A 70,276-nucleotide genomic window follows, 5' to 3' on the forward strand; every position below is an offset into this window, starting at 1 on the left:
TGGAGTTTAGCATGCGACCATAAGTGCTGCTACCTCCGTTTCATAATATAAGACTTTCTAGCCTTACTTAGATTCATATGGATACTAATGAATCTAGACATATATATAAATTATATATATTTATCAATTAATGAATCTAGACAATTCTAGAAAGTTTTATATTGCGAAACGGAGGGAGTATTTTTTTTTAAAGACAAGTAGGTTACCTTGCTTTGTAACATGATATTGATAATGCTGATTATTTTATGTAGTTATTAGGAATTAACCAATAGACAGATTGAGTAGAAAATTTTGTTTAGTCTTTATATTTTTCTCGTGAACGTGATGTATTGGGTACTATGAAACAAATGGTTTTTATTTAGGTTTTTCATGGCGGGGGAGCGGTCGTTTTTCAGAGTTCTGTAAGGTGATAGCGTAGTTAGAGGTGATAGCGTACTACGCGTGATGGGAGAGGACGACGAACTAGTGTGTTTTCTGATGGTAAATCCAACCAATTATCTATCATATTCTGTTATCCATCCTAAAAATAGATAATGCGAAAAAAAAAAGTTTCAGCAGGTCATCTATCTCATCATATAAAAATAGAACATCATCTATATTATAAAGAGAAACTTCAAATATTGATGTTCTCTCTCCTTTCTCTATATTTAAACATTCAATCACAAGAAAAGAGACGAATAACAACATCAGAGGGTGTTACAAAATTTAATAAAATGTATATGGATGCTCTGTTAGACTGATATATGGTATAAGCAGGGAATCTATTTTGGATGGTCATCCAAATGACAATATATAGATGATGAAATTTGGATGTGCTGTTAGGAATAATCTAAGCAGCATAGAAGATAGTGAACCATAAGTATTAATAGGATGCATCTTGTCAAATTTACTGTCATATTAATTCATCATACAATTACTTCAAAAAACACATCTGCTAGACCGTGTAAGTGATCATTGTTTTTTTTAAACGAATCGACATATTTATAAATAAAAATAATTTATAAAAAAATTTTATGTACTCGTTCTTAAAGATCTAAAAGCAAATGTTTTAAGCTACGATAAAAAACTATAAATTCAATTTTAAAATTCAATTTAAAAATTCAATTTTTTGCGTGTAAGTATAATCAAAAGCAAAAAAAATTAGGCCATAAATAATCGACACATATATAATCCCAGGGTGGCAATTGAAATTGCACACGATCGACCGAACGACATCACACACAGTCCATATACCTAAAAGCATCATCCGAACGCTTCGCGGCATATCACGATCGATCGATCGGGGTCGAGCGATATGATTGAGCAAAAACCTGAAAGGGAAGCGATGCTTTAGCTAGTCTTGTCGCATTCACCGATCTCCCAATTGGCTGATGGATTGATTGGATTCGCAGCTAGGGTAGAGTGTGCTAGGCAGCTTATCGGATCAGCCAAAGGACGGGCGTGTGGTAGGCTCACGCTGGCATTGGAGGGAAGCAAGACAGGAGGAGGAGGAGAATTTGTTCGGTCGTCGTCGCTGGGATCGAAGGAAAAATAAAAAGGGCGGCCCTGAATGGCAGATCAACCGGAGCCACTGGTATTTTAGGAAACAAGCACGGCGACAATAGTTTGGTATTAATATATTATATATATGCAAAAAATTAATTTATGTGTATATATTAATATACTTTTATGTGTGTGTATATATACATCGCATACACCAGTATATTTGGATAAAATTGTCCGATCAACTTTTTTGTTGTAACGGTTTTTGAATTCAAAGTTTAGGAGTTCTGAAATTAGAAAGATCAGACCGGGCCTCTTTGTTTCAAAGGATTTTTATAGGAAAGCTGGAGAAATTAAACTGTTTCCTTTAAAATTCATGTAAAATTTCTGTGAAACGAAAAGGCCCCAAAAGATCACGGAGGTCATTTTTTTTGGCTTTTTAACTAGAAAAAAACGAAATGTTCTAGTTGTAAACGAAAAATAATTTATAAATAAAACTTTTATATATATGTTATTTGTGATATAAAAATTAATTTTTGGCTTACAAAAGTAAGCATCATGAGGAAAGCAAGAGATTATATAAAAATGTCAAATGGAAGTAAACTCAGCATAGCATAACACGGCAGTTAAGAGAAGATAAAGAAAAGAAAAGAAAGAAACGAAAAGTAAGCGCATGTCATCCAATCCGAGCGCGAACGGACGCGGCGCCCTGCCGTCCGGACGAGTCCAAATGGTCCAATTCCTGTCGGTTAAATAATCATGGCGGCTGCGACCCAAGCCCTGAGAGGTGAAAACACCCCCCTCGTCGGCGGTGAGAGTAGGAGTACATCAAAGGTGCACGTCACAAAACAACGGGCAGTAGAGTTTACTCCCACAGTAATTATTATTATATAATTAATTAACGGAGAGCCTTGCCTTAACCCGTTCGGTATTCTTTACTCGAAGCCAGTACTAGCAGGAGCGTACGACTGCAGTAATGCAGAACGAGTAGAAACTCCCACATGGTAAGAGAAAAAAGAAGTTAACTAAAGAAACACTGGGATTTCCTCTGTTCTAAAATAAATTTATTTTTTAGTTTTTAGATTTTAACTCTTCATCTTATTTTAATTATTTTATTATCAATATTTTTTTTGTCATTAAATAGTAACAAATGATCAATACTTACTAATTTTTTAAGTTTTCTTTATAATTTTTCTAGAAAAGAATGGGTTTTGAATAAAAAACCAAAAAATATTTTTTTTAGAATGGGGCTGGTAGCATTTTAAGAGGGATAATGATAACTCAGCCGAAGAGAGAAAGGAACAGGCGGGAGGAGGAAGAAAAAAAAAAAGAAAAGATAAGAAAAAAGTGGGCGAGATGGCAGCACGAGGTCGAGACCACGAGCGGGGCCCGGGGTGCCCCCAGCGCACCACGGACGGTGGCGAGGCGAGGGCGCCTGCCGCCCACGTGGAGCCTGACGCCCCGCGTGACGTCGCGGCGGCCCGAGGCCGGATGCATGGGGCGCGTCGGCGCACGCACGCCACACCGCACCGCACCGCACGCGGCGCGGCTGCTCGACCGGCTCCGGTTCGGTTCTGCCGCGGCTGTGCGCCAGCCAGCGCGGGCGGTTCGGTTGGTTGGAGCGACGAGAAAAACCGAAGCGGTAGCGTAGCGGTACGCTCACCGCCCCGTGCGGTCGTCCGGGCGCCGCGCCGCGCCGCCTCGCGTCGCCTCCTACCACGCCCGCCCGAGACGCTCCGTGCACCCGGCTCGGTGTACCCGGACGGGATGCTGGGTACACTCAGCCTCCGGGTAGTGCTGGATCGACCAGGTTCAATGAATCTTCGATTCGTGACTTCGTGCCGTTTATTTTTTCCTTACTCTTGTGCTAAAGTACGGAGGGCTGGATACCACTGACAAATGAATTTTTGACTAGAAAGATCAGTTTGTTGTTTGGATGTTGCGAGAATTATATACTTTTGCTCTTGCAGATGACAATATATTTATCCTATAGTTTTTTTTCGCTCCATTTCTCACAACTAAACAAACAGTATATTGGATTTATCCTAAATATCCGGTTCCGGTATATTTTCTTACTTTCCTATAATAAATATAAAGATTCAAACATTTTCAATCTTTAATATTTACATGTAGTAATAAACTTACTATAAAATATCGCTCGTTGAGAATTCAGAGTTTAGGAAATGCTGCATACACGCTTAAAACTGCCACAAAGTAATTTTGTGGCGATTGTCTCGCTAGAAAGTAATTCTATCACCATTGCATATATTTATTACCGTGTTTAAGAACGAAGCATATTTCATTATGTTAGCGCATAAAAATAATAACTCGTTGATAACACGTCCTTTTTCTATTATGTTTGGTCACGCTTACAGGTGTGCGAGTGACCAATCCTTGGTTCAACTCCAATTATTATAGAACTTTTCTGTCTTCCACCTATTCATTGGTGGGTTTATCATTCTGTCTTAAATAAAATCTAGGCCATCTAGAATAAGTAATAGGTGATATAAAATACGTGCATACGTAATGTGTGTTTAATAAGATGGTGTGGTTTTCTCACACCGAGAGATCTCATGTGTTTAATGAGATGTTGTAGTTTTCTCACACCGAAGGATTAGATCTTTCGAGTTTCTAAAAGTAGCATTTGTGAGCACGTCTGCGTAGGTGAGATAATTAAAATTGTTGAAAAACAAAAGGCATTAATAGGGGTTTGAACTGTAATTTAAAAAACATGAAAAATATATTACTACCTCCGTTACATATCTAAGACTTTCTAATCTTGCCTAAATTCATCAATTAGTAAATGTATATAATTTATATATATATATATATGTCTAAATTTATTAGCATCCATATGAGCTATAAAGTCTTACATCGTGGAACGGATGAACGGATGAAGTACTTTTTTTCATGCTATAACATGTTTTCGTCCTTCTTAAATTCACGTAGATGATAATGGATATATATTGAGATGGATGTAATTATGACCAAAGCGACAAACATATGAAATGAATGTAGGTACAATAGCTTTTAAAAATTTGAAAACATTCAAAACTGTTATCAGCCCTAAAGACGAAGCTACGATGTATCTGTACGTGTACGTAGACAACATGTCAAGCCAGGTGGAGAAAAATGAAAAGCACATGGACAGCGTTCAACATTTCCACCACCGTGGCACCAATTTTTTTATAATATAAAATTCCCTACATCTTTTTTGGCTCCTTTTCACATGGCCTTCCATTTGGGTGCACAGCCGCGGTGTGGCCTCAGCAAGCTCTCTCTCTCTCTCTCTCTATTTTATAGCAGCAAGCAGCGTATGCGTTCTCGGTTTTTCTCCGCGGCGCTTTCACCGCTTCTCTCTCTCTCTCTCTCTCTCTCCTGCGTCCTGCCCCCTTCCTCCCTCCTACAAAGCCGTGGGCGCTGCTCGCCGCGGGGGGTCTCGCGCGCGCGCGTTAACAACCTCCAAAAACCCTAGCCTCCCTCGCGACCGGGTCTCGGGGGTTCGATTGGATCGGCTCGGCTCGGTTTGCCCCCCACTCTCATTCGGTTGCTGCAGGTGCGCGGGATTTTGCATCGAATCCTCTGTTTTCTCTCTGCTTGTTCATCTTTTGTTTTGGGTTTTTTTTTTGACGTTTGATGCGGCGGTGGGTCGGGGTTGGTTTTGTTTGTCGTTTTCCGTCTCAAATCTGGGTTTTTGGATCTCGTGGGGTTTGTTTGTATGGTTTTTGTGCGGTTCTTTGTGGAATACAGGTAGATGTTCTTCGCCTGTACCTATTATCTCTGGTTCCTTGTTTGTTTTTCTTTGCGATTTGTAACATAAGTTTTGTCCTTTTTTTCCCTTTGCGATTTGTAACAGAATTTTTGTTCTTTTTTGTTGTATTTATAGGGATCTTTCTCCTCTTAAAAGGCAAAATTGTTTGGTTTCCCTTTATTTGAATGGTCTCTATTCACTCCCCTGTTAATCACATGGCCTTTTCTTTTTGCCCTCTTTTATGGTTTCTGTTCAGGGCGTGCAATTTAGTGATACGAGCACCAAATTTGATGGTTTGGTCCTTTTTCTATGAATCTTTCAGTGCATGATGTGCAGATTCATTTGATTTGTCTAAGATTCTCTACTTGTTTGGGTTGCTCCTGTTGATTTGATGAGGGAAAGTGGAATATTATTTATAGTGTCAATCTGATGTGCCAAATGCTACTTAATAATATAATAGGTATAATACTCGTAATAGTTGATACAAAATGCCACTTAATAATATAATTGGTATAATACCCTTAATAGTTCATAGAAGTGAAGGTATAATACTCTTAATAGTTGGTACTACAAAATGCTAAATAGTTGATAGAAGTGAGTGTTTAGTGCCTTCACACCTTCTAGGAAGACATCTATTTGTTTCAATGGAGACTGCAAACCTGTTAAATGGACATACTAAATTGAATCTGGGAATCATTTGTTTTTTCTTTTAATTATCATGTGGCTAATACCTCCAACTAATTATGCACAATATCATGTGGTGCAAAGAACTTGACTTATCTATTTGATGTTACATTCAGTTTGCGAATTTGGTTATTTCTAAAATATAAACAGTGCTATATACACATTTTTTATATAAGTTGTAATCTATTTGGTTCCTGATATATTAACAATATACTTTTTCACAGGATATTGTTGGCATTTGCATTCTTCTGTCTGTTATTTGAAGGAAGCCTGTTCACCCTGAGAGAGCCTTGCTTTATTTGGTACTACTCATCTTTGCTATACACCATTTTCTGTCCAAAGTACCATTTTTGTCTGCATTTGGTACTACACATTGTTAATCGTGGTTTTACATTATATGCAATGACAAATACTTATCTCAGTTATTTGTTCTTGCAATATTAAGAAATATGTGTTCATAGTCAAGGTTAAAAATTGCCATGAGTAATTGGGGTTATACGGTACCCATAGGGTTAAAACTGCGAACCTGTTAGGTTTCAGTACTTGTTAAGTTAATGACACCATAAATCATAACATTTGAGAACTTACAATCTTTTGTTAACATATGCATGGATCAACTAATTGTTAAAATTAAATCTGGAATTCACTTACAAACGGGTATGCTATATTATGAACTCACTTGTTGACACAATTATGATTTCTTTGGAGTAACGGAATGTTGCAAATACATAAGAACATGTTTTAGAGATATGCAAACATTTAACTGAGACCAAATTTAACTGTAAAGACCATGCATCATGTTAAGATTTATTGATCATGTCAAAAATCCACACTGAAGTTGTTAACTAGATTTTGGTTTCCTTCTTTTCTTCAACTGTCATTATCCCAGTATTATTTTGGCCTCCTGTAGATCTTATTTTTTTAGTATTACCCAGGATGAGATTTTGACTGTGGCTTAACTTTTAATTAGCAGGCTCATTGGCTTTCATTTTGCCTGAATGGTGCTACTGGAACCTTCTGGGTAGAAGCTGAAGCTTAGTTTGGAACTAAGACGTACTGATTTCGTACGTAGAAAGTGGCGAGAAATGGATCGTGATGATATAGCTGGTTTCGTTAGTGGAGGTTGCAAGGTGTTCTGAGTTTTCTAAGTTCTAACCCAGTAGATGATAATATAGTTATGATATACAGAAGTCAGGCAACCGGTTCTTTTCATTTACTATTTGGTTGACGTTTGATGTGTGTTAACTGGAATGGACAAATTGTCTTCTGGCCTTGGGTTTGGTGATAGTATCAACGCCTTGGACACTTCCCATCATTGGAGCACTGTTCAGCATAATTCTGGGCTTAAAGCTACTACAATTGACGGTTCAGCATATTCCAGTTTTTCTATTGCAAGCTCAAAAACACTGAAAAGGAAGCGAGGTGCTATGGCAGGACCAGATGGTACCGGAAATCCATTACTTACTTTGGGTTTAGGGCACTCACCAAGTTCATCTGATAATAGCAAAGTAAGTTCTGCCACAGCTTATGCAATGTCTCCATCTCCTCTGAAAGAGGCCGATGAGGAGTCATCAGTAGATCTTGGCCTGAAATTTGAGCTTTGCCTTGGCAATGATATGGCACAATATCAAAAGAAGTCCCTTGTTGGTGCTAAGAATTCGCCGTTGATGAACTCTCCTAAACTTAATCTTCAGCTGAGTTTGTCTACTGGGTCACCTGAATCAGCTGTCACCAACACAAATTTGGTGTCACCAATTATTCAGGGTGGCTGGGAGATACCTGTTACCAACAGTTCACCAACAATTATCGGGGAAGGATCAGTACCCTGTACATGGGTTTTTGAGAAGTCAGTGGTTTCATCTTCATATGCCTCTGAAGCAACATACGCCTTTCCATTTTCAAAGATACCCAAAACAGGGGATTTTGCTATGCCTTCTGTCATATCGTCAACCTTGGTAACAAGTATGAAAAGCCCAGTTGCCTGTACTTCTGGGTCAACTAATCCCCAACAACGCATCAGTAACACCAAAAATTGTCAGTTTCCAGGATGTGTGAAAGGAGCAAGAGGTGCATCAGGGCGTTGCATAGCCCATGGTGGTGGTAGGAGATGCCAAAAACCTGGTTGCCAGAAGGGTGCTGAGGGAAGGACCATATATTGCAAGGCCCATGGTGGAGGAAGAAGATGCCAATTTCTTGGATGTACAAAGAGCGCTGAAGGGCGAACTGACCACTGTATAGCTCACGGTGGTGGTCGTCGTTGCAGTCATGAAGGTTGCTCTCGGGCTGCACGTGGCAAATCTGGCTTGTGCATCAGGCATGGAGGTGGCAAAAGATGTCAGAAGGAGAATTGTATCAGGAGTGCAGAAGGGCATTCTGGCTTCTGCATCTCTCATGGTGGTGGGAGGCGATGCCAATTTCCAGAATGCTCAAAGGGTGCACAAGGAAGCACAAAGTTTTGCAAGGCACATGGTGGAGGGAAGCGCTGCACATTCTTGGGCTGCAGCAAAGGAGCTGAAGGTAGCACTCTTTTTTGCAAGGGTCACGGTGGAGGCAAGAGATGCATATTTCAGGGTGGTGGCGTGTGCCCAAAGAGCGTGCATGGTGGGACTCAATATTGTGTTGCTCATGGTGGTGGCAAGAGGTGTGCTATTTCTGGTTGCACCAAGAGTGCTAGAGGGCGGACAGAGTACTGTGTCCGCCATGGAGGTGGCAAGAGGTGCAAGTTTGAGGGATGCGCGAAGAGTGCACAGGGGAGCACTGATTTCTGCAAGGCTCATGGTGGGGGTAAACGCTGCTCATGGGGCCAGGTCGACTCGGGCTTTGGTATCGGTGCGCCGCAGTGTGAGAAGTTTGCCCGGAGCAAGACTGGTCTCTGCTCAGCTCATTGTGCTTTTGTCCAGGACCATTGTGTCCGTGGTGGTGGTGCCTACCAGTTCGCAACTGATGTCAAATTCGACGAGATGGAAGTCGCCCCAGTGAACGGAGATCCTCTCACGAAGACAAGCGGCGACGACGACCGATCTCTTCTTGGCAATGGTCGTCCTCCTGCTGCGCTGGCGGCTACCCCGGATCAACTTTCTGAAGGAAGAGTGCATGGTGGTGGCCTTCTGGCCTTGCTTTCGCGGGGTGGAAACAATGAACGTTCTGATAACTCAAAGAATGGCCCTTCTGCCATGATGACATGGGAGTGAATTCTCTTCAAGAAATTGGTTGCTCGCAGTTTTGATCTGTTTCCAGAGTTTGTGCCGTGACGGGAAAAACCAAGTGTTTTCGCATTTCTCCAGCTGTTATTGTGATGCTTTGGATTTATTGTCGCCCGCTCCACGTGTGCTATATATAAATAAGGAGCTCGTAGAGCGTGGAGTAACGGGCTTGCTGTCTTGTGCGTTATTATAGTTGATGCCGTTAAATTGCTTTTGTTTTGTGTTATTATCCATGTAATCTGGTACTTCGTATTTATATATACCGTCAGTGATTTGCTGCGCTTAATTGCTGTTGGAAAATTTCTTGTGATTTGATAAACTATTGACTTTTCGTTGCGAGCCTGGGTGTCATACACTCGTTTCCTTTTTACCATTATCGCAGGTTTCGCAGCTGTTCGTCGTGTTGCTAGTCTGCTGAAGAGGGTAAAATCTCAATAAGAAGATCGGTTTTGCTACACATTTGACGTCAAATTTTCTTCTACAAATTTGATAGATGTAAGTATAGTATAACTGTTGTGCAAATTTGACAAATTATAGCGTAAATTTTATATAACTATGGTGTAACTTTTATATAACTTTCATGTAATTTTAGCTCATTAGAATTGATCTGAGATTCATGAAAACAGAGAAGGGAAGAATCATATTGCATATATGGATGAGATAATTTGATCATATGTATAACAAAAGTATTGCACCTAACATACATTAGTTATATAAAATTTACAGTGTAATTTGTTAAATTTACACTATATTTACATCTGTCAAATCTTAGAAGAAAAATTGATGACAAAAATAAAGCCAGTTCCTAAGAAGATACCCTTTGTTCTATACTGTAAGACATTTTGCCTCTGTTCTGTATTGTAAGACATTTGGGCTATGATTAGATTTATCTATTATCCAGATGAATTTAGGCAATACCTAAGAATCAACACGGAGGCAGCAACTGTCCATAGAAACAAGAAGGCCAGAGTACAATTCCTTTTGCTTTGCAATTATGAACAGTTCAAAGGATCTCGCTTTAGAAGAATATCATTTTAGAGCTGAGATCCAGTCCAGATATGACAATAAGGTAAAAGTATGCGAGATCGACACAAAGGTCCGGCGCATGCCAAATTTACAGAATTTGGGATTGCAACTCGATGTCATATCCTATATGATCACACATTCACACCCATCAAAGGGCCAAATTTACAATGCCTCGAACAGCAGCTGTGGCAGGACAAAACTGGACAAAAACAATCGCACCCATCTGGGAGCGACCAGTTAGGACATTAGCTGGATCAAAGAATGAACAAAATTTCCTTGCTGAAAGAATCATCGCCCTAAGTATGTAAGTGCTACTGATCTACCGTCCTAGTATCGTTCAAGCTACCAGCGTCTTCTGGCGGTGGCTTTATATACCTCCCTAACGTTTTTTGGCGAGCTCTCTTCTTGATTCTCTGGATCTTGTCTTTGCTCTGTTGTTTCCTCCGCTCCTTCTCCTGCTGTCTTATGTTCCGCTCCCGCTCGTACAAGCCTTGCCAAAACACTTCACCAGTTTTCGGCCAGAGCCACCTTCGGTCAGGGTGATCCTCGTCAAACTCTTCTGCCAGGTCCTCGTCCATGCTCTTCAGAGTGGCGAAGGAGAACCACTGGATTGACATCTGACCTCTCCTGCCGTTGAGCAGATGTTGCTCCTGCATCGCACCTGTCTTTGGGTTTATATAAACCATCCTTCGGGCACTGTGGAATGCCCAAACGTTTACGATCAACTCAAGAACACGGGAATAACAGTGCTGGTCCTGTGAAATCAACAGAGCAATGAAACGGAATTAGAAATCCATATTAACTCTCACTAGGAGGGTGGTATGTTTGCCATGGACGCCATATCCCAGCAAGTGCATTTCAGTGATTATCCAAATGTAAATCTAAGTATGGCTGACAAAAGATGGTAGATACTATCTTTTGAATTTCTTTAGATCTAGACATGAAAATCGAACTGCAGTGCAAGTGCATTTCAGCATATTCCATTTCATGCAGTAGAGCATTGGAGCAGAACATTAAAATGAGGTTTGTTTTGTATAAGGTAACTGATGTACGCACCCTGTGAAGACTCAATACGCAATGTCCTGTTTGATGATGTTTGTCATACATTTGTGAATCCAGTGCATCTGCAAACATTCTACAATACAGCAGCATATCAGTAGTGTCAACCAAGTAGCAAATATTATAGATTATTAAGACAATCACATCATGTGGGAGGACTAATGGAAAACGAAAAAGATTGATGAATGCAGCAATACAACCAATAAATTGAATAAAAGGATAGATGCTACCATGGTACTATAGCAAGTGTTACTTTGAAATGACCACATTCCACTAGAAATCGAAAGAGTTTACTTTGGACGTTGGCCCAATGTCTGACCGTGTAACAGCAGGCTATGCTCTAACATTTGAAAGTTTTTATGTTAACATTCACTACCACACCAGTAACCCCACATTACCTTTTTTACCAGGTACATTTGAAGTTCTTTAATGTTATGCTATCAACATATTGCTAATCTCTTATTTCAGTCTCTAAAACAAGCTTATTATGGGAAAGATCTACAGCGATATTTAGTATCAATTCTAATTTAGAAAGAGAAACCCCTGTTAAAAGGCAAAGATGGTTGGTGGCAGTGAATCCTGTTGCACATTAGTCTTTATACATAATTTTATTTTCATATTTCAGTCCCCCAAACAAAAGTTTTTGAAGGAAAGGCCCACAGTTACAAAATTATCACACCTACATGTAGTAGTAAATTAGAACAATGTAAATGGCATGTGCTCCCTGTAACAAAAGTAACAACAATGTGAAGGGTGTTCAATTTAAAAACTAATGATTTATTTGTTTCAAACGATACTATCTCATCATATGTACAATTCATTTTTATTTTTAGTGGAACAAATACTGGCATTTAGCTAGTTTGAGCAAATATTAGTGACAGTGCTCATCTACATGTGCTTAGATCAGCTATTCATCAGTTCTCATCACCAGTAGATCTTTTTGAAATGTATATACACCATCAAACAGTTAGCTATTGTAATGATGTCTTCCATATAATACTGCTATGGTGACTATTAAATTCCAAAAGAGATATAGTAGTGTGTACCTTGAGAACATTACAAATTCCAAGAATGATCTTGTAGGCAAAACCCAGCTTTGCATCACAGACCAAGTATCTCCATCATTAGGCATAAGTGGCACATTATTCAGATCATCACCAAGCTGCATGCCGTACATCCTTTGGAAAGCTTTCAGAACTGCTAACCTTCAAGATAGTAATTATCTTCAGTTTGGCAGCAGCGTCATAAATTCTATATGATGAAGCTAACTGGTTTTGACTAGAGCGTTGATATTCGTAAATTGAATAAATTAATGAAAATGTCTTCTAGTTTATTAATAATTGTAAAATAAACTAATGAATTATGTCGAATCCAAACAGAATCATTTTAAACTGGAATATTTGTAATACTATAACTTGGTGTAATCTATGAAACATGGTTAAATGGTTAACCTGCAATTCCCAGCATTGATTGCATCACAGAAGGACCAGAAATCTTGGTTTGCAAGGTTCCTTTCATCTTGGTCCATCCGAACCCAAAAATAAAAGGCATCTCCATGCTTTTGAGTTTGAACAGCTTCCAACAGTGCAGATTCAGCTTTTTTCGACAAGTTTGCCTGGTCAATATAAATACGAGGCCTAATCATTATGCAATATATCTCTGCTTTGCATTGTTAAAATGATTAATGCATATGAACAACATGGCAACATGTTATCAATGATATCATTTCCCAATAATTCCTTCAACAAGCATATCGTGGGAAACTGATGGTACACATTCATTAAAGCATCAAAACAAAGGGTGCTCGAATATAAATAAAATTGATATACCTACCTTTCTTGCTGTTACTCTCCAAGACTGAAATCCTATCCAAGAATTTTTATGAATTCGATCAATCCTGTTCGCTAGAGCAAAGAAAGCTCCAAATTCACCAAGAATATCTCTGTAGTACCCATTGTTGAGAAGTGGAAGACGAGAAGAAGCATCAATGTCATCTGCTCCAGGCCTTCGACCTTTCGAAGACTAATGAAAAATAAACATCATTGATCAATGTGAGTCACTAAAATATTTGTAAATGACCGCAATTATGTCTGGCTAGCCATATATGTTTCACTGGTCCATTACTAATCCTTTTATGATACATCATTCTTCTCATAATTGTGGAAAAAATAGAAAATGTATGGTGTCATAATGTAAAGTAATCATGCAGACCTTCGGACAAAGTCTACATGGATAAGACTTCTAGAATCTCAAGAGCTAAATGGATTTATAATTTTGGAATAATACCCTCGAAGATTGAACTTATGAAAGTACGAGGAACTCTCTCAAGGGTCTCTGCATCTAAATCATCAAAATGCATGCAATGGCATGAAGATATGTGTGACAGATTGCACGTTGTTACCAAGTTAAGCATTGCTAGGTCACAGGGCTCACAGGCTTACTACTGTGCAGATCTAGATTTCATCAGAAGTTAGAAATTTCCACTCCATATTAAGTGAACATATGCAGCTAGCCATGAAATCAGGTATGCACCATTTGACTTTACAACAACTATTGCTTTCTTTTCATTTATAACATCAGAAATGGTTTCAATGGAACTCCTAGTTAGAACATACATGCAAGTGCAAAGAGAGAACAAAAACTCACCAGGCCAATTCCACGATAAAGGGAGCTTCTATGCAGGAAAGGCCAAGTCCCCTCCCCAAAGAAAGGCTCATATATACAAAGTGGCTGACCTGTCCGTTCAAGCTCCTTGTCATCTCTTTCATGCAAGTCATTCTTCATCCTCTCTACCCTTTTGACATTTCTATACACTTCCTCCCATGTTCCATGAGGCTGTTCACTCCTCTCTTTCAACTGCATAACAAAAAATCATTCCAATCACTTCAAGTGTTCTTTCCAAAAGCACAAACCATGTGTCGAGTTTAAAGCAATGGAATTTATAGTTTTGTACTTACCTCCTCTTCTTCCAATCTCTTTTTGATATTCGCAATCTCATATGCTCTCTCTTCCTCCCATGCCATAACAGAGAACGTGTCATCAATCTTTGATGCGTTACTGTGGTGATCTTCCATTTGGTTGCTGCGCCACTCCTCCTCTAGTTTCTGGAGTATATAACCAGCTGAAGTCTCATTGATATGGTATAAGTGCTTCACATCCTCAAAGAGATGCCATTTCCACTCTTGTTTCAAGGCAACAGGTATCTCACCACCAGATAATGGTGTTAGTACTTCAGCAGGAAACTTAATAACGTTTTCCAATAGCATAGCATACCCTTCAACGGTTTCTGAAGCCATAAGATTCTTGGCATGGACCTTTCCAGCTGATGCAATTTTTCGCCCTAGAACAGAAATCTTCCCATTTGATACTGCTTGCAATAGAACTTGCGTTAACTTGCCAATATTCTTACATGGAAAAAGAAGTGCATTTGTCCCATCATCAATCTAAGACATCGAGAAAAGTGCTTTAGTTAGCATCCTAGATCTACAATAACTAGTATTTGATTTGAGAAGTATATCCTGATAGAATATGAGATATAGACAAACATACATATTTTCTGATGATTTCAAGGTCTGGAGCTATAACCAGTTTCTCAAGACACATAGCTTGAACTAGCACACTTGGGAAGGATTGCTCATTAAGGCAAGAACCATATATAACAAGGTCAGATATACCAAGGAGATTGTCCTTATCTTCAGAAGCAACAAGTTCCAGTGCACCTCTTGGGAAGCCAACGTTTAGAGCAACATCCTATGATAATGCAAACAGTACCAAGAAATTAGACTCAACTTTACAGCTTTTAAATTTATAAAGTGCAATTTTAGTGAAGAGTGCAGGAGTGCTAAATAACCTCAAGGACCGTCCTATGCTTCTCAGTTACGTTTTCAGCCAAGATTCTCACTTTCAGTTCAACTTGGTTGCTATTCTCAGAAGGATACTGTTGTAACAGAGACCCTATGGCTTGTAAGACAAGTGCTTCTTCCATCAAAAAACCACCATACGAAAACTGACTACCAACAATAGCAATTACAAAATCACTTGGACTTAAACCCATACTGACTCTCACACCTTCATAATAACTTTGGGTTGTGATTCTATCTTGAAATGGTACTACAGGGGAACCTGGAATCACGAAATAGTTACCAGAATCAAATGCAGCGTACATCACCTGCAGGACGCAAACACAGTTAAACAATATATTTTAAGGTCGGATTCAAATGACAGTAAGTTATATGATTGGTAAATTGAGAACAGAAGTAAATACCGGCAATACATAGTTGGGGAAAACTATAACACTTGCCCTACTGAAGGCCTCTTTCCAACCATCTAAGATCTGGGTCATTCCACTAGAATTGTATTCACTAATACGGTGAGCGAGAGAACTTTCTTGCACATTCCAAATGACAGGTATGGATTTGAAAGGCTCCTGCAGAAGACTGTAGACAGTCCAAATCAAACACTAGATTTCATGTAAATCTTAAAAATCTATCATACTGCTAAACAAATCAACAAATGGATAGTTATAGAACCTTTGTTCATACCTACCTCGAAAATACTGGTCTTGATTCAATAGAATTCACAAGTATACCATCATAGCTGCAGAAATAATGCAAATAAACCTGATGAGGAAATTGTTGGTTGATTTATTCGGTTAGACATCGGATAAAAGAAATTAGAGACACAGACCGGTTTAAGAAATTCGGAATCCACCATAACTGATTTTCTACCGTGTCCTACTTCTACTCAAACAAGAAATTCACGTCCTACTGTGACAAGAAAAGAAGAGATAGAATAGGAGTTTGTTTTAGTGATCGGTAGAATCAGACTCCGTATCAAATACGAGATAAACCCCTAACTCCCACCAGCGATATAAATACAGAGGAGGAGGGGACGCCCAAATCCAACGTGCAAAATTCGTGACCCTAATTGCCCGATCGATTAGGCGCTGGAAGGGAGTCGTGAGGTAATCTCAGGACTTGCAGGAAGAAGACCCGAAGGTCGTCGACGCCTGATCAAGGGGAGAAAGCCCTACTGCTATGCCGTCCATGCCTACTGCGAGGGAGAACAGAGAAGAAGAGAGGAAAGAACAGAGAAGGAGATCAACTCGAACTCAATGGCTTCTCAATCAGGTCAGTAGATCAAATTAATTCCGCATTAGCAGAGGTGATCAATATCAGGCTAAGATTAGAAATTAACGTTGGATCAAATAACCCAACAGAAATGATTAGGAGGATGAGGCTGATGCCACAAATTATATAAATGGAACAAGTGAGAAAAAAATGCATTGCAAGATACAACAAAATGAGATATAAACTTCAGAAACTTACTCTAGCCAATCTACAGATATATGTAAGTCTGTGTCCTCACGTAAAAGATTAACTGTGATACCAATAGTTCTCCAAATATTACTACAAGAACCATCCTTCAATGAGAAAACCTGCACGACAATTTGTAAAGGTGGTCAAGGGCAATAGCAGAAATCTATTTTTAGGCAAAACTGGAGTTCAAATACAAATGGAGGTCAGATTCTACCATCCAACATACTACGAATGCTAGCAATGTCAGAATGTCATGCATAACGTTTTTCATTACTGCATACATCCCAGTATCATTCACACATGATTGTACCTGAACTTGTTGCAATAATATACCCAGCTTTCTAATATAACAAAAAATAACGGAAAACAAAACAAAAGACACGGCTGCACATATTTCCTTCAACTAGTAAGTCCACTCGTCGCACAAAAAAAAAGTAAGCTCACTACGGTAATGAATTCAGGCGAACCAGTTCAGCCACGCACCTTCATTTCGTAGCCCATCGCTTCTAGCACCGAGGCAACGGTAACCATCTGAAGCTGCATTGCACCGGGAGAGAGATCCCCAAACACCTATACGGAGTCCAAACGCAGAGAGCGAACGAATCAAAAACCCATGTCGCGAAAAAAAAAAACTCGGCCCAGATTATCTGCCCCAACACAACCCAGCTCAACTCCTCACCATGGCAAGGCGCGGCTGCCGCACCCCGAACCTCCTCACGGGACTCCCGAGCTTCGCCGAGCTGTCGGCCTCCTCCCTCCGCTCCTTCGCCCACCTCTCCCTCAGCCTCGTCGGCTCGAACACCACGCCCTCGCCTGTCTCCAGCACCCCGAGGCCGCGGGGCAGCAAGGACTCAGCTCCTCCCCTCCCGCCGCCCGCTCGCCGCGAGGGGAGCAGAATCGTCGGGCGCTCGACGACGCCCGATCCGGGGAAGACGACCACGACAACGATGGTGACGAAGAAGAAGGCGGCGGCGAAGCCGATCCACTGGAGGTAGTCCACCTTCTCGAACAGCAGGAACCGCGCGAGCCGGGATCTCGCGCTCGCCCGCCGCGCCGCCCCTCCACCCCCTCCCACCGCCGCAGCGCGCAGCAGCGGCGGGGGCGGCGGCTGCGGCCCACGCTTGTGTCCCCCCGCGGCCCCCGCCCCCCCACCGGCGCCGTTCTCGAGGGACCCCATCGCTAGGGCGTAGCTGAACCCATCAATCCATAGCAGCAGCAGCAGCAGCGGTGGCAGTAGTAGACTGCGCTGGACTCGTGAGGCCTCCGCCGCGAGGCGTTTCCGTTCGCGCTTGGTCCGGAGGTGGGGGATGCGAGCGAGAGCAGCGAGGACGACGACGACGACGGAGAGAGAGAGAGAAAGAGAGGGTGGTGGCGTTTAAGGCGTGGCGACCCGAGCTGCTCACGGCCGTCAGATCGCGATCCGACGGCTTGTGGAGGGGGCTCCCCGCGCCCCCCCGGGGCATGGGGCCATGGGCCCCGCTGTTTCGGGAACCGGATGGGGTGGGGCCCACCGCGCCTGGGGCTCCGCGCTCTGTCGCCCAGCCGTGGTTATGGCAGGTGGGGCCCACACGTCGCCCGGGGTGGCCCCAGCTTGCAGGCTCTGGGTAAGCCCGTGCGTCGGGGAAGAAATTGGAACGGCTAAAATTATTAATCGCGGGTTTAGCGACTAAATTCCGTGTCATTATCGTTTGCTTGGCACGCATGGGAAAAGCGTTACTACCGCGACTTAATCTTGATTCTTGAGTTGAGGGGGAAAGGATTCTCTCTGCAGGTGGCGGCAGCTTTGATTGGTCCGTCCATAAAGTTTCAGCACGGTGGGGGTACACGGGTAGTAGCAGTAGATCTTTTTTTATCTAACGGGTAAGGGCATTCCCAACCTATAACACCAGATATAGTTTTTATAAAATTTTCATTAGTACTAGACATTACTCTTCCAATGCAAACACTATTATTTCATACTTCAATTTAATGATACTTATCTCACATGGTATCTTGGATGTTGTGTAGAAACCATGTCTCATGCAAGACATCGTTTCATTCTCTTTTCTCATTTATTCACTTGACATATCATCTTTTATTCTAGATAGTAACTTATTTAATACTATGGACATCATTTAGTTATTGGGTTAGAAATGCACTGAAAATGTGAAATGCACCGGTGAGGGCAGGCCTGTGCCTGTGAAAGCTCAGCAAAGCAGAGCGTTTCTGTCACCCAAAGCGGAAAGAAAGATCGCGATTCGCAACCGTGACCAAAGAAAGCTTTGGCCGATGCAAGGCGCTGTGGCGGCGGCAGAATGTGGAGAAAGCGTCGCCTTTGTAGTTCACCGGCTGGTTGGTCGAGCACTTCACTTTGTATAAACTTATATTAATTTTTAAGCTAATTTGGCTAAATTGTAAGCTGTGGTTAATAAATTTAAGCGGTACTTTAGCTAACATGAGATATTTTTGCCTCGCTTTTCTGTGACACTACCATGTAGAACATATGTAATGAAGAAAGAATCTTGTCACAACTATAACTGTAAACCAAACAATCATCAAACTTACTTAGGTGTGACGACCTTAGGCAAATTGTGGAAGTCTGGAAGCTCATTTGTCCTCTATGAAATCTTAGGAGAATTTAATGCAAATTAACTTACTTTTGTAAAACTTTTTAAAAATTCCTATGTTAAAAAAAACACTTACTGCTTTCATCTCAAATATATAAGAAATTTTGGCTATGCAACAATATCTTAAGATTGGTTTAATCATATACTGTCTCCGTCCCTAAATGTTTAACACTGTTGACTTTTTTATATACGTTTGACTATTCGTTTTATTCAAAAATTTCTGTCAAATATTTAAAGTTATATATATGCATAAAAATATATTTAGCAATAAATAAAATGATATAAGAATAATTAATAAATTATGTAATTTTTTTGATAAGACGAATAGTCAAACATATATAAAAAAGTCAACGGTGTAAAGAGTAATCTGCTGGACGCAGTTGGTTCATTGGAGAATTTAGGAGGATTCTCTCACTAGACTAAACTAACTGGAGCAGCGCGTTTTGGGCGTTGGGTGCTTAGTTCTTAATTACGTTAGCGTGTTAACACGTGCAAACAAAATCTTCATGGGTTTCCTAACTCCAAATGGCCAAGATGAGCTGCACGACAGAAGCATGCAAATTGCGTGGCCATGTGCTGGGTTGAGTGCCAAAGCGTGCAAAGAGGAGGACCTATCTGCACGGCAGCTGACATTGATTTGCATGGAGGATTGGGAGGTAGTGTAGAGAGTGAGATTTTGGACAAAAGAAAAGCTCCATCACAAGTAGCCCAGATTGTCAGCATCTGTTAGATCTACCCCGCACTAATAAAACCATTCATCAAAGACGGGGGATACTACATCAGTAGTCAGTTTGCTTTACAATCAAGCAAACAGAGAGTTTAATCGTAGCAACCCAAACATAATGATGAGGCATTCAACAATGCATTCTCCCATCATGAAGCCTAGATTAGAACAGTGTATTCACCGCTCCAGTCGTGTGCGTGCTGCAGTTCAAGGCCAATAGCAGTCGAGATGACATTTGCAACCGAATGCAATACAGTGTAAATTGAACAAATTCACACTAGCTATATACTCGTACGGCCCACGTGTACTGATCATGTGAAGTTTGAAATTAGATGTTTGTGGCACTGTGCCAGTAAACTTACCGCACATCAACCAGGCCACCACAGCCACAGGACGCTCAAAAAGCAAACGGAGCAGGTAGGCCAATGTCCCACTGGAATCAAAATCATATGGTCCATTTCTTCGTTGTGCCTGTTTCAGAAAAGGCAATCATATTTGATTGATCAAGACACCAAGGCGGTTGACCCACACCCATCATAAAAGTTGCCGACACTTGTAGTTCCTGCTCAGCGACAGAGCCACAAATTACGTACTCCTACTACACCGGTGCACATATTAGATCTCAACAACTGATCAACTCGGTATCCTGGAAGACTGGAAGATAGAAAGACTGTAGCAGCGTTAGCTTGTGGACAGCTCAGATATATCCAGTGACTCCACTCCAGTCTGACTCCTGATCAACATGAAAGCATCCCAAGAGCCATATATCTTAACACTCTGACCCCTGATGATAGGGAAAATTACAAAGATGCCATTATAATTTTGCGAAATCGTAGATATGCCATCCTGACCCACTTGTCATTGACTCACGTGGACCCTACATGTCATTGAGATACCAGTGGCATATTTCTAACTTTGCAAAATTATAATGGCACGGTTGCAAATTTCCCCTGATGATATCCTGACCCCATGGAGGGCACGCCACCAAATTGTAACCTCCGATATACTGTAGTCATCATGTAGTGCAAGACACTGCAGAATGCAATGGGAATGAGATAATCCAAGCTCATATGCTGGGAACAATGCTCTCGAGCATCGTTAAATATGAAGACTTCAGTATGGGAGTCAAATACGAGAACAAATGCTCTCAGTGAGACTAATTGATTTTTTTTTTGGTAAAGAACACACGTTTAGTTGCAGAAAAGGCATCTGCTGATCAGCCTTGCAAAGTGACGAATCTAACAAGGATATCCTTTACCAACCACTTGATTGGCCCAATGGGATAACAGGAATTTACAGGGAAAACAATGTCATGGGTTCGCCTAGTGATCAAATATTTGAAAATTTTCATTCCATCAATCAAATCCAGTCTCTGTTGGATGATAATCTGAAAACATCTAAGCAAATCAAAAATCTCATACATGCCCTCCTCCCCAGCCCCCCATGCATTCCGTACTTGTTTGACAGAAGAATAAAAAATCAAACATTTGATCAATAACAAAAGTGATGTCAATTTAACACAAAAGATGTATCAATACTGTACGTCTGCAAGCGACATGAACTTTGCTACAAAGGCACTAAACACTTTTTTTTTCCTGTTAGTTGTTGCATCATACTTAATGCCCAAACAAATGACCAGAAAGAAAGATCTATGATATTTTATGCTTGGACAGCATGCCAGCACATGGGCTACCTGACACTGGAGCAAATATAGATTCACAGGTAATCCTGGCGCTACTCTAATTAAAGTAAGGTAGGTTAAAATACCAGTACCAGTGAAGAAGATATGATACAAAACTGCAGTAAATGCAGCAGATCAATCCTAGTAGTTCCTAACTGGAATGAAGACAGATGCAACGAGTTCAAAAAAGACAAATGGACAAAACTACTTGAACCTACTCCGCATTCCTTGTAAAACCAGGTGGCATTGTTTTGTGCATGGATGAAGGAATAAAGCTGGCAAATAATAGTAATGAATAAATATGAATTGGCCTGGTCATGAATCATGATATCTCTACACAAACATGGACAGCAAAAGAAGCAAAGGTTTTGAGCTTGCAGGCAAAAATATGATGGTACAACATGGATCAGCTGATTAAAAAAAATCTGACAACAATGCCACTGGCCATTGTTAAGCAGCAGGCTCTAATTCTTTAGTAACACAACCTTGGAAAAGAGTGTCATATCTCAAGCTCCTCGTGACATCAAAGAAATGAGCAACAGCTTCCTCTGGTGTTTTTACAAGAACACCGTGGCCCAAGTTCAGTATATGACCTTTTGGACCAGCTGATTTCACAACCCTGCAGAGTAGAAGATGTGGGTGAGCAACCATTGGCAGTCTTTAATGCCGATTCTATATATGTATTTGGAATGTAATGAATCACTAGAAGGTTCAACCCATCTGTGCATTAACTGATATACAACTCCTACTCCACAAGCAAACATCAAGGGCTCAACAGTGAACATAGGTGCACTCCTACTCACCTATGCCAGTATAAAAAACATGAAGTTTGAAATTGTGCGACAAGAACAGGGTTGATACACCTAATCCTGATTAATCTTACTATTCAATAATATGACTAACATTTGTAGTTGGGTACCTACAACCAAATCCCTCATAAGCATTTAACATGTACATTAATTCTTTTTATTATAAATTACTCCATTGCAAAATATAGTCATTTTAGGATTCAAATCTTATTCCATAGTATAAGCATTTCTAGTACTATTACGGCTCCCATCGTTTCGCTTATGCAACTGTTTATAAGCCAAAATTTAAAATTTAAAACCTAATTTTGGAGTTGAATTTGTGGTTTTTTCATCGCAGTTTATTTTAGAACATTTGCCTTTGAATCACTATGAACAAGTATATAAAAGTTTTGCCAACAAATTATTTTTCGCTTGAAAATAAGTTGTTTCCCTTTTTCTTCCAAAAAGAGAAACGATGGAAAAATTCTCATATCACCCCCACTTACCCTTCCACCTCCAATCATTCCACATTTCTTGAGGAATTCTTTTCTCCTTAACATTAATCTCTACTAAACAACCTAAAAATGTTTATATTTTGAAACGGAGAAAGTAAGTCATACTACCAAGCCCACCTCAAACCACCCACTTGGCACCTCACAATGATGCCATCCACATGTTCACCTCAACCCTCTCGGTCTTCGAATGGCACGTCCTACACTTAACCCTCTTGTGTGTTATCATTTTGCTTTATTTAATTGGCTACATGGATTCAATAATGTGAGGCATTCATCTATGTTTTGTTATCAGTCAAGAGTTCAAGACATTTAACAGAAAATACTGCAGACATTTTCATTCTTACACAACTGAACACATCATAAATTAAACATTTGCACAAACTGTACAGATAAACTGAGATTATCAAATATAGCAGCTCTAGAAGTTCAGTGAGATGTGTTCAATAGCTATTGATACCAAAAAAAAAAAAACACATATTATGGACAGTTTGGAGACCTCATTGATGAAGCATTTCAAGTGTAAGTATCATAAACTTAAATGACCACAAAGTAAAAATACATGATGGAGTTTTAACTGACCTATGAATTTCATCGGTCAACACTGGTAATGGAGAAAATAGATATGCTGGGTCAACATTCCCCTGTACACTGATTCCATTACCAAGACGCCTCCTTCCATCTGCCATATCCACTGTCCAGTCAAGACCAATAACATCGACTCCTGTGTCCGTCATTCGCTCAAGCAATCCTCCATTTCCATTTATATACAGAACAAGTGGTACATGGGGGCACTCAATCTTAATCTTATTCACAATCTGCCAATGAAATAGTTCAATGAAACTCAAAGAATAGATTCAGCAAAATTCAAAACATAAACTTTACAAGCTGAAAAGTTTGGAGCACAAGAGAATTAACGTTTATGGTAAATTAAGTCAATCATATACACTGATGGCGGATGCAGTCTTGCAGATCAAAATTAAACTATAGCATCCATGTGCATGAATACACAATGAGATGCTGAAATTTACATTTATTTCTCATTGTTTGCAATGGTTTGGTTCTTTTCTGCCTTCCTGGTTTATTTATATGTTTTTTCACAGGTTATGGAGGAACTTGCAATCATAACCATACCAAACCTGAATGCGCAGACAGAAGTTGCACAGAGTTAAAAGAAGTATATCTGGCTAAATACATGGGAATAAGAAAAGTTTTTCAAAACAATCAGGGGTATGTTCATTAATACAGCAGTATACTGTGTAGAACCAACCTGGTTGACCTTAAAGCTGCCACTCATCATGAAATAACTCATAAGGAAACAAATGGGAACAAGAAAGGAAAGCTACCTGCTTGATATATGGTTTTGACCACTGCTCCCATACATGAGGCGGAAGTTGTCCACCCCATGAATCAAATATTTGTATACATTGAGCCCCAGAGTTTACTTGGTAAACAATGTAGTCAGATATCGCTTCTGCAAGGTGAGACAGAAGTCCCCTCAAGACATTTGGTGCAGTGTGGCACATGCTCTTTATATTTGTGTAAGTGTTGGTCATTCCGCCTTCAACAACATAAGTTGCGATTGTCCATGGGGCCCCCACGAATCCTAGCAAAGCAGCTTTTCCATCAATCTAGAGGGTAAAGGAGAAAGCGCGATGTATAAGCACCAAACAAAGCAAAAAACATTTAGCGAGAGAGAAACTGAATTTAGTGCAATACATTTTCACAATATGAATCTATTATGTCATTGGTGTTCCTGAATAGTTATTTGGAGAGAGAAAAATATCCAAATAGAGCAGAAACCATTCACCAACATCATTATACCGAATTCCGATGTTTGGCCACAGCCTGGCCAGCAACTCACTGGCTGCTGGAAGGTTGAGTAATCACGCAACAATGTGGATACCAACAGTTTAAAACAACTATTATCACAAGCATTTAAATATAGCATAGAAAAGGAGGAGACTCTGGAAATACATACACGTGACCAATAGTTACAAAAAAAAAAGGTGCCACGGCATAACCTACTGACATTATGATTTTGAACTTAACAACTTCCACAGTTCCACATATCTTCTATAGCATATAATCTGCATTCCCATTTTCCCAACCATGTGGTTGCACAATGACTGGTCATCAAAAATGTCATACTTCCTTAATTTGCATAGTATTTTATGAAAGCTAATTTTCCTGATATTTGATTTTAGCTGGTTGTCATGCATGGAAGAAGAATTACTCGAAGATACTAATGGGCACCAAGTTAATCCACTACTTTGCATATGCTACACAGTGGGCTTGATGAGAATTGTGAGCTGGTGGTTTCGAACCACCTGAGTCTATTAACATAACCATTGTCAGAGCACCACTTGCACCAATGTTAGCAAATTATACAAGTGCGTGAAATTAGTGCTGACATGTACAACTCCACAAGTCTATGGGAGCATCTTTTGTGAATCATGGTAACTATGCCAGCATAGAACTAAACTAACATATAAAAAACACACCATCCCCTAGTAGAATTTTCATAAAAACAAAGCTGAACCAAATTTTAATTCAATCTTGTAAGGCCAACACAGCTTCTTGGTAAAATCCTTACATGAGTGTTGACTTTCAGCATACTTGACAGCTGATAAAGCTAGATTTAAGTCGTGAACCCTTAACCCAAATTCATACAACAAAAGTTTTTAACAGAAAGGGGATTTCCATAGGCCAAAAATGTGTGTGCATTACCTCACTGCGCAGGATCTTGAGCGACTCCCCGACAAACCGGAGCTTCTCGAGGTCAATGGGGGTGAGTTCCCTCACCTGCTCCTCGGACCGCACAGGAGACTGGATCACCGGCCCCTTGGAGTCGGAGATATCGAACGGCACCCCAATGGCCGGCAGCGGCGTGAGTATGTCCGAGAACAGGATGACGCCGTCGGGCGCGAAGGCGCGCCACGGTTGCAGAGTGATGTCGACGATGAGGTCGGTCGTCTCCGACCGCTCCCGGAACGAGGGATGGCGCTTGGCGAGCGCCTGGTACGCCGCCATGTACCGGCCGGCCTGCCGCATCATCCATGCCGGTGGCCGCGGCAGCCCGTCCTCGCCCCTCGCCGCCCGCACCAACAGTGGCTCCTCTGGGCACGCGGCAGTGGTCAGATTAGGGAGGAAATGGTGGGAACTGGCGAGAGAGAGGGTTACCCGTAATTAGTAAACGCAGAGGGGGTTGGTTTTACCAGATGAGGAGGAAGACGCGAGGGATGCGGAGATGACGGGGAGGCGCCTGCGCCGGCAGTGGGTGGAGGTGGGGGAGGAGGACGCCGGCGCCGTGGCAAGGAAGGCGGCGGCGGCCGACGGAGACATCATAGCGGTGGCGGCGACTTCGCGCCGTGGGCTTAGGTGGCTCTTTTGCTTATCTAATCCTGCTTGGGGGTCGGGGAGTTTGGGGTTTGGGTGGAGAAGGAGCACGGAAGCGGGGCCCGAATTCCGGTCTGGTGGTGGCCTCGTGGGCCAACGGGGAAGGAGCTGGCATGCCACGAAGGCAGCTGTATATATAAAAAAAAAAGGAAAAGAAATCCATTTTGCTTCTAAAAGTTCTACTCAAGTTTAGCTTATTTTACATGTTAAACTATTCCAAACGATTCAATTTACTGGTATTCATATTCTTTATCCATATGTAAGTTATATTTGCCAGTAAAATTTGGTATAATCGTGGTAGATGCGGTAAAACTTCCTTCTTAGAGCAAGATTAATGGTAGCATCTGTTGTCTACTCTAATTTCATTCCATATCATACACAAGTAATCTTGTAGTTCACACATATAATAAGAGACTCTAATTTTCAGCTTATTCTATCATGACAATAATATTATATTCTTTATGTACCCTATCACATCTCTTTCTTTATCTTATAAGTAGTACTTTTTCTTGGTTTGTGTGTGTAACCTGGCTCTAAATTAAGCATCCATCCATTTTCTTTCTCCTTCTTTGTTTTTGCCAACTCAGCAACATTGTTTTTGGAGTCAGCTTAGCACTTCTATTGTACCTGCTCTTAGGCCTCATTTAGCCCCCTTTTACGTTAAGTAAGCATCTTTCGTTTTCCGCGCGAACGCTTTATGAACTGTTAAATATTGTATTTTTTGCAAAAATTTTCTATAGAAAAGTTGTTTTAAAAATCATATTAATCTATTTTATATTTTTTAATAATTAATAATTAATTAATCATGTACTCATCTATTACTACGTTTTTCGTGTCACATATAAGTTAACTTACACCCAGCTGGCCGAACTTGGCCTCACCGTTTATCTAGGTCAAAAACATGTATTTCCTTCGTTCCATGTTGTAATATTTTCTAGTTTTAACTAGATTTATATATATGCTAATGAATCTATAAAAAAATATATATATTAATACATACATTTCTATCACGATGTTATCGTAATTGTACAATAACAATATACATGTTTTATAGTAACACAGTGTGTTAATGTAATTCATAATAATGTTAGTGTAATGTGTTATTATATTATAGTGTAGATATGACATCCGTACGAAACCAATGCTTCAATAGATCGTGATGATGTGGAAGCACCGTTATGTAGAAGTTGCAATATTATTGTACAGTTATTTGCCACAGCATTAGTGTATACATGTATAATTTCTATAAATACTCGTAAGATTTCAAACTTTAAACAAATTTATCTCTTAGCTCGTATATTATTTTTAAAAACATTTTTACCTATCTGTTAGAAAAAAGTGCTTTTAAAAAGTAGATCCCCATGATGATGTTTCTACATTGTTGCTACGTATAAGTTATGTTGTTACTGCATAATAAACATATTGTTATTGCACAGTTCCTGAGGTGATGAGTGATTCTTAAGATTTTAAACTTTAAACAACGTTATCTCTCACCTGATATATTATTTTTTAAAAACGTTTGTATCCTTTGTTAGAGAAAAAAGTGCTTAAAAATAGATCATCATGACTATATTTTAACACTGTTACTCCATATAAATTGTGTTGTTACTACACGATGATCGTATGTTACACACAATTTCTATGAAACAACGAGAGATGGCTTATGTGGGCATGAGAAAGCCCAAAAGAGGATTGACCCGCAAGAAACCTTTTGACTAACATTTGGTTGAGATATAAAATAGTACTTGGGCCTTGCTAGGGAGAGGATATAGACTAGTTATCCTCTAGGGATACATATAATAGTCACGCACACATATATACACACAACACACATACATATGTTAGTTCTAAGATAAAAGCTATACTGAATTTAGGGTTTCCGATCTCACGGTTACCGCGGCGATAACCACGGGGTCCGTGGAGACACGGCTTCGGTAAGCCACAGTAACCGAGTTTAAATTTGAGGAGAATTTAAAAATTTTGAGGAAATTTAATGGAAAAAATATATATCGTATAGGTTGATATATAATGTAGTTTTGTCAAAGAAATTCATGACAAAGTGTATTTTCGGCGTAATTAAAAATCATAAACGATAATTTCGGAAAACAAACTTAAAAAATAGCCTATTGTAAATAATATTTCATAGGAAGATGGTTAAAAATATTTTGTTGTTGAGTCATTATTAATTTGCACTAGACACTAGGGTAAATAATTGAAATACAAATATACGACGATGGATATATGGAAAATATGTATGGAGAAAAATTATATGAGCATGTTAGTAATAATGGGTAGTAGGTATAGTTGTTACGTAGCAATCAAAATAAAGTTGCTGTTATTTGTTATTAGTGTGAATTATTTGGTGAAGTATGATATGACGGTGTATGTTTATGTTGCAATATCAAGAATTCAGAAAATGTTATGTGAAAATTTTCTTGTTTTCCTTAAAACATGTTCTATTTTCCTATTTTTCCTATGTCACAACTCACAAATATAGTCACAAACTATTTTCCTATTTTTCATGTATTTTTAAAGATTTTTTAATGTTTTTTTTGCATTTGACAGCACACCTGCGATCTCCTCGCAGTAACCGCGGTTTCCTCGTGGTAACCGCGGTTTTGGCCGCAAAAACCGTGTGGGAAACCACGGTTACCGCGGTTTTCATGCGTTGTTTTAGCAAGTATTTACTGCGCGGTTTTAAATTCAAATTTTTTGTTTTCAAATTTGTTACGATTTTTGCGGTTTTGGCGGTTATCTTACGGGATCTACGGGAGCGCGGCGCCGCGGTTTTCGCGGAAAGAACGGTAAGGGAAACCCTGATACAGATAAACTTGCCCAACCGTCAGCTCCATGCTTTTGCTTATACTTATGTATAAGAAAAAATTCTAATTTTTAATCTTAAATTTGGAGTTAATTTAGATATGCTTCATTGTACTTTACGTTTTAGCCTCATCAATAAGAATATATATATATTGTTTATAAATTATTGTTTATTTATACATATGTCCTGTATTTTTAGCTGAAAATGAGAAATGATAAGCACAGTGTGTCTAGTGTGTCTTATGGCATTCCCAACCCATAACACTAGATGTAGTTTTCATAAACTCCACATCAGCAAGAAACTAGTACTAGACACTACTCCTCCAATGCAAACACCACTATTCCATACTTCAATTTAATGCTACTTATCTCACATGATATCTTGAATGTTGTGTAGAAACCAAGACATGATTTCATTCTCTTTACTTATTTATTCACTTGACACATCATTTTTCATCCTAGATGATAACTTAATTAATGTTATAGACACCATCCTAATTAGATTGGGAATACCCTCAGCCCGTGCACCACAGGGCACGGATTCGCTCATTCGCTGTCCAAAAATATCCACGCCGAGCCGCCAACTCCAAACACCCGCCGCGCCGCGTGAGCAAAAGGACAGCATCAATCACCATCGACAGCCGTGAGCCCACCACCAACTCCCACTGACTCCGCGTCCCCACCGTCCTAACGAACCCGGGCGGGGACCACCCACCCCCCGCGTTTCCACCCTCCTTCCTCCACGGTTCCATCCAACCCCCGAGCCCCAACTCCCCTAGCCACTAGCCAGATCCGCACGCCACACCAGACCCCCCCCCCCACCCCGCCGCACGGCGTCGCCCTCCGCACCCGATCATTCCCGTGGGTCGCAACTCGCAGGCCGCCTCACGCGCGATAACCGCAGCGCCGGTCGCGGTCTCGTCTTCCACCTCTCCCTCCCTCCTCGGTCTCGGTCGTCTCCGCGGAGCCGATCGAGAGCGTCGGCATCACCGCCAGTCTACCCCTCGTGCGCTTCTGCTGCTCAGTTCAAACCCAAACCCCCAAAAGGGCCGAAGCCCCCCATCGCCTTCCTCTCCCCTGTCGACGACGAGCAGCTCCCACTCCCAGCCATGGGCAACCGCACATCGCGCCACAACCGCCCCGCTCCCGAGCAGCCGCAGCCGCCCCAGCCCAAGCCCACGCCGCAACCGCAACAGCAGCAGTGGCCGAGGCCCCAGCAGCCGACGCCGCCGCCGCCTGCGGCGGCGGCGGCGGACGCGGCGATGGGGCGGGTGTTGGGGCGGCCGATGGAGGACGTCCGCGCGACCTACACCTTCGGGCGCGAGCTCGGCCGGGGCCAGTTCGGGGTCACCTACCTCGTCACCCACAAGGCCTCCGGGAAGCGCTTCGCCTGCAAGTCCATCGCCACGCGGAAGCTCGTCCACCGCGACGACATCGAGGACGTGCGCCGGGAGGTGCAGATCATGTACCACCTCACGGGCCACCGCAACATCGTCGAGCTCCGGGGCGCCTACGAGGACCGCCACTCGGTCAACCTCATCATGGAGCTGTGCGAGGGCGGGGAGCTCTTCGACCGCATCATCGCCCGGGGCCACTACACCGAGCGCGCCGCCGCCGCGCTCTGCCGCGAGATCGTCGCCGTCGTGCACAGCTGCCACTCCATGGGGGTTTTCCACCGGGATCTCAAGCCGGAGAACTTTTTGTTCCTCAGTAAGAGCGAGGACTCGCCGCTCAAGGCCACCGACTTCGGTCTCTCCGTTTTCTTCAAGCCTGGTGCGTGCTTCAGGTTCACTATCTCACAGAGGAATGGATCGTAACAGATTTGATTGCTCTAGTGTTTGAGTTTTTGCGGATTTTGGGTTGACTTCGATAGATTTGTTGGGTTTGACAGGTCTGAAGTTCACCATTGCTAGAATTAGGGGCTAAGAGGCAATATCACAAGTGCCATTAAGTCTGTGTCATACTTAGATGTTCCAGATAGTGTTTTTGTGCTAATCTTGTTACCATCGGATCCATCCAATTTACTCCACAGTATTCTTGGACTCTGGGCAAACTCTGTGTTAAGTTTAAGCCTGTAGGGTGTTACCGAGAAATGACATTGTATATTTGCATGATCCGCACATTAGGCGTTGCATCTTCTCCCCTGGTCGTAGCTAAATGTGGGTGGGATAGCATGTAAGACCTTAAAAATGGAATTCAGCAGTAACAGAAATACCACCTGAACTTAAAGACCCTTTTGATTTAGATTATCGAGCAGATTATCTCCGCGGATTATCTACTGATAAGTTAAATATTTTAAGAAATAAAATTAATAAATAGCTTAAAACAAGTGGTCTAAGCAATGCAGTAGAATTTTTTTTTTCAGAAAACATATTTTTGAAGCATGGAGCAAATAATCTACTTCAATAATCCAGTGAGCAATCTGAAGAGAACACGGCTTTAGTGGGCGAAGCTAGATTCCGCATTATGCAGACATGGTGGTCATTGCAGAGGATTTTGTTGTTTTGGGTCTGTGTCACATAGGGTATTCCAGCATTTACCGTTGGGTTATTGTGCTGTTTGTGTTTTTGTTTACAAAAATGAATTTGACTTTATTTCTTTATTGAAATGTGCAAACTGAGTAAATGCCTATTATGGATGTTTCAGGGGAGCATTTCAAGGACCTTGTCGGAAGCGCATATTATGTTGCTCCTGAGGTGCTAAAACGAAACTATGGAGCAGAGGCTGACATATGGAGCGCCGGTGTTATTCTTTACATCCTTCTTTCTGGTGTTCCACCATTTTGGGCAGGTTAGGTGACGTTTGCTTTTGTTATTTCAGTAAAAGTTTTTTCTTCCATTGATTTAACATAGATATTCTATCTTCATTTTTCCAGAGAGTGAAGATGGTATATTTGATGCAGTCTTACGTGGCCGCATCGATTTCTCATCTGATCCTTGGCCTTCGATATCTAATGGTGCGAAAGATTTGGTTAAGAAGATGCTGCGGCAAGACCCAAAAGAACGCCTTACTGCTGCTGAAATTTTGAGTAAGTCCACAGTAGCTCTTCAATGGCATTCTTTTCAGCAGAAAAATGCACACTGTCTAGTAGTTTAGTAGCAAATTGAGATCAATCATTTCTCTTCATGCAAAAACCTTGACGCAGCTAGTAGTTACTGTAGTACCTCAGAGTGAAGATGCCCACTTTTCGTCTGTTACATCTTTTTAAGAGCTTTCTGCTCTTTTTCTTATTTATAGATAATTTACGCTATTCTTGTTTCTATATAAACTGAATGAACAACTTTTTATTGTTTGCAAATATAGATAACAATCTAATACTTTAAACATACAGACCACCCATGGATTAGAGAGGATGGAGAAGCCCCAGACAAGCCACTTGACATTACAGTTATCAGCAGGATGAAGCAGTTCAGGGCAATGAACAAGCTTAAGAAAGTTGCACTGAAGGTGTTCCTCTTTGGAGTATTTATTTTTCGCTGCTACCCACTAGTATTGCATTAGTAATCAATTCTGACACTTTTGTTTATTAAACTAGGTTGTTGCAGAGAATTTGTCAGAGGAAGAGATTACCGGCTTAAAAGAAATGTTCAGATCCTTGGATACTGATAACAGTGGGACAATAACTCTGGAGGAGCTACGATCCGGTTTACCAAAACTTGGCACCAAAATTTCTGAATCAGAAATTAGACAGCTGATGGAGGCGGTATGCTTTTACTCTACCTGCAGATACTTGAGTTTTTCATAGATATTTTTATATTATACATTTTTCTATATGTCCATCTGACTCCATCCGGAACTTCTCCAATTTGAAATTCTGGAGCAAAATTCTACTTAGAATGAAGCCACTTTGAGCTTCACATGGCTTTCTTTTTTCTTTATGATGTTTAAATGGAAGAATTTGACAGTAGCATGTATAGTATACAGCTTTCTGGTGATTCAAGCACATGCCATTATATCATTATTTCCTTGTTTCCCAAACAGGCAGATGTTGATGGAAATGGAACCATTGACTATGCTGAGTTCATATCAGCAACAATGCACATGAACAAATTGGAGAAGGAAGACCACATACTTAAAGCATTTGAATATTTTGATAAGGACCACAGCGGGTAACTTCAAATCAAAATTTTGGAGTCTTGTTGTATCAGTTGTTAGTTTGTTAGTTCTCATTAATTTTCTAATTGCTTAAATCTCTCTGAGCAGGTGCATAACAGTAGATGAACTGGAAGAAGCTCTGAAGAAATATGATATGGGAGATGATAAAACGATTAAGGAGATCATCGCTGAAGTAGATACTGATCATGTAAGTATGCTCTGTAACACATCTTAAGGCAAGCTCTTTGACAACAAAATGTGCATGACCCAACCATCCTACAAGGAGAATGCCAAAGCTTTCCAATCCTAATGTACATTCTTATAATTAGAATTTGGGTGAGAGCTGGCTATGTAGCCCATTTATTACAATGCTTAATTTGTTTCTACAGGATGGAAGAATCAACTACCAGGAGTTCGTTGCCATGATGAGGAACAACAACCCTGAAATTGCTCCTAACCGACGGCGCATGTTCTAACTTCCTTCACAATTGTTGTAAGAATACTGCTTAGACATCTTTCCTCATTATCTTCCAAGACACCTATTTAGAGGCCTGATCATCTGAGATCCATATGCCTGTTGCCAGGGCTAGGACCAATTTGTACTCAAATGGAGTGAGCTGTGCGCCATATAGTTTTTCATATGTAGATGATTGGACCATCATGGATATCCGAGTGCTGCTTTGATTTGGCGTGTAACCTCAATGAGATGATCGGTCCAACTGCTCTTATGAGCTTGCTGTGACCATGCGCCACTTGATCGTTCATGTTAGATCAGGTGTTGTAAAACAGATTTCAGTGATCAGATCAGGCAAGGCTATATGTTATTCTGATAAAAACAGTTTAATCTTTGGTTCTGAATCTCCCGGCCGTATGAAAACGAGCTATATTTGAGTTGATTATAATCGTTCGGTGTGTCCAGCAGTACTACTCTAACTGTTCTAGTCAGGAGCCAAAGTTGCTCGTTTTATAAGGTGCAAAGTGCAATTTTAGTCTTCTATTTATCTACACACGGGTCATGAAGCAGCAAATAGATCCCTCGTTTCTGAACATGCTTCAAGGACCTAAGTAGTATGCTTTTTTTTTTAATTTTTTAATTCTATACAAACACATCATATAATCTTCACAAATGGAAAATGGGGTTGATATACTCCTTGTACATTCATTTATACTGAATACTGTTTGTTATTCTATACCTATCTATATAACATTTAGGTCATCACAAAGATGACATTAACATTACGACAAAAAAATTATCCAAAAGATTTCTCTAGAACACTAGCAATATACAAGATACAGATATAGTGTAGATGTAATCTGAGTTCCGTGGTTGTGGTTGGAGTGACAAGGCTGGACAAACTGGAGGTTCGAAATTTTATCAACGAACAGAGACGTTTTTCATCTTTCCCGATTTGTGCTTGACAAAGAAAGCAGCTAGCATGCTTTTTGTACGGAGGGGTGCCTTTTGGATTTGACGCCCTCTTGGGTTATCAAAAGAACTAAATGATGATAGATGCCTCACAACAGGCTGATCCTGCAAATGCATGCCATGCAATTTTGAGATATAAGCATGTTTGAAGGAAAAGTTGCAATAGTGGGAAATGAACATTTAAACCTGGAAAATACGAATTCCAAAGGATATAATGCTTCTTTGCATGTTTTACAGCATAAAAAGGTCAGGTCTTAACCATTCATCAAGTAATTTACCTTCATGCCAACATTATGCATAGCAAAATTGGAGCTGGCTGAGTTCGACTGTAGATGCTTGGGCAATGGAGATGTTGATGGTTCCTTGCCTGAAACAGAAGAACTTCTAGATGAGGTGTTTGCCACCTGTACAAATTTTATAAAACTATCCAGAAGCACGTGTAATGAAGATACACTCAATGACAATCATGAAAGTAAACCACACTAATGAGGCGTACTAAGCAATAACAGCAATTAAACAGTAATGCGGGAAACCTCTCGATGCAGGTTTTGTAGCCTTTGTTTCTTCTAGGCTGAAAAAACAAGAAAACAACAATATTACACAGGAATCATAGAGTGAGTGTCCAGCTTTACGATATGCAAAATAGAGGCAGCATGCTTACACAAATTCAGATTGGCGTGCTCCATTGCTTTTGGAGTTTTTCTCTGAAGCCAAATGCCAGAAAAGGGTTTTTTCTGAAGAAAAAAAACCATTTAGTGCAGGCACTTTATATCAAGCTTTCAAATGTATGCTGAGTGGCAAGAAATTGTACCTGAGGGATAAGGTCTAGGCCTTGAGTCAATCTCAGCATCGGTTTGCATTTCATTGAAGGCCTGCATTCTTTTGTTGGCCAAATCTAGCTCAAAGAGAATTAACAAGTTAAATTAGATGATAATAGTTTCTTTGATGAAGAATGACAGCTTTTACACATCCCTACTTGGTACAATGTAATGTTTGTGATGTCTTCCGGCGGTTCCGGTCATCTGCTGCTGCCTAAGGCCTTCTTTATCCGTGTAAGTTTGGCAGGTGAGGACTTGCTAGACATTGAACAGTAATAAATGTCAGTCTAGCTCATGTTCAGTATCAACACAAATTCCTGAGTTAAACAACAGTACCTGATTCAAGCATGCTACTTTCAGCTCTAGAGTAGAGACTTCTGAAGCCTGTTGTTCATACAAGTCTGTCAGTTTGTATGCAACGGTGCCAAGGTGGTCAACTGCATTCACCAAAGCCCTAACAGCATAATCTTTCAAGTTGTCCAGAACCCTGACATAAATAAGCATGTGAAAACAGATCAGAGAGCCCTCAATGAATGTTCCATTTTTGTGTACTCGTCACCTAGCAGAAACTGAATACATTCCTTTTGCGCTGCAGTCAGATGCAACAATCCATTCCACTACAAAGTGATAGTAGAAGCAGGACTATTTCAGAGCCTACAAAGTAGACTAAAATAAACAACAGATGGACTTTCGCAAGTAAACAGACTTAACACTTCTAGACCCTTCTTTGCACCGAGATTAATTTCCTATGTTGAATCAGTATGAATTCATTGTGAATGCAGTAACTTCATAGGGAAAAAAATATCAGATTTCGCAAGATTGGTAAAATCCATGTGGTCCAACTCCCAAATGTGGCCCGAATTTCCACTTCACAAGTAATTTCTCCATCTATTTCTGCTATTTTATGCCTATGCTCAGCTCACACGAAGAGCATAGCCAGATGCTATTAACTCAGAACTAATTCACCATCAGAACCTACTGCACACCAACCGCAACCTTTCTAGCACCAAACGGGAAACTAGGTGGATAGAGCAATCATAAACGAGTTCATGATGTGCTAGGCCCATAGCAACATCAATCAAGCAATAATTAGCAAACGCACAAATCCTTGTCACAGATTTGCTCCCTAGGGCTGGGAAATCGCAGGAGAAACGGAAGAAGGAAAAAAAAAATCTCACATCTGCTTCTGCTCGCTGTGGAGGTACGACTTCTCGCAGTACTCCGACGCCGAGTAGAGCTGCGGCCGCAGGTTCTTGAGCTCCTGCACGAAGCGCACCCAAGCGTGCGTCAGTTCAACCAAAGAACCAAGAACCCAAGCAAGGGCACCGCGCGCAATTCAATTCAGACCAAAAAAAGGAAAAAAAAAAAACTAGCCCCAACGCGAAGCGGGATCTCCCGGATCCGGGAGCCTACCTGGAGCGCCTTGACGAAGCTCTTGCTGCGCTCCATGGATGCCTCGTCGACGGTGGTCGGGCCGGCGCCGCCCTCCCCGACCCCGACGGCCGCGAGGCCAAGCCCCGCCGGCCAGGCCTGCTGCTGCATCATCCCCTCGTCTCTCCTCTCCTCTCGGAGCTCGCCCCGAGTCCCGCGGCAGTTCTTGTTCGGTGCGGGACGGGAGCCGAACCCGAACGTGGGGGAGCTAGAGCTAGCGGCGGGTCCAAGGCACGTGAGGAGGAAGCAAGGAACCGATGCCCCCCACACCCCCTCGCCGCGCGCCGCAGCAGCAGCAGCGTATCGGTGGTGGTGGTGGCGGGGGCAGCGGGAGTGGAGTCAGGTGGGGGCGGGCGCGGGAGATGGCGACGGCGGCCGTGGTGGTGGTGGTGGTGGTGGTTACTGGTCACTTTAAGTAGTCAATGCTGGCTCGGCGGATTGGCGGTAGCGAGATTAGGGAATCGATTGCCCGCCTTTCCGCCTGCCCATCGATCGATCGATCTCGCTGGCTCGCGTGCGTGCGTGCGTGGTTTGCTTCTCCGCCGGTGGATGGATCTTGATGCTTGCGGCGGCCACTAGAAAAAGGCGCGTGTTTGTCTCGTCATCTCGACGACTTGGAACGGAGACGGAGCTGGAGCCTGGAGGTGGTGGTGGTGAGTTTCGCTAATCGCTATGGCCACCCAGACCTCTGCGCACTTGGGCTGTAGCAGTACAGTGGTAGTCCTTGGGCTGGAGTAGATTACAAGCTGCAGAGTACAGTACGGGGAGGAAGCGGTTAACAGGTTGCCGGAGATTAGCTGAGGAAGTACTTCCTCGTAACACCGTATCTCCCTATTTCCGATATGATTACAGTGGTGTTAAGTACACATGACCTTCTCTTTAATGTTCGTGTAAACAGGTACGGTGTATCGTGTACCGAAGCTCCTAACTTCCATTCATACTATTGAGCAATAAAAAATAACTCAAAAACAATATGTAAAGAGAATAGTCAAACCGGAAATGCATATAGGATTATGATGATTAACCCTATAAACTTTCGGTGCTAGGATTTTTCCGTAGCATGCACCATGCATGGGACAATTCTTAGAAAATTTCATTGAAAACTCTTGATTTTCATGGACACTTTGCTCTAGGTATGGCACATGAAATTAAACTAACACAATAGCACAATAGCATTTCATGTAATGGTCAAATCGGGTATTGACAAAGAAGCTAGTACCAACTATGTACACTATTTTTTCACTGTGATTCCAAGTTGTGATTTCGAGCAGTGAGATATGGTTAGAGCTTAACGTGCAGTGTTTGAACTGGGAGTGTAAGTAGATCAACCTAATAACCCGCTTATAAGTTAATTAGATAGATAACTCGGCCACTTAATTAGTTTATATGGACCCACTTACCCCCTAGTTTGAACTCCCGGTAGCCATGCTCATTTCACCTAGGAATTAGATCACCAGTGAGTGCATGCTGCCATGCTGCATTATTGAATTTGAGTCTTACCAAAAAAGTCCAACCAGCACACATATTCAAGTAATCTAATCCATGAGTTACCACTTAAAAAACTAAGAAAAGCACATGGGTTCAGAACAAAAGAAGTTTTTTCGCCTGGACAACGAGTGACTGGATCCTATGTGTACCTGCAGCAATAGCCAATAGAAAGAACCGAAGATGGCTTTAATTCTGATCAGTTGCTGAACAAGCAAGGAGGGGAGCCCTGTCCTACGTTTGTTGCAAGTACAAGCTTCCATGGGGCAACCCTGGTGGTTGGCCATGTAGTAGTTTCATGAATGCTCATGGTTTTTGGCTGCTTGATAGTAGTACTAAGATTGACTAGGCTGCATTTAGGTACACCTAATCACGTAATGGCATTTAAAGAACTTATCAAATGCAATTTTCTTTGTTGCAGCAAGAAGGGCAGACATTATCACACATTTTTGAGCTGTTGGCTGTTGTTTTTTTTATAAGCTAAATTTGAATTACCAATAGTAAATTTAGAATTAGTTTTGAAGTTTTTTCATTATAGCTTTTTTTAGAGTGAAGTGCACCAGCGATCCCTAAACTTGTGTGCATGTGTCATCCAGGTTACTAAACTCTCAAAATGCATTTTTGGGTCCCTAAACTTGTCCGGGGATGTCATATAGGTCTAAACGGGCTCCGACCCACTCTATCCGCTAACGTGGCATGCCACGGTAGCGCCTACGTGTTGGTGGGGCCATATGGGTGCCACATGTCAGTACCTCTCTCTCATCCTTATTCTTTTCTCTCCCTTCTCGTAGGCGCCACTGAGGTATGCCACGTCAGCGGATAGAGTGGGTCAGAGTCTGTTTGGACCTATATGACACCTTTGGACAAGTTTGGGGACCCAAAATGTATTTTGAGAGTTCAGGAACCTAGATAACACATGCACACGAGTTTAAGGACCGCTGGTGCACTTTACTCTTTTTTTTATTGTTGACTTTTAGATTGTTAAAGAAACACACATAATATATATATATATATATATATATATATAAGTTTTATTTTTCGTTTGCAAATGTATCGTTTGGATTTTTTCTCGAAAAAAAGAAAAAACGATCGCCTATACTGCTCGTCCATATATATATATATATATATATATATATATATATATATATGGAATGTGGAGTAACACAAACACCACCAAACCCTACAAAATTTGGGATCATCATCATCACTCCAACATAAGCATGCAGTCACACTGGATCCGAATCCAACTGTCCAAAATCTATACGCTAGTGCTCATGAATGGAAAAACTGTAGTCACTGTAGCATAATATCTCAACCATTCACGAAATAACGGATGGTTGAGATTACACGCATTCCCTAACGTGTAGTCACAGTTAGTATTGAAATGAATATAAATTCCAAAATTTGATGCCATGGAATTCTTAATCTCCAGCTCATATTAGACCTAGCACAATTTGAATAGATTAGACCAGGCCTCATATATTTTCGTTCTCTTCTTGTTAATGTAGGTACTCAAAATAGCACTAGTTGCCCTATCAATCCAGAAATATAAGAACGAATTTAAATTATGTCCAATGATACAAGGACATCCCCACCTAACTTTTCATGTTAACCAATAAAAACCATCTATTATTTATTTTTTCAACTACACACCGTATTAACCTATCACAACCCTAACTTTTATCTATCTTAATTTCTCCCAAACCCTCCAAACATCTTTATGTTGTCCAAACATCTATATATTATTGGTAGGAGGGAGCAATTAATTTAACTCCTAGGCCTTAACGTTAGTGAAACTCGAGCGTAAAGGTGTAAGTGGGCCGACCCGTCAATCCGCTTATAGGCCAGTTAAGCGGGTAGCCTACCGGATTACCCACTTAATTGGCCTATAAACGGGTTCGTGGGCTGGCCCACTTACACCCCTACTCGGGTGGCATAATTAAGAAGGAAGAAGATACCATTCTTTTCGAAATGTCAAGAAGGTAAAATACCATAATTTGTTTTTGTTTTTTTTTTGACAAAGTTGTTGTTTTTGACTGTTGCTATATGTTTTTTTTGGCAAGATTAACTAGGATTTTTTTTGGAATAGTTTACTAGGGGACGAAATGACTAGCTGAATATATTATGTCAAACAATACACATGGCATGCACCGACTGCACAGGCGCAATTGCCCATTTACCCTGTAGGACAATGTGAAAACACAAACAAAACAAGGAAGAGAAAAAAAAGGAGCGCCATATTGACCAATTTTTAGACAAATTAGTATTTAGATTAAATGACCTCAATGGTCGACCTATTTACTTACATTAATTTCTGGTGATGGAGAGATGTGCCAATATTACACCCTAACTGGTGCAATAATTATGCGTGTTCATATTTACTCTGATTCTTTCATTATAAGTTATGAGAGTAGTCACTTATTTTGGGACAAAATTTTTGATCAAAATGGTAGGTTATTTTAGGATTGATGAATTCTTGCAATGGAATGGATGCCAAATAATTTGGTATTGCAAATTTTTTTAATGAAACTAAATGGATGGCAAGATTCTAGCACGGGTGAGTTAGACAATGAACCAATGATGTCTACAATAGGCATAATTCAACCAGCAAGGGTTTACAAAACCGCACGGTTACTTAGGATACTGCATGATAACAGTGCTTCCGCTAGTGGGTGTTAGCGGAAATATATGGTAACCACTCTAAATTTAAATTAAATTTAAAATAATTCTAAATTTTGGTCAATTTAACGTGGTTTTGCACTATTCAACCACAGTTTTCACCGGTACTTCTAGGGCGGTAACAGTTTCTCCTATGGTTTTATAAACCCTGATGCCAAGTACAAATAATTCGGAACATGAAGGACACACCCTAAGGGCACGCATAAAGTCTCTCATTGCCGTATCTATCACTACATGCTCGCTGATGTAGAAGAGAGAAGATAGGAGAGAGAAAAGTGATTGTTTTACATGGAGTCAGCAAAACATCGACTCTTGGCGCATAAAACGAGAAGACAACCAGAAAATATGCTTTGTGCTTAGTCTAATCAGAGGCGTTGATCAGATCGAATTTAAACAGGGAATTAATTAGCCTATAATTATGAAGAGTCGGCTTGAAAGACTGTCCTTTGTATGAGGAGTTTTTTTTGCTGACGTGACTTGAGATAGAGCCCATAATATGCTCTATTATGGGCTATATCTCAAGCCACGTCAGTAGAAAAAACTCCTCGTATAAAGGACAATCTCTCAAGCTGACTCTAGACTAATTAATTCATCGTTTGCATTCTATCTGGTCAGCGTCTCTAATTAGAGTCAGCACACGTACAAAGCAGATTTTATGATTGTCTTCTCGTTTTATGCGCCAAAAGTCGATGATTTGCTGACTCATGCAAAACAACCAATTTTCTCTCTCCTATCATCTCTCTTCCACGTCAGTGAGCATGCAGCGATAGAGACGATAATTAGAGCCCTTGGTACGTGCCCTAATGCGCCTAATCAAGCCTACACATGGCATGCTAAACATGATCGCACTCTCATACCATATGAAAGCCCACATAATAGTGTGGTCCATGCCAATTCTTGCCTTACCTAGAATAGCCTTCCTCTAAAGTTTGGATTATGATTACTGATTTTGCTAAACGATGTTTGGGTGAAAATCAATAATTAGCCTTACAAGTTCCTCAAATCTTGGTCTGCTTCATTATTTGTGACTTCTCTAGCAATCTCAATAAACTCTGACCGTGGACAGTGGTGAACTGATAATGATGACTAGTTAGGATTCTAGAAAAGGGCGAAAACAATAAAAGAAGTCGTAGGGAGAAAGAATAGAGGGAGGGGGAGGGGAAGAAGTTCCCAAGCTTGAAGGGGGCCAAGTAGACATGGGTAATGGAGATGGGTGAGAAAGCAACGGTGGCATCGTTGGATTCGCTAGATTAGACAAGATCGAGAGGATGGTGGGACGAATAAGCAGCAACCAGCAAGTGTAAAATATAACAAAACGGTAGTAAGCCTTGGGCCTATTATGAGATTGAAAATATCATATTCGTCGCACGTAAAATGAGAAGTATGATTAGCATATGGTTAATTGAGTATTGATTACTAAAATTTTAAAAATAATGTTATTTTATTTTTAAAATAATTTATTTATAGTCTTTCTTGTTTTGCGTGTAATAATTATACTTCTTCGTTGAGGATGGGGTGGGGTGGTGCTAGTAGAGATGGAGATGACGTCAACCATCAGGGCAGGGTCTTGGCAGGGAGAAGTGGGAGTTATCTACCCAGGCGAGGAAGGAGCAACTACCGTGTTTCTCACCTCGCCACTGCCGTCGGGTGAAGATGATAAGCTGCCATCGCTGTTGGGGGAGAGAGAGAGCTGGGAGCAATGGAGAAGAGAGAGAGGACACTGTCGGATAGTGATGGCTTTGGTGTTTGTTGGCTATGAGGGTTTATGTGTAAAATTTTGGGTTTTTTATATAATTTAGAAACATGTAAAACCTGAAACAAAAAACACACATGCATGATAAAAGACATCGTAATAACACATGCAGCGTGAAGGAACATTTTTTGGATGAGTTACATCAGCCTATACGACACATGAGACTATCATGTTTGCGTGGCTTGCAATGTAAATATGCTTAATAGCTAAATATAAACGGGTCAGGTTAGCAGTGCAATTCTGCAGAAGGCAAGCGAAAGAAAGAAATTAGGATAGCACTTTTGCTATGATCAAACGTTTGATTTTTTCTGTTCTCCTATCAAACACACGCGCAATGTATAGGAGTTGGAGAGAGGGCGTGTATGGGATTTTTGACTTGCGTGCATGTCTTAGATTATCGTCCAACAACAACGAATGGATTTAATTGATGGAATTAAAATTTTCAGATATTTGATCACTGGGCAGAGCCTTAGGATAGACCAAACGTACCCTTTATTTCTTTTTTGAGAAATGAAACAACACCTCAAATCAGCAAGAACACTGTACAATTCCTCCTGATCAAAATTTCCCTACCAAATTCACGCTCAAAAAGGTCGTTAGTCTTTACAACCACACGAGCTGCATAGACACGAGAACGCCCACGAAAACGTGCCAACTCCAGACGCAAGCTCCCGTGCGGCCGGAAGCAGCCGACGCGGTCACGTTAGCCACCGGCGCCGGCCAGCCTCCGGTGTTCGCCAGGTGCTGCGTCGTGCGGCTCCTCACGCTGTCGCAGTCGGAGACGCCGGCCAGCGCCACGACGCCCTCCAGGCCCTGCTGCTTGGCGTCGTAGCAGAGCCCCTCGTTGCCGCCGACGCGGAGCTTCTTGCCCAGCCGCCACATCATCTCCTTCCCGAACGGTATCGGCCCCACCAGGCGGTTGCCGTCCACGCGGAGCTCGCTCGCTCGCTCCAGCCGCCGGAAGCTCGCCGGGATCACCCCGGTGAACTCGTTGTTGTCCAGCCGCAGCACCCGGAGGTGGTCCAGCTCCCCGATCGACTCCGGCACTGACCCTTCCAGCCCCATTCCGGAGAGGACCAGCGTCGTCAGCGCCTTGAGCCCGGCGAAGAAGCCGTCAGGGACAGTCGAGAACTGCATCCGGTTGTCGCCGAGGATGAGAGACCGCAGCGACGACAGCCGGCCGAGCGCCGCCGGGATCGGACCTGACAGCGAGTTCTGGCTGAGGTCGAGCAAGATGAGGTCAGGCAGGTCGCCGAGCGCGTCGGGGATCGTGCCGGCGAGGCGGTTCTGGCTGAGGTCCATCTTTAGCAGTGATCGGCATTGCCCTAAGGTCGCCGGGACGCGCCCCTGTAACGCGTTGTGGCTGAGGTCCAGGATGCTCAGGTGCTGGAACTTGAAGTGTGGCACCTCGCCGGCGAGCTGGTTGTAACTCAGGTCGAGCAGCTGGAGGTGTTCAAGGGACTGGATGGTGGCGGGTATGGCGGAAGTGAGGTGGTTCCCATGGAGGTCGAGCACCCGCAGCGCCGTCAGGTTGCCTAGCTCCGGCGGGATCGCGCCGACGTGCCCGTTCTCCCGGAGCACCAGCGACCGGAACGCCGGGCCGAGGCGGCCGAGGAACGCCGGGACGGGCTGCGGGTTGGCCGTGAAGCACCGGTAGAAGAAGAGCGACCGGAGGTGCGGCAGCGCGAGCACCGCCTGGGACAGCGTGGCCCGCGCCGCGTCGCACGCCGGGAAGGCCGTGTCGTCGGAGAGCGCGCCGAAGGAGAGCGACACGACGTGGTACACCTCCCCACGGTCGGGCACGCACTCGATGCCGTGCCACCGGCCGCGGCACACGTCGGCGATGCCCGACGCCCACCCGTTCCCCGTCGCCGCCATCACCTCCTGCACCGCGCGCTGCTCGGCCGGGTCGGTCCGCGCCCGGTCCGAGAGCCCCGTCTGCGGCGCGTTCACCAGCGCCGCCGCCGACGACGACGACGACGAGGAGTCCGGCACCACCACCGTGAACTCCCCCAGGCACACCGCGGCCAGCACCGCAACAAGCACGACGACCATCGTCGGCGCCGCCGCGGGGAGCGCCATACTTTTTGCACCGTTCATGAAGTGTCACGACCGTTGGAAAATTGGAGGGAAAGAGGGGGTGGCAGAGGGCGCAGGTTTTATAGTGTCAGACGCGCGCCGAGGCCGCAGCGTGCGTGGCGAGTGAGTGCGGCGAAAGACGAGTAAATGTTGGTCACGGGATATGGCGGGAGAAGTGGAGTAAATGAACTGAGGATTTGCCTGCATTCAATTGGTTTCACGGGAAATCGGAACTGAGCAATATTGCGCGACATCCATTGACATGGAACAGTCGAGCACATATGCAGCATTTTCGAGCATTTGATCCGGTAAATTGGACTCCTTCCATTTCAGACTTTATAATATTGATTAGATTGATACAGATAGTAATGAATATACATATATATATATGTATCAATAAATAAATTTAGACAATACTAAAAAGTCTTATAATATGAAAATTGTTTGATTGAAGTGGCGTTGTTGCTGGTTCCTCGAGACCTTCGTAATCTGGATTCTGATTTCTGGAAGCTGAATTAACCGTGCTGAAAGATCAACAGTAGGCAGTAGTTGAGGTGCAGAGGAAAGGTTTACTGGCTTGATGCTGTTCTAGCAGAGTACTATCCCTGGCTCACTGGTCTACCTGACTCACACGGCATCATTTTACACTCCCCTACTCCGTATTGAGGAACTGAAAGGCATATCAATATGCCGTTATTATTACAGCAGTAGCGTAGCGATGGTCCATTCATTTTGAATGAAAAATAAAGAATTCAAATTCTTATGGAATAATTCTTACGAGTATCATTTGGTTTGTACAAATAAAATATAAAAAACCAAAGAAAAAATTTCTTTTCTACAAACCGTGGAGAGAACAAATAAAATTTATTTCCGTTCCAATCTCTTGAATTTTTTTAACGAATTGTTGCGTGCATGTATTACTTTTCTTCCACTTTTCGTATTACTACGTGTTAAAATTCCTTTAAGCCGAACAAGTCCCAAGGACAAAAATGGCCAGAAGTTTGATCCTTCAAGGCATATTTAGGCCAGTCCCAATGCTCCTACATAATTTCTAAAAGAGCTAACTCGATAAAATGATGCACGAAACAACTACCCACAGTGTAATATTTCACTGTATTATTTTCAAAACTAAATAAATCATTTAATTACTGCTAAAAGTTTGATTACATGCAGAGAGTACTTGATTGCATGAAACACTGCAAGCCTCTCAATGCAAGTTTCACTGCGTTACCGAGCACTTGTAACAGTGCCCAAAGGTTTCATGGCCATGAACTAATTTCCTCTCTCATACTTTCATGCAAATATTCTATTTTGTGCTGAAGTGTTACATAATTAATACTCACGACACCTCCATGAAACGACTGGCCTTACAAAAACATCAGTATACTCGAACTCTCGTTCTGCCATTGAAATCTAGAAACTCACCAGCTCCTTCGTCTCCACAGTTCATCCTGACGTTTCAGTCTTTCACGCTTGTTTGTTGCTGCACAGGTAGCACAGCTGCACTTCCCTAGGTCTTCAACGACGCGGAAAAAAAGAAACACGAAAAATCATCCAAGAGAAATGAGAAGTAAAAGGCCAGGTAGCCCAATAAGAGGCCCAAAAGCTACACATCAAGAAAATTAACCAGATGGGCTCAGCCATGGATCAGGAAACCATAGAGTTTCCTGTTACCTTCTAGCTAGGAGTAGTATCCATTCTGATTACTGAACATATAATGGCACTACAATTAATATCTTGTCTCGTATATGTTCAGTACTACCTCCGTGTCGAAATAAGGTCATTTTTTAGTTTTTAGATATAATGTTTTGACTCTTCGTCTTATTTGAACTTTTTTGCGATTGATATTTTTATTCTTACTAGATGATTGAATATAAATAGTACTTTATGTGTGACTAATTTTTTAAGTTTTTTTACAAATTTTTCAAATAAGACAAATGATCAAAACATTGGGCACAGAAATCGAAAAACGATTTTATTACGGGACGGAGGTAGTATCTTTCAAGAGAACTATTTTCCTCGCGAATTTCCCTTTTTCTCCGTTTTTTTCGATATCACTAGGTAATCTGGTGTGCTACAACGATCAAAGATGTAGCAGCCTCTGACTGGATCCGCACCTAACTTTGTGCAGGGGCTCTGTACCTGGGCTGAAACCAGTTCAGAGCTTATCTTTTATGAACAATTTGCTAGATATCATGTTTCATGCCTTGCCATAAAGATAAAGAATTGTGACTGTCACCCACCGAGAATGGCAGGCAGACTAGAAGAAAACTCATCCTTCGATTGATTACTATCACACTTGATGGCACCATCTCAAGTACAGAACAATCAACATTTGATTATCTTTGGAGTGCAGAACAATCAGCAATGACAATAAAGTCACACTCAACGACAGCATTTTTATCCTTCTAATTTAGAGGCTCTTTGGTGAGTCAGATAGCTCTCAGAAAACATGCCAAGAGGAATGCATTTATGCATTTACATCGAAGGGTCAAACCGATGTCAAACATACACAGCAGAGAAATGCCGTCAATGGCTGCGTGTCTTAGAATTCAGAAAACGTTCAGTGAAGGACCAGACGTCCAGTAGATAACCACGCAGAAAGAGTTTGGTATGCTTGTTTAGCATGTTGCGGCACAGTCTCTATCTGAAGCTGGCGACTTTATCAGTTACAGATCAGACCCTGATCAGCATTTGCTAGATTTCTACAAGAATCTGTCTGTTAACTGTTCAGAGGATCGGTTAACGTTGCTGCAGTGTATGTCGACAAAATGTAGTGCATTTCGTCTAGAACGCACTCGGCGCGTGATCCTGCTGTGTTCATCCCGCTTTCTGAAACAGAACTCAATCAGAAGCATCCTACCATTGTTTGCGTATGAATCGATTCAAAAACCATATGGTTACGCAATTCAGGTCCAAGTTTGCAGTGCCATAGAAAAAAAATGTTCAAAGTTTATTTTACAAAGCTTACACATCCGTAATTTTACAAACTGCCTGTCGACCTACTTGCCTCACATTATATCCTCATCATCACAGAATTGCTCTGCTCCAAGGATATCCATGCCGTCTTATATACTTAAAGAATTTATGTACAGCTAATGACGAGATAGCTATACTTTTAGGGCGATTCAGATGTCCGCTTTGACTCTGGTCACCGACGGATCGGTCGCGGTGGCCTTCGACGACACCGACGAGTCGGAGTCGGAGTTATTCTGCGGCTTGGAGATGGAGAGCACGAGCTCCTTCATGTCGGAGCTGGACGAGCGGAAGTGCGCGAGGATCTTGCTGAACTTGGGCTTCTTGCGGGTGATGGCGATGGAGACGTCGTTGGGGAAGAGGTCCCTGAGCACGAAGGCGTGGAACATGGTGGTGACCAGCAGGCCGGCGACGGTGACGGTGGCGATGCCGGAGAGGCCGATGGAGAGCGCCCGCGTGAGCACGTTGGTCACCTCCGTCGCGTAGGTGATCGTCGCGATCGACGCGCCGGTCATCGGGAACGTGTACGCCCACCACGCCAGCGAGAACTTGAATCCCCTGAAAAAGTTGATCCTCACAGCCTGCTCACAAAAAAAATTTGCCGTCAGTACGCATGCATAGGTTGCTAGTAATCACGTAGCTAGTGTGCTCGATCGTAGCACGTACGTACCAGTGACATGTACAAGAAGAGGGCGATGAAGTAGGCGATGCGGGCGCCGTAGTCGAACTCGCCGTGGATCTTGGCCCAGGCCATGGAGGCGACGCTGGGGGCGGCGACGAAGAGGAAGAAGACGGGGTGGAGCTCCTTGGGGAGGGTGATATTGGTGGGGAGGCGCTGGTAGAGCGTGACGAAGAGGACCATGTAGTGGGCGAGGCCGACGGCGAAGAAGAAGATGGGGCCCTCGCGGAGCCCCATCCGGGCGCCGAGCAGCGCGCCGACGAAGTTCCCGACGATGGAGAGGTGGTTGGACGGGTTGGCCACCTTGGACAGCCGGCGCTGGCCGCCGGACATCCACTGGCCGTAGATCTTGAGCTCCAGGCAGAAGATGGGCGCCATGAGCGCGTACCAGACGCCGTGGTGCACCTCCGTCACCGGCCGCGGCACGCCCTGCACGAGGAAGAGGCAGGCGATCCACGGCGCGAAGAAGAAGTTGGCGCGGATCGGGTGGTAGAACTCCCGCCGCACCGCCTCGAAGTAGAAGACGATCTTGAGCAGGTAGATGGAGGTGACGAGCGCCATCAGCGCCAGCGCGACGTACCACAGCACGTGGTTCACCACCGGGCTGACGTGCAGGAACGCCGTCGGCGGCGCCGACGCCAGCGTCTTCCACAGGATCGCCTGGCTGCTCACCCCGAGGCACATCCCGAACGCGCTGATCGGAAACCGCAGCAGGAACGGCCATTTCTCATCCTTGGGCAGCACCGTCGTCTCCGTCGCCCGGAGCGTCTCGAGCTCGGGGCCTTCGAGGGCGTCGAAGTAGCGGTCGGCGGCGGGGACCTGCTCCGTCTCCTCCTCGGCGATGTTCGGCTCGGGGGCCTGGCCGCCGATCATATGCTCCTGCGGCGGCCGGCCGCGCAGGTTGGAGAGCTGCCGCTCGAGGCGGCCGGAGAAGGTCTTGAACTGGTCGAACCGCTTGTCGCGCGCGCCGCTGTCGCACCGCCGAGTCTCGCCGTTCTTGGACAGGTGCAGGATGGGCTGCGAGTGGAACCGCGTCTGCTTCATCAGCAGCCGCGGGGAGTGCGCCTCCACTCGCCCCACCGCCGCCGGGTGGGCGGCGTCGAACCTCGTCGTCTCCGCGGGCACCTTCGTCGCCGCCGCCATCCCGAACTGCGACAAGTGGAACCCCGACGGCGACGCCGGCATGCTCAGCGACACGGAGTACGGCATCTGCCCGCCGTCGTCTTCGTACGCCGCCGACACAGAGGCACACCGTGGAGAGTTCACCGGCTCCGGGATACTAATCACAATGTCCTTCTCCTCACCCACCAGTTCGAGTTCCTTGCTCTGCTCGCTCAGCGTGGCGGTGGCGCCGCCGACGCCGCCGACGCAGTCGAAGCCGTCGATGACCTGCGGGGGCACCTCGATCAGCAGCCGCGGGAGAGCAGGTTCGCCGAACGATTGCTCGCTGTGCACACCAGCATCCATTCTGATCTGGACGTCGTTGCCGAACTCCATACCGATCACTAAACCTGCACACCACACGAATCAACTCGTTTAGCGATCAATCTCGCAAACTAACTCATAAAACATCAACCAAAACAAAACAAAAAAAAATCAAGAAGCAATCAAGTATCGCAAATACCAGATCACACACCAATTCGGCCGAAGCACGGGTGGGCATTCGATCCTTGCCATACCAATCCTAATCCTAAGTTAATCTTACCTGGATCGTCTATGTATTTTCTCTACGTATACAACACCATCCAACACAGTTCACGGGCTCGCTAAACGAAAAACACCACCTTTTCTCCCGTTCGCTCTACGCTCCCGGGAATTCGGGCTCGATTTGCTGCTCGGCACGGCGCGACCCGGTGCTCGATATATAGGGACGCGTGCAAGTGGGAGCACGACTGCACGAGCCCGGAAATGCACGCGGGATACGATGATTCCTACTCCCGCATGCGCGGGGGGCGGCGCCCGCCGCTGGTGCGCGCCAGTGGAGCGGCGGTGCACGCCGCCGGCCGGTGACGGCGACGCCGACGGGACGTACGGTTGCCGGGGGTGGTCAGTTGCCCACTGTTCGCGAAGGTTCAGCGTACCGCCAACGGACACTTCGCCATCGACAGTGGAGAAAAGGAAAAAAAAAAACAGTTGTCTTTCTTGTCAAAATTCGACACTTCTTCCCCCTGGACTGAAAAAAAATAAAAAAAAAATCTTGGGTCTTCAGGGGCACAGTACGGTGCAGCGCAAACCAGAATGAATAAATTAGTCAGCTTTTAACCATCTTTTGCTGCATGTTCTGCTGGTTTGACGTGCCGCTTTTTTCCAAAATGTGGCCGTGAGCCGGAGACCCAATGGGACTGTGTGGTCCAAGACGGACTCGTGTGGAGACCAAACATTGTACTACGATCTATCACAGCCAGCTACAGGCCAGTATGTATAAGTCCTACGTGATGTGACACATCAATCTGACTATCTGAGAGATCTATCACGCTGAGCATATGTAACCGCGAGCACGACTACTTGCGATCGCGTGGTCTCCCTGATAGAGCAGCTAGCCAGATCGCCGGGAAACTAGTTGCAACGAACATTAGAGAAGGAATTAATGTCGCAATCTAGGCTACATGGGAATTGGACTGGACCCTCCCCCAGATGTGACCGAGAGTCTAGCTCGGACACCACCAGCATCTTGCCAGGATGCTGGGGTAGCTTAATTGGCTACTTCATCTCGTACACGTCGTTCTTGCACAGACATATCTGAGCAAGCCATGCTCATATATGCCCACGCAACAACGAACAGAGAGCTACTCCACATGATATGGACACCCCATGCTAGCTATTTGCTCTCTGCTAGAAGCAGAACACCTAAAACCAAATGAAAACTTTCAAGGCCAACACTGGAAAAATATAGAGTTTAGTTTGTCTACACTACCAACAAGAATGACACCAAAACATGGGAAGTGCAGAGTTTCTACACACTCATCTACTCGCACCATGGATGCATGTATACTCTGCGTATTTTACCTCTTGCCTTGCGAATCCCGTCTCCTCGTTGTATACTATATCAAGCTGGAACCGGTGGCGATGAACAACAGGACGCTATAGCTAGCTTAGAAGTGAGATCTGCAGAGAGCAGCGTTTAACCACTGCAACTGCAAGCACTTCCCAAGCAGCACTGCAGCCGCAACCTAAACCCAGAGACGAGCTGAGCTAGCCAGGTGATTAGCTGCAAGCGGCTGATCAACGAGTATATATAGAAGTAGGCATTTGACACTGTGTCCTGGCATTTTTTTAATTTAATCGAAAGGAATAAAAATGATGGAAGATGAGTTCTTGTCAGGTGTGTGTGCGTGTGTGTGAGAGAGAAAAGTAAAAAAAAAAAAGAAGAAGCAGAGACAGCGTGGAAAATATACAAAACAAAAGGTGGCGAGTCAAAGGCAAGGGCGCGTCCTCCCCGTGGGTCCCCAGACACAGCGTCTCCCCACTGGTACTACCACCTTGACCAATCGCGAGCGACCGTTCGCACCGCAAACCACCACGTGCTTTCCTCCAATTTTTTCCCTTTTTTTCTCAGCGGCAGCCGCGCATCGATCGGTGCGCGCGCGCGACGGAGAGGGGTGAAAAAATCGCGGCTCGCGAATTGGTTCGTTTCCGAGTTGTCAGGGGACGCCGACGAGAGGGACAAAACCGGGGCTGCGACCACGACGGCCGGTACGTCCGTATCCGTACGTACGGCCCCGAGAATTTTTGGGTGGGAGGGACGGAAGGAAGGAATGCACGGACGGGGAATCCCCGCGCCGCCCCGGAGAAAACGGGTGTACTGGGAAATCGAAAGCACAAAGTGGAGCTTAAAAGGGACGGATTTTGTTCGATTCGTTCCCGTCAGGTTCCACGAGAGCTTCTACATCCGCCTCGAACTTTCTTGGCCCTCCTAAGACATACAAGTGACCGAACACAGAATAGAAAAAGAACAGTTTTACTATTCTTAAAAATACCAATAATTTTAGTGTATATTTTTGGTTTTTAGTGTAAAAAGTGATATCTCAAGTTACATGGTGTCTCGAGGTACCAAAAATTCACATTAAAATTTTTAGTACCGTGAGATACTTTTTAAGAATGATAAAATAAACCATAGAAAAATACATAGTTTTTATAAGGATGTATATGCAAATACAGATGATTACAAAGTATAGGTTGAAAAACGAATGACCGTTTAAGTGGACCATATTATGAGAGACACTAATGAAAATTTTCAAAAGGTTAAATCTCTTACTAATATACCTTCAAGTCTACCTGAATTAAGCCATTCCTAAAAAAATTTATTGAGTTTTAAAAGCTCTAAAAGATATTCAAAGGGCCAAATAGAAATACTTTTTAGGATTGAGATCCTATCAAATTCCTCTATATATCCTTTGATTCAAAGGAGGTCTTGATGTTCTTCGCGTTCACGTATAGGAAGTTAATTTTCATAACCGGACTTAAAAAATGCAGTATCTCATTTGGCTATAATCCGCCGCGGAAACCAAAAGGACGTGGCATGTTGGGTGAATTAGGGTCGCTTTTTGAACGTTTTATGGAATACGTGTGATGGGCGGCTATTTTCTCTTGCTTATATGGTAAGAAACTAATTAGAGAAACATTCGCAAAGCTATCTTTACGGTCGAGAAAATTTGTGCCGCGGAATTGAACAATGATCCACTTTACCTCACATTTAGAAAGAAAAAAAAGAGGAAAAATAACGCTTTCTTCGTGATTAATTGCAGCAACGACGGTCCACGTACTTCATTTAAGCCGGACGGGCTGCCAGGTTTCAATTCGTTGGTCTTTGCCTACATGGACCCTTATGTCGTTTCAAGCCGGGAAAAAGGAAAAGAAAAGACGATAAATGCATCCGCTATGAATTCGTCCTACCAGTCAAATTTGTTTTCAATCTCCATCCAAGGACAGTTTGGAAAACATGGGACAAGTTCTGATAATACATACTCCCTCCGTATTTTTTTATATGACACCGTTGACTTTTAGATCCATATTTGACCATTTGTCTCATTCAAAAAAATTATATAATTATTAATTATTTTGTTATAATATGATTTATTATTATAGAAATTTTAATTATGCATTATAATTTTGCATATTTGGATATAAATTTTGAATAAGATGAATAGTCAAACGTGATTCTAAAAGTCAACAATGTCATACGTAAAAATATGGAGGGAGTAGCTTTGTACTGTTATACCTAATTTCAAAAGAATTTGTTTGGTCATGAGATGAACTTTTACTTTGTCCTAACTTTATACTCCATTTTCTTTTATTTTCCTTTTGCCTTGGTGGGGTGAAAAACATTGATGTGGCATCAAGAACATGTTTAGGGGTATAAAAAAAATACTCAAATGCAGGTCAATTTTATAAGATTCGCTCTGGACCAATAAAAAGTACCTGAAGGTATTAAATCGTTTCCCCATTGAATCTAGCTGAGTAGGATGTGCACTGTTAGATCCAACGATCATAAATGATTTGGTAATACGAGGTACTGGTACCTTGAGTTATTTCTTGTTGGACCGAAGCAAATCTCCTATTTTATACACTTGTTTTTTTAACCTTGTAGTCTACTGTTATCATCCTTGGCTAAAAAAAAAACTCGATATATAATCTTGGAAAATGAGAAAAAAAAGTTAAGGGTATATTTGGAACCAAGGATTTAGGAGAATCTATGAAGGTTTTTATTCCTTTGAAATGTTTTCCTAAGATGCTGTTTGGAACAAGGAAAGCTACGGTTGGTTTTCTTTGGAAAGGTGGCAATTCCTCCACTTCACAAGGAAAAAAAATATCCAAGCTAAGCTAAAATAAATTTCCTTTTGTTCCATTCTTGTCGCTGTGTCTTTCTGTCTGTCTCTCTCAACATTTTCATGTGAGATCTGAAAAACCCAAGAGCCCTCCTTTTAAACTGTACTTATTAGCCACAACCAAAACTTATATTTTGAAACTTAAATTTAGAGTTCTCATTATAGTCATTTTTCGGCAAAACTGGTGGGGACTAGTTAAGTTTCACTCTCGAAATGAAAAACTACACCCTGCTTAAGTACTACTAGCTTGGAAAAATTATACCACAGTTGCCAGAAGTTCAGGCTTGCCCCTTTGGCCCTTTATGGTACTACTATAAACATATAAAAAAAAGCGTAGAGTATATATACCAACCAAAACAATGTGAAAAATACACAAAATAAGAAAAATATGTTATAGTTTATTAGTACTACTTCCATTCTTCAACGTAGAATCCCTGGCCTTACGTACCAAAGAGTCATAGTATACATACCTCAACGAATTACTTACACACCTTTAATATATTAATATAAGTACGGAGGGAATATGTTAGAGTGGACTACCGTGTATACTTATTATAGTTCATATTAAGAACCGATTTAACAACTGGAAATCTATTGGCACTTGTTAGGACGATTTTTTTTATGTTAAAACATCACTAGTACAATGATACTAAGGGATGTTTGTTTCCTAGCACTATTTTTAAGTCATGTCACATCGAATATTTAGACACTAATTAAAAGTATTAAATATAGACTATTAATAGAATCCACCTCATACTTTGGATTATTTTACGCGACGAATCTACTGAGTCAAATTAGTCTATGATTAGCAAATATGGTGCTACTGTAAATATTTACTAATTGTGGATTAATTAGGTTTAAAAAATTTATCTAATAAAATAGCCTTTATTTATGCAATTAGTTTTGTTATCAGTCTATATTTAATACTTCTAATTAACGTCTAAACATCTGATATGACAAGGGATAAAAAAAATCTTTGAATCCGGCCACTGACATCAAAGTTGCCATCTCTGAAGACAGAAACAGATCTGGATCAGTTAAAATATATAGAGAAGGATCCTGAGTCGATCCATCTTTGAATTTCAGATATAACAAACGCAGCTCTCCAACCAACCACATGCAAACAAATTGTTTGACCACAACGTGATGCTGATATCTTTTGTTTATTGTATATATTTAAGTAAGAGCAGAGCAGATGATCAGGAGATGGAGACAAGCCGAATGCTACTACAGTAGTAGAGTTAGAGTCCAACGATGTACTGGTACAAAAATGTGAGAGATCGAATGAGTGGTTAAAAAAAAAAGGATTTTCGTATGGTTGGATTAAAAATGTGCGTTTTCATTCATATTGTTGCCAGTATTTTTTTTTCGCTAAAAATACTCTACATGGGACCGTTCAACCTTCTAAGGAGGCAAGTACTCTGCATTTCTTTAATACATTTTTTTAGCGTGAACTAACTATTCCATTTTCATGCATGGCCCACACTTTTTAATCTATGCATATTTTACCCTACTTAAGAACATATGTAAAAATATAATATTTTTAGATGTACCAAATGTTATACACTAAAAATTTGATACAAAATCATCTTTCTGCTTATGATCGTGCTTATAAGCCAAACTTTAAATTTTTAACTTTAAATTTAAAGTTGTTTTTTAAGTTTTGTCACTGTAGTTTATTTTTTAGTATGTACTTTTAAATTATTAATAACATTTATATAAAAGTTTTATTCACATATTATGTTTTGTTTCTAAATATATTGTTTGACTTTTTCAGGCAAAAATACAAAAAGATGAGGACCCTACTTTCTTCAGCGAAGAAACTTTTTTTTCCTCCAACGGGAGAGTACTGATCTTCGAATTGCACTTCTATTCCCCAGTAGAAGTTCAGATTTTTTTTTTTCCCTTACAACAAGGAGCAAGCGCAGCAGCCTACTATCCAATCCAACCAAGCAAATCATCTGAATTCTGAAACATGAGGAGTAGCAACAAAAACAACACATCACTCTACACTAATATATACTACAGTGCGCACCCGATCGGCACACTGTAACAGTAGCAGCTTCTAGCTAACTATCGTACGCTGGTAGTTGCGGACAGCTATGACAAACGATTAACTTAACAACAATTTGACGTACGATACACTTAACCAGGCTCCAGCCTTATATGTAAAAAAAAAAAACAGCTCGAGCAGTCAAACAGATCACACGCAGCTAGCGGATTGTGCGGTTTTTTTTTTAATAAAAAAGATGTATTTGTAAATAAAAAATAATTATAAATAAAACTTTAATATACGTTTCATAATAATTTTAAAACCAAGACTAAAAATAAACTACGATAAATATTCTAAATTTACTCTAAATCTAAGGTGATTTTTTTAACAATTTGACTTATATGCATTCGCAGAAGCAATTAGATAGGACTGAAATCCGTTTCCAGAGGGACATATATTAGAAAAACAAATGGACCTTTCATTCTCAATGTAAACGACAATCGGGTGGCCGGCTCGCCGTGCATGGTGGTACCACAGAGGTTCGCGTCCATGTCGTATGGCGTAATCAGAAGCGCATAAACTAATCAGACAGGTTCAGCGGCACAGGGAAGATCGAAGAAAACATCAGAAGAAGCCATCAAGCCAGTGATGACAGGGATTAGATTACTGCGCTCGTCACGTCCGTACCTGGCTAGTCGCCGCCCGGCCGCTAGCCTCCAAGCGCGGCCGCCTCCCTCCCCGCGATCGCGTGCGGTTAGCCTCTTCTGATCTGACGACGACGTCGGCGCGGCGGTACTAGTGTTGCTTCTGCCGCAGCCGCAGTCGCGAGAGGGCGAGAGCGACGCGCGCCGCCCCCCGGCGTTTCTTGACTTCTGCCGCCGCCGGCAGCCACCGCGCGCTAGGTAGCGAGAGAAACCGGTGGTGGTGGTGGTGGTGGTGGTGGGATTAATGTGCGGCGAATGCGCGGAGAAATGCTTTGCTTAAGGCGAGTGAAGCTAGCTAGTGCTGCTGGCACTCTGGGGGGAGCTCGGAAGAGGGCCGCGCTTTTATATCCGAGAAAACAAACGAGCTTCTCTATCATTTTGTGGTATTTGATGAAAGATCACAAAAAGAAGTGAAATGCTACGAGTACGTAGGGACGTGTATCCGATGTGCGCACTAGGGACGCGACACAGCCGAAGTGCAGTGCCGATCGATACCGGCCGCACGCACAAAAGGAGGGGAGAGATATGCGTCAGCCACCATCTTCGTCAGCGGCCATTGGCTGCCCGCGCGCAAACCTGAGCGCCTGATTCCGCGTCAAGTGCGACATGGAGGAATGTGTAAAGGGCAGTGTCGTACCATGTGCGGTACTGTAGTGTGGTGCCGGTGGGGGTGTTTGGGATTAAACGGGACCAATAGTATATAAGATCCACGTAGGGTATTGTTTTCTGTTTATATTTATATGTTAAAATTTAAATTTTTAATCTTAAAGTTAAAGCTAATTTTAGGTTTTTAATCAAAGTTTATTTTTTAATAAAGATTTTTTATCACGAAAAATACATATATAAAAGTTATATTTATAAATTAATTTTTACAAATATATTGTTTGACCTTTTTATATAGAAATGGCCAACGATCACTTCTCAGTTTGCCCGAACGAGACTCGACAGGAAGCCCAACTCTATCGGATTGGCATGCATCGAACCGGGTACGTGGTACTCCCTCCTCCGTCTCATTAAAAAAATACAATTTTTCACTGCTTATGTTTAACGTTCTAATTATTTATCTTATTTTAAAAAATATGATTAATATTTTTATTGTTACTATATGATAAAACATAAATATTATTTTATATATAATAATTTTAAAATTGTTTAATAAAACAAACTATTAAAAATTGGATATGTAAATCCATAAATACAGTTATATCGGGACCGACCAAGTACTGCTAGTGTGTACGTACTTGAGCGTATACAGCACGTAAGAATGGAACCATATTCCAACGGATTGGACATGTTGGGATCGTAAAAAAAGAATGCAACTTTACATTCAGTATGCGAAAAACTGGCGAGTTTCAAGGGGGTTTTTTTTGATGAGGGTAAACTTTTTTAGCTCCATGTCACATCGGATGTTTGGACACTAATTTAAGTATTAAACATAGATGAATAAAAACTAATTTCATAAATGAGAGCTAATCCGTGAGACGAATTTTTAAGCCTAATTAATCCATAATAAGCAAATGTTTACTGTAGCATCACAAAGACTAATCATGGATTAATTAGGCTCAATAGATTCGTCTCGCAAATTAGTGCAAGGTTACGAAATGAGTTTTATAATTAATCTATGTTTAATACTCCAAATTAATACTTAAACATCCGATGTGACAGGTACTGAAAATAAGTCCATATTTCCCAAATATGCCCTAAGTCACCTTCAAATTCTCCCCTGATTGTCTCTGCCTGACAATGTGAAATGTGCGAAAGTGTGTCTCAGTGTCTGCTTTGCGGTGCCGATCACACTAGCTAGTGCACAAGACCTTTCCAAATTCCAACAGATCAGCACGATCGGTGCAAGAGGCGGTCGTCACAGTTGGACCGAGACGGGTCGAAAGCCCACATTCCAAAGCCTACTTTGCATCGAATGCCGCCTCGCTTGACTACAGTCACCGAACACAGAGCAAGTTCAGTAGTATAGCTATTACTCGCTCCAATTCATCTATAGTCAATCTAATAATCAATTTATACCATAACTATCTATAAAATATTAATACATGGTTTTAAATGTTATACACGTTAAGCGTCTTGGAGCCCGTGCTACAGCTAGCTACAAATTAATAGCCCACTGCTCTCTCTCCTTTCTTTTCTCTTTAAAATATGTTTATAGCTAGCTTATAGTCTTCTATTGTACCTGCTCTCACAAGACGCTTCGCCGTAAGTAGAGAAAGTAGTACATGTAAGAGCAAGGCTAATAACATAGTCAATAAGCTGGCTATAAGGTTCTTATAGTCTTTTTTTAGCCCACCCATATAACAGTCAACTCTTTATCATTAATGCAAGAGCCACATGTCACTTACACAATTTCTTGGTTCTTGTGTCCAAGCTGGCTATAAGATTATAGTCCACTACTCCTCTCTTTTCTCCACATGAGCATTTAGTCAGCTTGTAGCCTGCTATTATACTTGCTCTAAAGCTGGATGTAGGTGACGTGTGTGTGTTTTTTTTTGAGCCGACCATAGTCACGGTACCAGCCCATGCTTTTTTTCTAATTTCTATACAAGTTGTGTATACGATATTTTCTCAGTTTTATATTATAAGATTTTTCAGATTTATTTAAATTATCAATTAATCACCGTATAGTTTATATATATTTGGATGAGTCTATAAAGTCTTGCATTACGAAACAAATGGAGTATATATTTATAACTACAATATATATAATGGTGGATCCAATCACCTCCGTTTTATATCATAATATTTTTAACCTTATCTGGATTCGTCCATTAATCAAATTTATATATATCTAAATAAGACTAAAAAGCTTTATGTTAGGCAACAAATGAATTATATATTTATACTACAATATGTATAATGGTGGATCCAACCACAGGTTAGAGGGGGGTTTATTGCCTTCTTCTTTTTTCCCATTCCTCTCATTTCATTTCACCTTGCTCCCAATTGGGATCCTCTTACCGGTAAGAGGGCTAGAGCCCCTACGCTAGGCCCAATCCCTATATATATTGCAATTGTACTCTAATTATTGTAGTCTTATTTTGAAGCTTTGTAAAAGATATTATGTTGAAAGTTATATATCTAGTCTCTTTGATCTTATCACATTACCTCATAAACGATTTGTTCTCATTTTACAAGCTAAAATGATTCAGTTTATTCCGCATATAATTTTCCCTTATTTGTTTCTTTTTATATAAGTTGTATTTTGTAGAGCAATAAAAAAACACCACCGTAGGAGTTTAAAACTATTTTCAATTTTCTTTTCACGATTGTTTGCCCGAACTTTGAAACTATGATGGTTACATCAGTCTTGGGTGCTTGCAACCTATGTAGACAATGATAAAATATATTTAAGAATGTTGACTCGTAAGTTGAAATACATATTTATTGTCTAATTCAACCTACGACTTGCATAGGGAGAAAAAAAAAAGAAGTAATACCGATAGGGGGCAAAAGCAAATCATTTTTGCTAGTTCGGGGATTTAAAATGAGCAGTGGGTCAATTTCCCTAGCGAAATACATTGAAGAAGTAAAAAAAAAAGATTTTGTCATTTTTCTTTTAAAAAAATGCAAGCCCCGTCGAGATGAAAAATATCATGAAATTCAGTGAATTTAATGTGGTATTGAACGGAAACAGAGCGGATTGGAGGATCATCGACACCAGAAACCCACGAAAATGCTATATTTTCATTGGCGGCTAAGAAGCCGCTTGCACAAAGCCAAAGGGGCACTAATCTAATTATGAAATTCAAAAACTAGCAATTAACAATCTGTAATTGACCTATACCCTCCTTATGTTAATGTATTTTATTCTAACAGGTAAGATGCATGGATATTGTAGCGGTCCACACCACTAGAAAATGTACAAACCTCAGGAGTGATTGTTTGACTTATTTATGGAAGAAATGCATGTATATTATATATTTTATTCAAATGCATGTATATCGTAGTGGTCCATACCATTAGAAAATGTACAAACCTTAGAGTATTTCCAACAACTTGCTTAAATTTCATCATCTATATTGTTATTTGGATAAAATAGATTCTCTATTCATATCATGCATTACTTCAACGAAACATCTATATTGCATTATCCACATATATTTTATTAATATTTACAATCACCTCTTTTCATATTGATATTGTTTTTTTCTCTTGTGATTGGATATTAAGACATGGATGGAGGAGAGAGAATATTCATATTTAAAGTTTCTCTTTTTAATATGGATGACGCTGTATTTTTGAATGATAGGATAAATGACCCGCCAAAAGCCCTTTTCCCCACATCATTTATTTTTAGGATAGATGATAGAATATTGATCTACTGGATTTGCTCCAAGAGGTGATTGTTTGACTTATATATGAAAAATAAAAACAATATATTTATAAATAAAAAATAATTTATGAATAGATTTTGTATATACGTGTTCTTAGCGATCTAAAGACCCAAGACTAAAAAATAAAATACGATGAAAATCCCTCAAATCCACTATAAATTTAAGCTTAAAAATTCAAATTTCGATTGATGGTTATGAGTGGGATGTGATGGGAGTTTTTTTCCCGCTCGTGCTGCGCATGGATTTTGGGAAATGGGGACAGAAGATTTAAGTTGCTATATATAATTTCATCAGAAGCCAATCTATTTGGTACACAAATAATAATATATTCTCTCCGTTTCAAATATATAATATATTTTGTTTCGTTAGAACAAGAGTTCAAATAATAATTACTCTATCAAAATATAATTATGACTTAAATTTGATTTAGTAGAAACATATTGGAAAATATTTGTCTTATTATTCTATTTTTTGTCACACAAGTGATATATTAATGCATTAATATTTAGTTAAACTTTTATCCTATCAAAATAAAATATGTCCTATATTTTAAAATGGAGTATCTGTACAATGCGCTAAGATTTTAATATTTTCCGTCCTAATAACTATAGTGCGTGTGCATCGATTGGTGGATAGTCGCTTCAATATTGTGAAGCGTATAGTAATTAATCAACCATTATATAGTTTTGTCCGAGATATCATCATACACTATATATGCATGAGATCCCATCGACCAATATTGTCCACTTCTTACAGAGATGTGGATAAACACCTCAACTAGTAGTTAGGTGATTATTAGGCCATATTTAGCTTTGTCCCGCTTTTTGCACGCTTTAGAGTATACTCACATTTGCGATGATAAGTGCTTTAACTAATTAAGGGTAGAATTTAATTTATATCAAGTAAAGATGTAATGGATTCACACGTAATTGAATTACAATTTGGGACGTGCAAATAAAACCCATGATGCAAGCTTGCAAAGTAAGTAACAACCTCATCTTTTCTGCTTATAAGCCGTAATTTAAATTTTCCAACTTTAAATTTAAAGTTTATTTTGACGTTTTCTTCATCGTGTTTTATTTTTTAGCTTGGGTTTTAGATCGTCGAGAATACACATATAATTTATTCGTAAATTATTTTTAATTTATAAATATGTCGTTTGATATTTTCCTTGGTGGTCGAATTGCGTTTGGGCGTGCTGGCTAAAGTCTATAGGTGTCCAGTGTGTGCGAAAACCTGGTATCTTAGTAGTGCCCTAGTTCGGTATCTTGGTAGTGCGATAGTTCAGGAACAAATCGCATATATAAAAAACAGGTGGTGATCACTGACGCATCTACAAGACCACAGGTATATCTGATCGATCTGCATGGCCTGCCTACATGCGTGGCTGCACTTTGTATAGTGTAACACAAAACTCAAATAACTAATTGCACTCGAGATATGCATGTATCACAAAACTCAAATAACTATTGCATGTATATACCCCTTCCATCCATATTTAAGTACTACTAGTTACATGCCCATGTGCCACACGGTTTTTTATTCAGTTCAGCAGAAAGAATTTAGAGTGAGTGGGTTATTCTTTTTTATACCTTTTTAAAATGGTTTTCCATGTTATGATATTTGTTACTGGAGGGGAGAGGTTTTTACACAGGGTGATTGGCATATTTGCAAAGAAAAAATTATTGTGAATAAAACTTTTATATACATATTCTTCACGATCTAAAAGTCAATGCTAAAAAATAAACTTCAGGGAAAAATCCTAAAGTCAAGTACAAATTTAAGGTTAAAAATTTAAATTTTAGCAGATAAGTATAAGCATAAACATAAGCGGAAAGATAAGGATGATAGAAGAGGGGATGGAGGGCTTGAAGAGGACAACCCCTCTTTAAATAGTGCAGAAATGTTTTATTTAGACTGGACAGTTTTTATGGGAGAGAAAGAGGATGCCATTCTTTTTAAGCAATAGATATATTAATTTTATTTAGTCAAATTTTAAAACTTTGATCATTAATAACTCTTAAAATTTTTAGTAGTAGAACATAAACATACTATGGATAAATTTTCTTTATAGGTAAGTTATAATAGTATAGTTTTGTTAAACATTATATTGAAAATAATAGCTATAGTTGCCATATCAAAATAAAGTTAACATTGTAGTATATTTAAATATTGAGGTAGCACAGGGTAAATTCCCTGTATACCCTAAAAACTCATTTAATCTCTCTATATCGCTGAAACTTATCTGATCCCTTCTATACCCTTCAAATTTCAACATGATCCCTTCTATGCATCTAAAGTTATATTTTCCTTTATTTCATTGTTAAGTTCATGACAATTGTCTTTAATGTCCCTGATGATTTAAGTTTGAATATAAGCTTGAAACACGATTGAAAAGTTCGTTTGAGTAAATAGTATGTTTATTTTATGTAACAAATGAGACTAAATAATTAATACCAAAAAATTGACATATATTTTAAAAAATATATAATAAATTGAACTTTTTATTTGAAATTTAATAGGACAATAGATTTTTTTATCTGGAGCACTCTTAAAAAATATCATGAGCATTAGTAGTCCTATCTTCGTATGAACGCTCCTCATTTTTATGACTTTAAAAAATAAAATAAATACATATTTTATTTTTTTATTATCTAAAAATAATTTTTTTCATAAATAATGAATCGCACATCAAACTAATAACTATTAATAGTCTCATGCGATACAATTTTATAATTTAAATAATGTAATTCATAAACTTCAATGTTCATCAAAGGATAAAATGATTAATTTTATAAAAATTAGATGGTCAACTGATAGCAGGTGGATGGAAGGAATCAAAATCAAATTTTAAAGGTATACAGGGAACAAGCAAAATTCGGGACACATAAAAGATTACCTAAAATTTTATGGCTAATACTTGAGCCCGCACAAGCATATATATAACAGTGGAGTACAACAAAAACAACAACGCACGCTGCCAACGTTGGTCAATAGACATTGCGAGATAATGAGGCTGATAGGCAGATACGTACGCGAACTAATCACGAGTCCGAGACCGGTATGGCTAGGTGAGTGGTCGGTTAGCCTATACCTTATCGTTGAGGCCACGTGGCGGCCGGTAGCCGGGCGTGCCTGCCTGAATGGGACGAGTTATACACACGGTAATTAACAAGATGTTAGCGACTCTAATTAAAAAGTTTATTAGTACTGGATAAGAAAGAGACAGAGATAGGATGGACTAGGCAAACACTTAGAATTACGAAGCTTTCATCGAGCCGATTGCCTCCCGACCACCCAGATCCGAGGACATCCAAACTGTGTTACATTCGTAAAAATGTCTAGAATACATTAAAAGTGGTTTTTTTTTACTGTTTTAGTAGTTTTATGTTGTTTTTAATTGTTTTCATCATGTATTCTGGATTTCAATGTTTCTGATACTCCTGTGTATACATCGAAGTGGTTGCTCGTGTCGCACAGGAGAGTTCAAGTCAAGTCATATCCTACCTCATTGATCATGTTAATTCTATATTATGAATCTGTTTCCTTTTGTAAATTAAATTTCTTGTTTTCCTAACCAGAAAATACATTACGTATCACTGACTTTCGTCTAATCCCACGATCTGCCACTGACTATGTTTAGTTCCACAATATGATATCGAATTTTGCTTAACTTGTACGATTTACCATCGATGTCTAGCTAGCCTCCGTCAGTATTGTACATTTTATTCTAATGACCAAAATTCTCTTATGTGCAAAACTTTTTAAAATTGAGAAAAAACTCCAAAATACCAAATTGTAAATTTTCAGCCAAAATTTGGATGTTTTACAATATGATGTTTAAAATTTGTGTCAAATTTTGGAAGTTTTTGTCCTAGAGGTATTTCGGTTATTAGAACAAAATTTACAGTATTAACGGAGGCTAAGATGGCGATGGTAAATCATAGAATTTAAGCAAAAATCAATTTTATATTACATAACCAAAAAAAAGTAGAGCTAACATATATGATTGATTAACTATAAGTTTGGTTTGAATGTTTTTCTCGTATGTATTTATCTCACTTGTAAATGTAATACATCTTGGAGCTTACATGAGAACCAACTATCCTCATTTTTTATATTCTCTATTATCCACATAGGTAGTTTGCTACTGTGTTGTGGTTAATTTTGGAAAAAGAGAATATACTCATATAAATTATGAGGAAATTAATCAGAGAGCAAGTGGTAGTCTTGGGGTTAAATTAGGATTTGGATCAGGTGCGGTCACAGTAGTGACTGCAAAGTTGGCAGTACCCAATCACCAACCATCCAGCAGACAAAGGAAGGTTCAGATTCAACTAGCTTCAGTTTAGAGTTTGCCACCGCCGTATGCTTGTTTTTCTTTGGATCTGAATCTTCCTGAACATAAAGAGAATTTAAATATATTTTAACAATAAAAATAAACACTTACTTCACTTCATAATATTTGCACCTAGAATTGACAGAATGAGCTAGAAAATTTGGCATTTTTCTCTGACATTGGATTTAATAACAAAAGCTTTCAAAACATGCACGAGGTGAATGTCTAAAAAAAAGCAAAATGGCGTATTTTCAAATACAAAATAATTTGGGAATTTTAAAAAAGCAAAACTGTTACTTCCTCATTTTAAAATATATAACATATTTTGTTTCATTAGATTTCTGCCAATAATACTTTATTAATATATTACTTTGCTAATATGTTGAGCTATTTTACCATCCCGAGAAGGTAATTCTAATTCATGAGGCTGCATATTTCTAGTGTAAAATTTTGATAGCCTAAGATACATAGGTATTAATATTTTTACGCTAAAATTTGGTACATATCGGTATGTAATAGAGGTAGCAATTTAATAGAGGTAGCATTTTTTCTAGTATATTACAAGCTATTGTTTGCCTCGGTATTTTAACACTCAGATCCCTGACCCATATGTATGCCATATACATTTTTTTTACTTTGTACTCCACATTTATTTGGTTAATTTGAGGTGTGGTAGCTTGCCTTATATGTCTTGTGGCAGTCAATATGTGAAATTGTCTATACTTTTTAAAAGAGGCAGTGATAGTGGTGAATGGTGAATTTTTTATTTTTTAACCATTTTAATAAATATTTCACCATCTAAACTTTTGTAGCATGCCACCCTCTTGGAGTGGCAAAAAGAGTGGTTACGCCAACTGTTTCACGTGGTAGAGTTGTTTGCCACGCCAGACGGAGTGATGTGACTAAAAGATTAATATGATGATGATATTGATCACGTGGCTTAGTAATAAAATAATTGATTAAAGAGGTTTCTAAAACCAAAAAAAAACCTGTATGGTGATCATGCCACATTTCACCATCAACTCCATAAACTTGTAGAAGAATTGTAGAACTCATAGACCGACTTGTTATGCTTAAATCTAAAACCACGAATTATAATCAGACATGGCTCGATGATGCGCTTTCGATGAGAACTTTTTTAATCTCTATAGAACAATGTATAGGTGTTTTATTAGTATCGGGTAAACTATAAACAAGCACCAAAAAGTGTGTGAAACCTCCACGAAAACTCGTCCATTCTTTTTTTTTTCCTTCCTTTCTTTCTTTAAGCACAACGCTACACATATCTTTTCTTGATAATGCTACCAAAAGATCGACTTTTATCTTGGGAGTAGAAAAGCTCAACTTGGAATTAAACCAGAAAAGTGAAAAAGACAGGTTGGTATTGGCTAAATAGCGTTGAAGATAACAAACATTTCTGTCGCATTTCTGTCTCGTGTGATCGTGTTGTGTATTTATGTGCAATACAACATCCCCATTTTATAGCAGCAATATGCGATGACCTATAATGCTTTACGTGATATGTGTATGTATGGAGTATAATTCGGGGCTCACGCAGCGACTTCATCCATTCGTTTTTGAGAGAATTTTGTATATGCAGATATGCTACGAAAAGTTGACCGGTTTTCTTATATACAACTTGAAATTGACTATTTTTTCCATGCCATTGCTTAAAATTTGCCCATCCTATGATACCACTATGGACACTAAACCGTTGGTTGACAGTTTACTCAGTAGAAAAAAAAATATGCATTTACCCTCAAAGCAAAAAAAAAACACATAAGACCCAAAATTATATTTCTCATAGATTATATCAAACCGCTCTATTAGCAATCAGTTGTTCCATACATATGCATATAGCTGATATATTTTGGCCGACTGTTATAAACCATCTCTCAAAGGTATATTCGTCTATTTTTGATTGAGTTAATTAGGGTACGTACAAAGGTGCCTATTAGCTGACTCTCTCAATCATCACGTAAGCAAATTTGGTGACGTGGATGAAAGAGAGGGAAGGAGAGAGAAAAGCTGTTGTCATGCATAGCAACGGCTTAGAGTCGACTTTTAATATTTATTAAAGAAAACTTTCTTGCATGTAAATTTATAAAAAAGAAACTAGCTTAATAAAAAATATTTTATTGTATTAATGAAAAAACCACACCTAACTCTACCTTTGTACGTATCATTATAAAATAAACTCTTGTTACTGACGTGGCTTGATAGAGAGGCCACAATAGACTCTACTATTGAACATGCCCTTAATAGCTAAGTAGGAGCGGTTCAATGATAATAGTGATATTAAGGGATATGTAGATTTGAAAAAATCAAGTAGAAGAGAAAAACTAGATTCGGGAGTATACGAGGAAACCGGTCAATTTGTAAGGATATATACAGAGAATCTTCTATGCTGTTTTTTCATGTTTTACCCTGCTAGAGCATTCCTAACAGACGCTTCACCTCATCCTTCATTGTGAAAATAAAGTATGTGAAAAAAATATTTTAGCAGGTATTCATCCCATCCTTAAAAGAGAAACTCCATATTTAGAGTTTCTCTCTTCTAACTTCATATCTCAATATTCAATCTCAGGAGAAGAGAGTAAGAACAACATGCGAGAAGTTAGTTGAAAAATATTAATAAAATATAGAGAGAGGATGTAATATGAAAATTCTATTGAAATGATAATTGATATAAATAGAGAATCTATTTTAAATATTCAAATGGGATAATCAAATTATAATAAGCAGCTGAAAATGTTCTTAGCACTAGCACCATTTCTCTTTCTTGGGACAAAGGGCCTAGTGAAAGCTGCTGATGCTGACATGATTCCTCCGCGTCTCTAGTCATGGGGCATTTAACTTTTTGCCACTCTTAAAAATAGCACCTAACATATTTGCCACCCGCTGTCTATGACATGCGGAGCCTCATGTGTCTATGACATGTGGACCCAATGACAAATATATTGATACCATTTCTAAGAGTGACAAAAAGTTAATTATTCCTCTAGTCAGGGTTACCGTAAACCACGGCAACCACACGCTCTGGAGGACAAGGTAACGTGGTAACGGTAAGCCGTGGTACATATGATTTTATGCCAAATTCAGAAAATGATGAAATTTGTAACAGTAAGCCGCGGTAGAAGCATATGATTTTATACCAAATTCAAGAAATGATGAAATTTGAAACAAAAAATATATGTAGTATCGATTGATTTAAGGTGATGTTTGGTCAAATAATAGATGAATAAAATTAAATACAAGATCAAAGTGAAAACAAAAAATAGCCAAAAAACAAAAAAGCCACTTGTGTTCTATATTAATTGCATCTAGTTGTCACTTGTTAGGGTTAGGTAAGAGTTATTATTTGAATTATCATAGGGTTAAGATTATATGAAAAATAAAAATTCTAGTTGCTACTTGTCAGGTAATAGTTATTATTTGAATTATGTGTAGGTATGCATTTACTTTCTAGGGAGATGCATGTACAAAACTAATGGATAATATAACATTTGTGCTACTTATTACTTATATTGTGTTGTACTCATATACTCCCTCCATATTTTTATGTATGACATCGTTGACTTTTAGAATCACGCTTGATCATTCGTCTTATTCAAAATTTATATCCAAATATGCAGAATTATAATGCATAATTAAAGTTTCTATAATAATAAATCATATTATAACAAAATAATTAATAATTATATAATTTTTTTGAATAAGACGAATGGTCAAACGTGGACCTAAAAATCAACAGCGTCATATAAAAAAATATGGAGGGAGTACTTTAGATACCACTTGTGTTTTATATTAATTATCACTTTTATATATATATATATATATGTATAATTTTGCAGTGTACCTAATTAAATAGAGGTCATGCCTCCCTGTTACAACTATAGCATATTACCTATTTTCTATCTTTATATAATTTATACTATTTTTTGATTATTTTAACTTTTTTACCCTTGGGTTTTACTCTTCGAGGTTTTCTCCCCAAACCGCGCGGTTTCTTTGCCCGACAGACATCAATTTTTGCCATTTTTGAATTCAAAATTTTCATATTCAAATTTACCACGGTTTTCACAATTTTCACGGTAACCGCACGACAACCGTAGCTCCGCGGCCCATCAGTTCGAAGGTCTCCGGCGGTTTCGCGGCTTCTCTATCTATATATATTCCCTCCTACAACGACATAATCTGAAGTATTCCATTATCACTAAGATGTAAGAAACATAGTAAATTTCCATGAGTCCTATCTTGGCACAAAATCATGTCAGTCCAGATGTAAATATGACATGTGGTTGCGTTCTTTTGATATAAGAAGATGAAAGATTATTTGATTTTTATGATAGTTATTCCATATTATAAATAATATAATTGATTGCTACGAAATTCAAGATATACTTTACATAGATAACTTTTACAAAAAAGCTACACCATTAGTTTAGAAAACGTGTATGCAAAATCTAACACATAATCCCTAAAAGAAAATAGTCATAAAAGTATCGGCAGAATAGAGGACAAAATAGCAATATGAGTGCGCGCGTGTCAGGGATTACTTTCTCGTTCTTGAAAAGAAAAAGGTCGTAGGTGAACGA

The 70,276-nt window shown here is 40.7% G+C and overlaps 7 protein-coding genes across 11 annotated transcripts; 2 read left to right on the forward strand and 5 right to left on the reverse strand.

The window, feature by feature from the left end:
- The first annotated feature begins 4,895 nt into the window (after nt 1–4,895).
- On the forward strand, nt 4,896–9,376 carry LOC102713682. 2 transcript variants are annotated; one of them, XM_006644317.3, is made up of 3 exons: nt 4,896–5,038; nt 6,142–6,219; nt 6,888–9,376. In XM_006644317.3, exon 3 carries the CDS (start codon nt 7,168–7,170, stop codon nt 9,106–9,108), a length of 1,941 nt encoding a protein of 646 aa, XP_006644380.1. In that variant the 5' UTR covers nt 4,896–5,038; nt 6,142–6,219; nt 6,888–7,167; the 3' UTR covers nt 9,109–9,376. The 2 variants fall into 2 exon arrangements, with proteins under 2 accessions (XP_006644380.1, XP_015699310.1); XM_015843824.2 differs by having other exon boundaries at nt 6,891–9,376.
- An 850-nt stretch (nt 9,377–10,226) lies between these two features.
- On the reverse strand, nt 10,227–17,835 carry LOC102715814. Its single transcript, XM_040524762.1, has 14 exons — nt 17,203–17,835; nt 17,007–17,093; nt 16,533–16,642; nt 15,751–15,801; nt 15,470–15,641; nt 15,056–15,373; nt 14,755–14,955; nt 14,163–14,648; nt 13,852–14,061; nt 13,039–13,227; nt 12,657–12,820; nt 12,252–12,410; nt 11,203–11,281; nt 10,227–10,901 (listed from the first exon to the last, which is right to left on the reverse strand). Exons 1-14 carry the CDS (start codon nt 17,698–17,700, stop codon nt 10,458–10,460), a joined length of 3,168 nt encoding a protein of 1,055 aa, XP_040380696.1. The 5' UTR covers nt 17,701–17,835; the 3' UTR covers nt 10,227–10,457.
- A 3,885-nt stretch (nt 17,836–21,720) lies between these two features.
- LOC102713954 (uroporphyrinogen decarboxylase 1, chloroplastic) lies at nt 21,721–26,266 on the reverse strand. The gene is made up of 5 exons (XM_006644318.2): nt 26,053–26,266; nt 25,565–25,953; nt 24,181–24,465; nt 23,417–23,652; nt 21,721–22,153 (listed from the first exon to the last, which is right to left on the reverse strand). The coding sequence occupies exons 1-5, from the start codon at nt 26,180–26,182 to the stop codon at nt 21,985–21,987; spliced, it is 1,209 nt and encodes a 402-aa protein (XP_006644381.1). The 5' UTR covers nt 26,183–26,266; the 3' UTR covers nt 21,721–21,984.
- Nucleotides 26,267–30,079: 3,813 nt separating this feature from the next.
- Nucleotides 30,080–34,086, forward strand: LOC102714233 (calcium-dependent protein kinase 1). Its single transcript, XM_006644320.3, has 9 exons — nt 30,080–30,826; nt 31,700–31,843; nt 31,929–32,081; nt 32,385–32,500; nt 32,589–32,756; nt 33,035–33,162; nt 33,257–33,356; nt 33,538–33,641; nt 33,733–34,086. The coding sequence occupies exons 1-8, from the start codon at nt 30,163–30,165 to the stop codon at nt 33,622–33,624; spliced, it is 1,560 nt and encodes a 519-aa protein (XP_006644383.2). The 5' UTR covers nt 30,080–30,162; the 3' UTR covers nt 33,625–33,641; nt 33,733–34,086.
- An 80-nt stretch (nt 34,087–34,166) lies between these two features.
- Nucleotides 34,167–37,374, reverse strand: LOC102716088 (probable protein ABIL1). The gene is made up of 9 exons (XM_006646055.3): nt 36,806–37,374; nt 36,571–36,653; nt 35,729–35,879; nt 35,551–35,650; nt 35,386–35,469; nt 35,236–35,308; nt 35,108–35,145; nt 34,853–34,941; nt 34,167–34,679 (listed from the first exon to the last, which is right to left on the reverse strand). Exons 1-9 carry the CDS (start codon nt 36,935–36,937, stop codon nt 34,524–34,526), a joined length of 906 nt encoding a protein of 301 aa, XP_006646118.2. The 5' UTR covers nt 36,938–37,374; the 3' UTR covers nt 34,167–34,523.
- Nucleotides 37,375–43,343: 5,969 nt separating this feature from the next.
- On the reverse strand, nt 43,344–44,822 carry LOC102716369 (protein TOO MANY MOUTHS). Its single transcript, XM_006646056.1, has one exon. The coding sequence runs from the start codon at nt 44,820–44,822 to the stop codon at nt 43,344–43,346; it is 1,479 nt and encodes a 492-aa protein (XP_006646119.1).
- Nucleotides 44,823–47,696: 2,874 nt separating this feature from the next.
- LOC102714686 (S-type anion channel SLAH2-like) lies at nt 47,697–57,064 on the reverse strand. 4 transcript variants are annotated; one of them, XM_015839084.2, is made up of 3 exons: nt 56,980–57,064; nt 48,466–49,985; nt 47,697–48,376 (listed from the first exon to the last, which is right to left on the reverse strand). In XM_015839084.2, the coding sequence occupies exons 2-3, from the start codon at nt 49,969–49,971 to the stop codon at nt 47,948–47,950; spliced, it is 1,935 nt and encodes a 644-aa protein (XP_015694570.1). In that variant the 5' UTR covers nt 49,972–49,985; nt 56,980–57,064; the 3' UTR covers nt 47,697–47,947. The 4 variants fall into 4 exon arrangements, with proteins under 4 accessions (XP_015694570.1, XP_015694566.1, XP_015694562.1 ...); XM_015839080.1 differs by lacking the exon at nt 56,980–57,064 and adding an exon at nt 50,180–50,289; XM_015839076.2 differs by lacking the exon at nt 56,980–57,064 and adding an exon at nt 50,099–50,289.
- Nucleotides 57,065–70,276: the final 13,212 nt, after the last annotated feature.

Source organism: Oryza brachyantha, chromosome 1 (assembly GCF_000231095.2).
Source record: "Oryza brachyantha chromosome 1, ObraRS2, whole genome shotgun sequence".
Classification (NCBI taxonomy): Eukaryota; Viridiplantae; Streptophyta; class Magnoliopsida; order Poales; family Poaceae; genus Oryza; species Oryza brachyantha.

What these genes read in the sequence shown, in the direction of transcription:
- LOC102713682 (XM_006644317.3), top strand. Translation starts at nt 7,168, where the DNA reads ATGGACAAATTGTCTTCTGGCCTTGGGTTTGGTGATAGTATCAACGCC.
- LOC102715814 (XM_040524762.1), bottom strand. Translation starts at nt 17,700, where the DNA reads ATGGGGTCCCTCGAGAACGGCGCCGGTGGGGGGGCGGGGGCCGCGGGG. An exon ending in CGATGGGCTACGAAATGAAG is followed by an intron (nt 16,643 to 17,006) that starts GTGCGTGGCTGA and finishes ATTGTCGTGCAG; the next exon opens with GTTTTCTCATTGAAGGATGG. An exon ending in TCCCCAACTATGTATTGCCG is followed by an intron (nt 15,374 to 15,469) that starts GTATTTACTTCT and finishes TGCGTCCTGCAG; the next exon opens with GTGATGTACGCTGCATTTGA.
- LOC102713954 (XM_006644318.2), bottom strand. Translation starts at nt 26,182, where the DNA reads ATGATGTCTCCGTCGGCCGCCGCCGCCTTCCTTGCCACGGCGCCGGCG. An exon ending in CGCGTCTTCCTCCTCATCTG is followed by an intron (nt 25,954 to 26,052) that starts GTAAAACCAACC and finishes CCGCGTGCCCAG; the next exon opens with AGGAGCCACTGTTGGTGCGG. An exon ending in TCAAGATCCTGCGCAGTGAG is followed by an intron (nt 24,466 to 25,564) that starts GTAATGCACACA and finishes TTTACCCTCTAG; the next exon opens with ATTGATGGAAAAGCTGCTTT.
- LOC102714233 (XM_006644320.3), top strand. Translation starts at nt 30,163, where the DNA reads ATGGGCAACCGCACATCGCGCCACAACCGCCCCGCTCCCGAGCAGCCG. An exon ending in TTAGACAGCTGATGGAGGCG is followed by an intron (nt 32,757 to 33,034) that starts GTATGCTTTTAC and finishes TTTCCCAAACAG; the next exon opens with GCAGATGTTGATGGAAATGG. An exon ending in CTGAAGTAGATACTGATCAT is followed by an intron (nt 33,357 to 33,537) that starts GTAAGTATGCTC and finishes TTGTTTCTACAG; the next exon opens with GATGGAAGAATCAACTACCA.
- LOC102716088 (XM_006646055.3), bottom strand. Translation starts at nt 36,937, where the DNA reads ATGATGCAGCAGCAGGCCTGGCCGGCGGGGCTTGGCCTCGCGGCCGTC. An exon ending in GCACGCCAATCTGAATTTGT is followed by an intron (nt 35,146 to 35,235) that starts GTAAGCATGCTG and finishes TTGTTTTTTCAG; the next exon opens with CCTAGAAGAAACAAAGGCTA. An exon ending in TGCATAATGTTGGCATGAAG is followed by an intron (nt 34,680 to 34,852) that starts GTAAATTACTTG and finishes ATGCATTTGCAG; the next exon opens with GATCAGCCTGTTGTGAGGCA.
- LOC102716369 (XM_006646056.1), bottom strand. Translation starts at nt 44,822, where the DNA reads ATGGCGCTCCCCGCGGCGGCGCCGACGATGGTCGTCGTGCTTGTTGCG.
- LOC102714686 (XM_015839084.2), bottom strand. Translation starts at nt 49,971, where the DNA reads ATGGAGTTCGGCAACGACGTCCAGATCAGAATGGATGCTGGTGTGCAC. An exon ending in TCTTCTTGTACATGTCACTG is followed by an intron (nt 48,377 to 48,465) that starts GTACGTACGTGC and finishes TTTTGTGAGCAG; the next exon opens with GCTGTGAGGATCAACTTTTT.